The sequence below is a fragment of the Homarus americanus genome, unplaced genomic scaffold, assembly GCF_018991925.1.
Source record: "Homarus americanus isolate GMGI-L3 unplaced genomic scaffold, GMGI_Hamer_2.0 scaffold16894, whole genome shotgun sequence".
NCBI lineage: Eukaryota > Metazoa > Arthropoda > Malacostraca > Decapoda > Nephropidae > Homarus > Homarus americanus.
Window position 1 is genome coordinate 4206702 of NW_024746541.1, and position 72089 is coordinate 4278790.

General features: G+C 43.2%; 4 protein-coding genes across 4 annotated transcripts; 2 read left to right on the forward strand and 2 right to left on the reverse strand.

Moving 5' to 3' along the window:
* The first annotated feature begins 12065 nt into the window (after positions 1–12065).
* LOC121879343 lies at positions 12066–24861 on the forward strand. Its single transcript, XM_042385944.1, has 4 exons — positions 12066–12100; positions 14925–15008; positions 17360–17454; positions 24170–24861. The coding sequence occupies exons 2-4, from the start codon at positions 14930–14932 to the stop codon at positions 24305–24307; spliced, it is 312 nt and encodes a 103-aa protein (XP_042241878.1). The 5' UTR covers positions 12066–12100; positions 14925–14929; the 3' UTR covers positions 24308–24861.
* Positions 24862–42992: 18131 nt separating this feature from the next.
* Positions 42993–45240, reverse strand: LOC121879291 (pro-resilin-like). The gene is made up of 3 exons (XM_042385888.1): positions 45156–45240; positions 43411–43482; positions 42993–43281 (listed from the first exon to the last, which is right to left on the reverse strand). Exons 1-3 carry the CDS (start codon positions 45165–45167, stop codon positions 43057–43059), a joined length of 309 nt encoding a protein of 102 aa, XP_042241822.1. The 5' UTR covers positions 45168–45240; the 3' UTR covers positions 42993–43056.
* Positions 45241–45672: 432 nt separating this feature from the next.
* Positions 45673–46374, forward strand: LOC121879356 (pro-resilin-like). Its single transcript, XM_042385956.1, has 2 exons — positions 45673–45739; positions 45870–46374. Exons 1-2 carry the CDS (start codon positions 45677–45679, stop codon positions 46089–46091), a joined length of 285 nt encoding a protein of 94 aa, XP_042241890.1. The 5' UTR covers positions 45673–45676; the 3' UTR covers positions 46092–46374.
* An 8045-nt stretch (positions 46375–54419) lies between these two features.
* LOC121879293 (pro-resilin-like) lies at positions 54420–56569 on the reverse strand. The gene is made up of 3 exons (XM_042385889.1): positions 56514–56569; positions 55096–55152; positions 54420–54968 (listed from the first exon to the last, which is right to left on the reverse strand). The coding sequence occupies exons 1-3, from the start codon at positions 56523–56525 to the stop codon at positions 54744–54746; spliced, it is 294 nt and encodes a 97-aa protein (XP_042241823.1). The 5' UTR covers positions 56526–56569; the 3' UTR covers positions 54420–54743.
* Between the last annotated feature and the right edge of the window lie 15520 nt (positions 56570–72089).

A 72089-nucleotide genomic window follows, 5' to 3' on the forward strand; every position in this document is an offset into this window, starting at 1 on the left:
GCTCCCTGTAGTGAAAAAGGAAACACCACATTAGCCACAATACTGTATGTAAGACGACATATAATACAATAATAATATAGTACCAAATAATAATATTTTAAACCGTGATTTATTCTGTAATGTTGTTATATTTTGTCTCCTCTATGGTCGCCATCTTCCTGACCTCAAAACTTAATATTCCATAAATGCAGAAACAAACACGCCTGGTATACAACAGACACAAACACGCCTGGTATACAACAGACACAAACACGACTGGTATACAACAGACACAAACACGCCTGGTATACAACAGACACAAACACGCCTGGTATACAACAGACACAAACACGCCTGGTATACAACAGACACAAACACGTCTGGTATACAACAGACACAAACACGCCTGGTATACAACAGACACAAACACGCCTGGTATACAACAGACACAAACACGCCTGGTATACAACAGACACAAACAAATCTTTAACACAGGACTAACCACACATATACTTTACTATTATTAAAGTTAAGTAATTAACGCAATATCCGTCCATATAAACTGGGCAACACTATTAATGAGTTGAGTCAGAGTGTTGTAAGTGTCCCTTTCCTCATATTAGTCAAGATCTTAACAAAACAGAATAAATTTGTGTAAAACTGCTACTTTTAACAACTCAAAATTAAAATATCTCCTCTCAGCTAAATTAAAAGTAAAACTTTCAAGATAATATCAATCAATTTTGTCCTCCAAAGTAAAATAATCAAAAGCAAGAAATTTTAACATTACAAATGCTGGGGTTCGTTGCATCCAACTCCACCGTCATAGACATAAGAAAACTCTAACTCGCCTGCCGGACGTGTCTGTTTCCATGGCCTCTTGAGCAACCCCAGTTTCTCTGTGCAGAAAGGCACTTCACAACGCAATGTTTAAAATAGAATCTTCGTAGTACAGGTCTTATAAATGTTAATGGCCATTTACTGCATGGCCCTAATATAGTAACTACTGTATTGCACGTATCACAACATGAAGATCATAATGTTTTTCTTACAGCTATAGAATTGTGATAAGTCCCTACCAGAGTGAGCAGGTGCGGGCGTGTAGCAGAAGGTAGCAGCAACACCCACGTCAGGCAGGTCAGGTAGCCAGCCATCACCTTCACTGTGTCCAGGTAAGAATAAAAGTATATGAGTCAGCTCACTGTGTCCAGGTAGATAAAGTATATGAGTCAGCTCCTGTGTCCAGGTAGACTAAGTATATGAGTCAACTGTGTCCAGGTAGATAAAAATATGAGTCCGCTCACTGTGTCCAGAGTAAGATAAAGTATATGAGGCAACTCACTTTGTCAAGTGAACCAAAATATATAGATCAACTCACTGTGTCCAGGTAAGGTAAAGAGTAGGCCAGCAACTCACTGTGTCCAGGTAGATAAGTATTTGAATCAACTCCCACTGTGTCAGGTAGTCCAAAGTATGTGAGGTCAACTCACTGTGTCCAGGTAGATAAGAAGTATATAGAGTACAACTCACTGTCAGGTAGACAAAGTATATGAGTCCAACTCACTGTGTCAGGTAGATAAAGTATGTGAGTCAAGCTCACTGTGTCCAGGTAGATAGAGTATATGAGTCAACTCACTGTGTCCAGGTAGATGGAGTATATGAGGTCAGCTCACTGTGTCCAGGAAGATAAAGTATATGGAGTCAACTCACTGTGTCCAGTTAGACAAAGTATATGAGTCAACTCACTGTGTCAGGTAGATAAAGTATATAAGGTCAACTCACTGTGTCAGGTAAGATAAAGTATATGAGTCAACTCACTGTGTCAGGTAGATAGAGTATATGAGTCAACTCACTGTGTCAGGTAGATAGAGTATATGAGTCAGCTCACTGTGTCAGGTAGATGATATATGGAGTCAACTCACTGTGTCCAGGTAGGTAAAATATATGAGTCAGTTCACTGTGTCCAGGTAGATAAAGTATATGATTAGCTCACTGTGTCCAGGTAGATAAAGTATGGTGCTTCTGTGTCCAGGTAGACAAAGTAGATGGTCAGCTCACTGTCCAGGTAGGTAAAAATATATGAGTCAACTCAATTTGTCAGGTAGATAAATTATGAGCCCAGCTCACTGTGTCCAGGTAGAAAGTATATGGAGTCATTAGCTGCATCAGGTAGATAAAGTATGTGAGTCAGCTCACTGTGTACAGGTAGATAAAGTATATGAGTCAGCTCACTGTGTACAGGTAGGTAAAAGTATGAGTCAACTCACTGTGTCCAGGTAGATAAAAGTATGAGTCAGCTCACTGTGTACAGGTAGGTAAAGTATATGAGTCAGCACTGTGTCCTTGTAGATAAAGGCATATGAGTCAGCTCACTGTGTCCAGGTAGGTAAAGTATATGAGTCAGCTCACTCTGTGTCCCAGGTAGGTAAAAGTATATGAGTCCAGCACACTGTGTCTGGTAGATAAAGTATATGAGTCAGCACACTGTGTGTCCAGAGTAGGTAAAGTATATGAGGTCAGCTCACTGTACAGAGTAGGTAAAATATATGGAGTCAACTCACTGTGTCCAGGTAGGTAAAGTATGAGTCAGCTCACTGTGTCCAGGTAGGTAAAAATTATATGAGTCAACTCCTGTGTCCTGGTAGATAAAGTATATGGGTCAATCACTGTGTCAGGTAGATAAAGAGTATATGGAGTCAGCTCACTGTGTCCTGGTAGATAAAGTATATGGAGTCAGCTCACTGTGTACAGGTAGGTAAAATATATGAGTCAGCTCACTGTGTGTCCAGGTAGGTAAAAGTATATGAGTCAACTCACTGTGTCCAGGTAGATAAATTATATGGAGTCAACTCACCTCAAACCAACATACACACACCACTGCTCCTTGCGTCCTCTACCCCTCCATGTGCGTCAGCCTCCACCCTTACACATACTACACTCATCCTCATAAATCCAATACTCCAGTATCACCTCACCTACCCACTACACTCACCTCAACACCTAGCATTTATGACCACCAACACTCATCAGCCATACACACAACAATCAACACACACTAGCCTTCACCAACCAACACTTCACTGTGTCCAGGTAGATAAAGTATGAGTTAACTCACTGTCTAGTCACGATCCCAATATCCTTTATACCTGGGGTGAATCTACCCCAAGTTGTTAACAAATAAAGGGCAAATAAGATCCAATAATTATCCACAAAACCTACTCAGCTAATCCTTGAATGATAGTATGAACAAGTTAGTGTAAGTCACAATGGATTTTTTTTTTGTTTGGGGTTGGGTTGTGTTTGTTTTTGGTGTGGGGGGTACACCGTTAAGGATTTAGACCAAGCAGATACTGTAACACTATATTACAGACATACAAAATATATATACAACAATCTACAAAATAGTTATTTCTACAAACAGATTCCTTACAGGATCCTTCTAGGCCTAACTAAACGTGTCACTAGCCACACTGTACCCCTAGGGCATTGAGAAGACTGGACAGGCACTAGACAAGGTCAGGCTGGAGAACAGTGGACACGTCCCACCATGTGTGGTTTTTCCTTCTTTGAGCACATCTCGCATGACGTGATCCGGCATTGCTGATTAGTTATATAGTGGTATTTTACTCTTGATTTGGCTTAACAGGTAACACAATGATGCATATTAACATACATAGGTGCAATTAACTTAGTGGCAGTTAATAATAATATAATAGTACAATTAACAAATTATTAATAAGCATGTACAATGAGCGTGAACATATATATTGGTTCGTATACAGGTACAGCACAGGTAGATAAAGTATATGAGTCAGCTCACTGTGTCCAGGTAGATAAAGTATATGAGTCAGTTCACTGTGTCCAGGTAGATAAAGTATATGAGTCAGCTCACTGTGTCCAGGTAGATAAAGTATATGAGTCAACTCACTGCATCCAGGTAGATAAAGTATATGAGTCAGTTCACTGTGTCCAGGTAGATAAAGTATATGAGTCAGCTCATTGTGTCCAGGAAGATAAAGTATATGAGTCAGCTCACTGTGTCCAGGAAGATAAAGTATATGAGTCAGCTCACTGTGTCCAGGAAGATAAAGTATATGAGTCAGCTCACTGTGTCCAGGAAGATAAAGTATATGAGTCAACTCACTGTGTCCAGGCAGATAAAGCATATGAGTCAACTCACTGTGTCCAGGTAGACAAAGTATATGAGTCGCTCACTGTGTCCAGGTAGATAAAGTATATGAGTCAGTCTCACTGTGTCCAGGTAGACAAAGTATATGAGTCAGCTCACTGTGTCCAGGTAGATAAAGTATATGAGTCAGCTCACTGTGTCCAGGTAGATAAAGTATATGAGTCAGTTCACTGTGTCCAGGTAGATAAAGTATATGAGTCAGCTCACTGTGTCCAGGTAGATAAAGTATATGAGTCACTCACTGTGTCTCAGGTAGATAAAGTATATGAGTCAACTCACTGTGTCCAGGTAGATAAAGTATATGAGTCAGTTCACTGTGTCCAGGTAGATAAAGTATATGAGTCAGCTCACTGTGTCCAGGTAGATAAAGTATATGAGTAACTCACTGTATCCAGGTAGATAAAGTATATGAGTCAGTTCACTGTGTCCAGGTAGATAAAGTATATGAGTCAGCTCACTGTGTCCAGGTAGATAAAGTATATGAGTCAGCTCACTGTGTCCAGGTAGATAAAGTATATGAGTCAGCTCACTGTGTCCAGGTAGATATAGTATATGAGTCAACTCACTGTGTCCAGGTAGATAAAGTATATGAGTCAGCTCACTGTGTCCAGGTAGATAAAGTATAAAAATAAGAACATTGAGTTTGGACACCTACTATACGTACTGTATATGCGTTAGCTGACCTTCATCCAACACACCACCAGTCACTTTATTTCTCCTCCGCTGCGTAGAAACTGTTGGTCGGGGAGGAAGTACAGTCCACCCCCTACTAGACCCCCAGCCTCCACCCACCAACATACTACGACTCAATATGACCCTTCACCTACCCACCACACTCACCTACCAACACCTAACATTCATGGCCATCAACACTCAGCTGCTACACCTGACTCACAACAACCAACACACACTACTCTTAAGCCCCTCCAATACAAATACCTACAGTAATTTCTCTATATATGTATATATATATATATATATATATATATATATATATATATATATATATATATATATATATATATATATATATATATATATATATATATATAGATAGATAAAGATACAGGATAAAACTGACCTTACCTGTTTATAGTTGACATTATTCTTAGCTAAGACGGCGAAAATGGAACCAGTGTGTGAGTGTGTATGTACCCGCCACCAGCCAGACTGAGGAGTTCCTTTTTTTTTTTTTCATTCCCGCTGCCTTTTATGTTCTAGGAGAAATGCCGCCCTCCGAGCGGCTATTTCGCTATGCCACGGTAGGACGCCACCCTCTGGGAGGCTGCGCATTGTCTCACTGTTCAAACCCCAAAACTTATTCTTCCATCAATAGTTCATTAACAGTGTATGTAAGTTCCACCATGTTTTTCACTACAACTTTACAGCAAAGTATATTTTTTTAGCATTAAACTGTTATTATTTTATTGTCTAATCATCACTACATACAACATAATCCATCATCACTACATATAACACCATCCATCATCAATACATTTAACACCACCCATCATCACTACATTTAACATAATCCATCATCACTACATATAACACCATCCATCATCACTACATATAACACCATCCATCATCACTACATATAACACCACTCATCATCACTACATATAACACCACCCATCACCACTACATATAACAACATCCATCATCACTACATATAACACCATCCATCATCACTACATAACACCACCCATCATCACTACATATAACACCATCCATCATCACTACATATAACATCATCATCCATCACCACTACATATAACACCAACCATGATCACTACATATAACAACATCCATCAAATAACAACATCCATTATCACTACATATAACACCATCCATCATCACTACATATAACATCATCATCCATCACCACTACATATAACAACATCCATCATCACTACATATAACAACATCCATCATCACTACATATAACATCATCATCATCACCACTACATATAACACCATCCATCATCACTACATATAACACCATCCATTGTCCCTACAGATCGGTAAAGAAGTTTCCAAGATTCTCGTGCGGTTGCACTGAACCTACTTCTGTGTTTTATATGCTATAGATGAACTAACACACGCTCTCTCATAGCATGGGCGAACTTACTGACGTCATCATGAAGGTAAATTCCCTATAAATGTTCCCCCGACTCCTAACACTAGGTGTTGATACTTTCTTAGAACTGTTTTTGGAGGTTAGGAATCCCAGTAATAATATTTTTCTGTTACCTGCGCTTCCTTGTTGTAAAGCAATTGTTTTTAAAAATAATATTTTTTCCTACCCTGACCCAGGCCACAAGAGATATTCATGACGAGGGGAAGTAGTCCGATCTTCTTAAGATCATCTTTGTCCGATCCTCTGATGGTCTTTAATCGACCCTTTGATCATCTTTTTAGAATCCTCTGATGATCTTTGTCCGATCCACTTTGATCATCTTTGTCCGATAGTCTGATCGTCTTTGACAGATACTCTGATGGTCTTTGTCCGACCCTTTGTTCATCTTTTCAATCCTCTGATGATCTTTGTCCATTCCTCCTGATGGTCTTTGTCGATCCTCTGATCATCTTTGTCCGATCCTCTGATGGTCTTTGTCGATCTTTGAAGTCATCTTTTGTCGATCCTCTGGTGGTTTGTCCGATCCGCTGATCATCTTTGTCCGATACTCTGGTGGTCTTGTCCGATCCGCTGATGGTCTTTGTCCGATCCTCTGATGGTCTTTGTGGGCGGTTCTCTGATGGTCTTTGTCCAAATCCTCCTGATGGTCTTTGTCCGATCCTCTGATGGTCTTTGTCCGATTCTCTGATGGTCTTTGTCGATACTCTGATGGTCTTTGTGTCCGATCCGCTGGTTTGTCCGATTATCTGATGGTCTTTGTCCGATCCTCTGATGGTATTTGTCCGACTCTGATGGTCTTTGTCAATCTCTGATGGTCTTTTGTCGATACTCTGATGGTCTTTGTCCGATCCGCTGGTTTTGTCCGATTATCTGATGGTCTTTGTCGATCCTCTGATGGTATTTGTCCCGATACTCTGATGGTCTTTGTCCCGATCCGCTGGTTTTGTCCACGATTATCTGATGGTCTTTTGTCCGATCCTCTGATGGTCTTTGTCGATCCGCTGGTTTTGTCGATTATCCTGATGGTTTTGTCCCGATCCTCCTGATGGTCTTTGTCCGATCGTTGGTTTCGATTATCTGATGGTCTTTAATAGAATCCTCTGATGGTCTTTGTCCCGATACTCTGATGGTGTTTGTTCGATCCGCTGGTTTTGTCCGATTATCTGATGGTCTTTGTCCGATCTCTGATGGTCTTTGTCCGATACTCTGATGGTCTTTGTCCGATACTCTGATGGTCTTTGTCCGATCCGTTGGTTTATCCGATCCTCTGATGGTCTTTGTCCGATACTCTGATGGTCTTTGTTCGATCCGCTGGTTTTCTCCGATTATCTGATGGTCTTTGTCCGATTGTCTGATGGTCTTTGTCCGATCCTCGATGGTCTTTGTCCGATCCATACTGGCCCTAGACTGTTGTTGTGGCTGGAATCTTATTCATAATCCTTCATTCATTGTGGATCACTCCCATTATGGCTGCCTGTTTGGTCAAGTTTGTTTGGGACTAACCACTGCCTCTCCTATCACCTGAGGTTCCTGCCCCTGTCAGCCAACTAGGTACACGTCCACCTCTAAGGTGGAAACCAGCGTCCCTCCGACCATAAGCCAAACAATCTGAAACCTCCCTCAACAGTCATCTTAATTCTGTTGGTTTGTAGCACTTGTGGTACGTTACCCCCAACTATTATAACTTTCTTTCATATTCCATTTTTACACCTCAGTGAGCCCTGAGTTCTTACTGTTCCTTAATCAGTACCAATATTTATACACTGATGATGCTGGTGTTGTTCCCTTAGATGGCCTTTAGACCGTATGTATTTACACCTTTACCCATGGTGTCGACACAATACTCCCTCATGTTGATCCTAGTGCCTTTCTACCACTCGCACCAGGTTACACCAACCCCAACTGTACCTCTTACCTTCCCGACTCTCCACAGTTTAGTTCTAGTTTTCTTCTACCTCATTCCTTCCTCATTAGCCATAACATCAGCAGTATTCCTTCATCCCTAGATACCTTTTTTAGATCCAGTGTTTATCTTCTACTGCCTTACAAATTTGATGTGGCAGGTTCTGTGAATGAAGCTCACTAACGATATTAGGAACATTTGTATAGCGCATTCCTAATTATAATAGACGCATCAACACATTCACGACGCAGTGGTGGTGTCACTTATATATTGATATCAAATTATAACACTTCTGTAAGGAATTATTTAAAGGTTCAGGAGGAGAGTGTTTTCATTGAATTACGTAACGACACAGAAATATCTAGTAGAGATAAATACAGATGACCCCGCTAATGTAAGAACTTTCTTGATAAATTTTCGGAGCTTATCTCTATCATAAGTTCAAAGAGGAAACTTTTTCTACCTTACGGGAGATTGAGATATGATCTTAGCGCCACAACAGTCTAGGACGCATGGATCGGACAAAAGACCGTAGGAGGATCGGACAAGACCATGAGCGGGCAGACCAAAGACCATCGGCGGAACGGACCAAAGACCATCAGCCAGGGCAGACCAAAGACCATCAGATATCGGACAAAACCAGCGGATCGGACAAAGACCATCTGAGAATCGGACAAAGACCGGCATCAGGAGATCGGACCAAAGACCATCAGGAGATCGGACCAAAGACCATCTGAGAATTTGACAAACATGAGATAGGACGAGAACCATCAGAGAATGGACATTGACCATCAGAGGGATCGGAAAAAAAGACAATCAGGGATAGGACAAAGATGAGTGGGGATCGGACATTGACCATCAGAGAGGTGGACAAAGACCATCAGAAGAAAATCGGACAAAAGACCACCAGAGTATCGGACAAAGACGATCATAGGATCGGACCAAGAGCCAATGAAGACCGGACAAAGATGATCCCAGAGACCAGACAAAAGATTTCAGACTACTTCTCGTCATGAGTGTCTCTAAATTTGGTGGCCTGAGTCAGGGGAGTAGAGAAAAAATATTATTTTTAAATAATTGCTTCCACGTAACAAGGAAGCGGAGAGTAACAGTGTTATTATTACTGGGATTACTAACCTCCAAAAACAGTTCTAAGAAAGTATCAACACCTAGTGTTAGAGGTCGGGAACATTTACAGAATTTACCTTCCTTGATTACGTCAATAAGTTCGCCCTTACAAGGAGAGTGTGTTAGTTCATCTATATATCTAAAACAAAGTAGGTCTATTAATGTGTTTGTGTCCGCACGAATCTTGGAAACTACTTTACCGATCTGTAGTGATGATGGATGGTGTTATATGAAGATGGATGGTGTTATATGTCGTGGTGATGGATGATGATGTTATATGTTGTGATGATGGATGTTGTTATATGTAGTGGACGAGGGCACAATTATGATGTGGTATATCGTTTAGCAAAGCCTTCGACAGAGTCCCCGAACTAATTAAGAAAGGTAAGCTCATGGCATCAAGGTGACATCCTTAAATGGATGGGGGCGTGTGGATTTTGGGACAGGAAACAGCAGGTGAGCGTGTGGCACTAAGTCCCATTGGAGCAACGTCACAAGTGGAGTTCCCCAAGGCTCAGTGCGGACCATTATTGTTTAGTATATACATAAACGACATAGATATCGGCATAGACAACATAAATGAAATTTGCTGATGACACTAAAATAGGACGCGTTATCAAATCTGGCGAGGACTCGGCAAAAGCGAGGACTCGGCAAAACTACAGGAAGATCTAAACAAATTTTTCGAATGGTCTGAAAAAATGGATGGTCAATGTCGACAAATGTAAAGTACTCAGTATGAGGAGTGTAAACAGGAAACCAGATACCAGATGAACAACGATGCCGTAGAAATCCGACTGCGAGAGAGATTTAGGAGTAATGATAAGTAGGAACCTTAAGCCAAGTAAACAATGTGTTTTTGCTGTGAGGCTAATAAGTACTTGGGTTCATACAAAGTGTTAGTTACAAGACAGGGTCATCCTAGCTTCTTGCTCTTGTGAGACCACACCTGGATTACCCAGTTCAGTTCTGGTCACCTGTTACAGAATGGATATGAATCCTTGGAAAGAATTCAGGAGAATGACAAGACTAATCCGGGCATTAGGAACCTTGAGTATAGAGACAGGTTAAAGCATCATAATTTTTCCCTCGAGAGACGTAGAGCGAGGGGCGACCTGATAGAGGTGTATAGAGTGGAAGGCAGGGCTAAACAAAGGGGACATTACAAAGGTACTCAAATTATCAAGGGCGAACTGTAACAATGGTTTTAAATTAGACAAATTTAGATTTAGGCGTGAAATAGGTAAACACTGGTTTGAAACAGAGTAGTGGATAGATGGAACAAGTTAAAATATCATCATTAACTCGAATACATTGGTGTGTTTAGGTTGGATGCTCATATGAGCAATAGGGGTTGGGTGTAAACGGGACTGCCCAGTATGATTAAAATAGGCCCGCTGCAGTTTCTCATTCTTATGTTCTTATGTTCTTATGTAGTGATGATGGATGATGTTGTTATTTGTAGTGGTGGAGGATGATGATGTTATATGTAGTGATGATGGATGTTGTTATATGTAGTGATGATGGATGGTGTTATATGTAGTGATGATGGATGTTGTTATATGTAGTGATGATGGATGGTGTTATATGTAGTGATGATGGATGTTGTTATATGTAGTGATGATGGATGGTGTTATATGTAGTGATGATGGATTATGTTATATGTAGTGATGATGGGTGGTGTTATATGTAGTGATGATTAGACAATAAAATAATTACAGTTTAATGCTAAAAAATATACTTTGCTGTACCGTTGTAGTGAAAAACATATTGGAACTTACATACACCGTTAATGAACTATTGATGGAAGAAGAAGTTTTGGGGTTTGAACAGTGAGACAATGCGCAGCCTCCCAGAGGGTGGCGTCCTACCGTGGCATAGCAGAAATAGCCGCTCGGAGGGGGCATTTCTCCTAGAAGACATAAAAGGCAGCGGGCAAGAAGATCAGTCTGGCTGGTGGCGGCGCGACGCTGGGTACATACCTCACACACTGGTTCCATTTTTCGCTGTGTCTGAGCCTATATCAACTAAAAACCAGGTAGGTCCAGTTTCGTATATATATACACCTTGATTTATTACTCTCTCTAGTCTGTACTCACCCCACAAAGATGTTAATTACACAGCGCTTAGGAACTTCGTGTTTTCTTCTTCCTTGTGGTTATCAACATATGTATATATATATATATATATATATATATATATATATATATATATATATATATATATATATATATATATATATATATATATATATATATATATATATTCATATGAATCCTAATGAAAGCGTGGATAAGATAAATCTTGATAAATCACACGGGAAAGGGAAACAACGGAGCACCTTGGCTTTCGTCTTTATTCAAGACACCTTCAGAGCAACTGAAGATGTCTTGAATAAAACAAACCTTTCTATATATATATATATATATATATATATATATATATATATATATATATATATATATATATATATATACATATACATATAGAGAAGTACTGTAGTATTTGTATTGGAGGGCTTAGAGTAATGTGTGTTGGTTGTTGTGAGGTGGAGTGTGTAGCAGCTGAGCGTTGATGGCCATGAATGTTAGGTGTTAGTAGGTGAGTGTGGTGGGTAGGTGGTGATATGAGTCTCTGTGTGGCTCATGTTGGTGGGTGGAGTCTGGGGGGGTCTAGTAGAGGGTGGACTGTGCTTCTCCCCGACCAACAGTTTCTACAACCGGAGAGGAAAAAAGAGTGACTGGTGGTGTGTTGGATGAAGGTCAGCTAACGTATATACAGTACGTATAGTGGGTGTCAAACTCATGTTCTTATTCTTATATTTTTTATCTACCTGGACACAATGAGTTGACTCATATACTTTATCTACCTGGACACAGTGAGCTGACTCATATACATTATCTACCTGGACACAGTGTGCTGACTCATATACTTTATCTACCTGGACACAGTGAGCTGACTCATATACTTTATCTACCTGGACACAGTGAGCTGACTCATATACTTTATCTACCTGGACACAGTGAGCTGACTCATATACATTATCTACCTGGACACAGTGAGCTGACTCATATACTTTATCTACCTGGACACAGTGAGCTGACTCATATACTTAGTCTACCTGGACACAGCGAGTTGACTCATATACTTTATCTACCTGGACACAGTGAGCTGACTTATATGCTTTATCTACCTGGACACAGTGAGTTGACTCATATACTTTATCTACCTGGACATGTAATGAGCTGACTCATATACTTTATCTACCTGAATACAATGAGTTGACTCATATACTTTATCTACCTGGACACAGTGAGCTGACTCATATACTTTACCTACCTGGACACAGTGAGCTGACTCATATACTTTACCTACCTGTACACAGTGAGCTGACTCATATACTTTATCTACCAGGACACAGTGAGCTGACTCATATACTTTATCTACCTGGACACAGTGAGCTGACTCATATACTTTATCTACCAGGACACAGTGAGCTGACTCATATACTTTACCTACCTGGACACAGTGAGCTGACTCATATACTTTACCTACCTGGACACAGTGAGCTGACTCATATACTTTACCTACCTGTACACAGTGAGCTGACTCATATACTTTATCTACCTGGACACAGTGAGCTGACTCATATACTTTATCTACCTGGACACAGTGAGCTGACTCATATACTTTACCTACCTGGACACAGTGAGTTGACTCATATACTTTATCTACCTGGACACAGTGAACTGACTCATATACTTTATCTACCTGGACACAGTGAGCTAACTCATATACTTTATCTACCAGGACACAGTGAGTTGACTCATATACTTTATCTACCTGGACACAGTGAACTGACTCATATACTTTATCTACCTGTACACAGTGAGCTAACTCATATACTTTATCTACCAGGACACAGTGAGCTGACTCATATACTTTATCTACCTGGATGCAGTCAGTTGACTCATATACTTTCTACCTGGACACAGTGAGCTGGCTCATATAATTTATCTACCTGGACAAATTGAGTTGACTCATATACTTTACCTACCTGGACACAGTGAGCTGACTCATCTACTTTGTCTACCTGGACACAGTGAGTTGACTCATATACTTTATCTACCTGGACACAGTGAGCTGACTCATATACTTTATCTACCTGGACACAGTGAACTGACTCATATACTTTACCTACCTGGACACAGTGAGTTGACTCATATACTTTATCTACCTGGACACAGTGAGCTGACTCATATACTCTATCTACCTGGACACAGTGAGTTGACTCATATACTCTATCTACCTGGACACAGTGAGTTGACTCATATACTTTATCTACCTGGACACAGTGAGTTGACTCATATACTTTGTCTACCTGGACACAGTGAGTTGACTCATATACTTTGTCTAACTGGACACAGTGAGTTGACTCATATACTTTATCTTCCTGGACACAGTGAGCTGACTCATATACTCTATCTACCTGGACACAGTAGTGAGCTGACTCATATACTTTATCTACTCTGGACACAATGAGCTGACTCATATACTTTATCTTCCTGGACACAGTGAGCTGACTCATATACTCTTTATCTTCCTGGACACAGTGAGCTGACTCATATACTTTATCTACCTGGACACAGTGAGCTGACTGATAATTTATCTACCTGGACACAGTGAGCTGACTCATATACTTTATCTACCTGAACACAGTGAGCTGACTCATATACTTTACCTACCTGGACACAGTGAGCTGACTCATATACTTTATCTACCTGGACACAGTGAGCTGACGCATATACTTTATCTACCTGGACACAGTGAACTGACTCATATACTTTATCTACCTGGACACAGTGAGCTGACTCATATACTTTATCTACCTGGACACAGTGAACTGACTCATATACTTTATCTACCTGGACACAGTGAGCTGACTCATATACTTTATCTACCTGGACACAGTGAGCTGACTCATATACTTTGTCTACCTGGACACAGTGAACTGACTCATATACTTTATCTACCTGGACACAGTGAGCACAGCTCATATATTTTTTACTCTACCTGGACACAGTGAGCTGACTCATATATTTTTCTCTACCTGGACACAGTGAGGTTAACTCGTATATTTTATCTACCTGGACACAGTGAGTTGTCATACTTTCTGCCTGGACACAGTGAGCTGACTCTTGTTTTATCTACACCTGGACACAGTGAGGTTAACTCGTATATTTTATCTACCTGGGCACAGTGAGTTGACTCATATGCACATCTGCCTGGACACAGTGAATGGCTCATGTAATTGCATCTTCCTGGACTGTGAGCTGACTGTATATTTTATCTACCTGGACTGAGGCAGGCTGACTCATATATTTTCTCTGCCTGGACTGTGGGCAGCTCATATAATTTATCTACCTGGACACAGTGAGCTGACTCATACATTTTATCTACCTGGAGCACAGTGGTTAACTCGTATATTTTATCCTACCTGGGCACGATGAGGTTGACTCATATACTTTATTTTCTCTACCTGGACACAATGAGCTGACTCATATATTTTCTCTACCTGGACACAGTGAGGATGATGGCTGGCTATCTGCCCAGCATAACATGGGTGTTTCTGCTGGCTCTCTTCTTCACTCCCACACCTGCTCGTTCTGGTACGTACTTACCTCTATTTATATCCTGCTTTTTTCACTTGTCAGTTGAGAACTAATGTGATCATTATGGCTTTTAGGTTGTGACAAGTGATCCTGGGCACTTCATGCTCGGTGGCAGGTCCAGTGGTACAGTTTACCGAGGTTGTTATAATCATGGTAGTGGTTGTTATAGTCCTAGTCGTGGTTGTTATAATCATGGTCGTGGTTGTTATAATCATAATCGTGTTTCTTAATCATTGGCGTGGTTGTTATAATCATGGTCCTGGTTGTTATAATCATGGTCGTGGTTGTTATAATCATATTCGTGTTTCTAATAATCATTGGCGTGGTTGTTATAATCATGGTCCTGGTTGTTATAATCATGGTCCTGTTTGTTATGATCATGGTCGTGGTCGTGAAACTTACAGTATCTAATATACTATAAGAAGGAATGGAATAAAGGTTAGAATAATTAGTTAAAGAAATATTCGCCATAAGGAGGTTAAAAACAAAAAAAATTATTATGAATCACCGATGATCATTCCGAGATAAATTATATTATGAAGAGAAGTGACCTTGATTCTGGTTAGATTAGTCACCATCTGCTTAAGTCATCACTGTGTAGTCATCATAGTCATCATCTACGTTAGTCAGTTTTAGGCCCATCTCACATCACTGACCGACAATCGATGTTCTTTCAGTGCGAGGGTGTTAGTTTTCAATGCGTCTTATTATTTACGCTGGTGGATGTAAGACCAGCTACCCTCACTGACGCAGCTATGGTCAATTTGGTGCTATTCTTGATTATAAATGCCTTGTAATCTGTCTCAAGTCTATCCGTCCTGTCTGCGTGGTGTTTGAATGTAAGCCGGTCTGTACTAATGTGAACCAGTCAGTCAGCTGTCTGTCTGTCATGTTAGTTGCCATATTGTTTATTTGTGCATGTATGAATCTGTCTATTTTTGTCAACCTCCTGTCTGTTTCACTGTCTATATTCACCCTGTGTCTATTGTAGTCATCTTCTCCATGCATTCCTGTTATTATCATTTTATCTCTTCTCCTTTTCTACAGGAATAAGTATACACTGTAGCTGTAAGGTCGTCTGGTAACGTTGAAACTGCACATCCAGATGCATGAAAAATGACAAATGAAATTCAACACCATCAAGTGCAGCGTACTTAATATTGGAAGAACAAATACTTATAATGTATACAGCCTTAACAACATCAACCTAGAGAAGTCGACTTGTGAAAGAGACCTAGGGGTACTTGTAGCCGGACCTACGGCCTAGAAAACAGTGCGTTAATGTTCGAAATAAGGCAAACAGAGTATTGGGTTTTATATCTAAGTGTAAGTAACAAGAGTGCAGAGGTCTTATTGCAACTATATCTTGCGCTAGTTAGGCCGCACCTCGATTATGCTGTTCAGTTCTGGTGCCCTATTATAGAATGGATATAAATTCACTAGAGTCGGTGCAGCGAAGAATGACAAAAATGATTCCGGGTTAGAAACCTTCCATATCAGGATAGGTTAAAGAAACTTAACTTGCATTCCCTAGAAAGACGAAGAGTGCGGGAGATATGATAGAAGTATTTAAGTGGGTGAAAGAATCAATAAGGGATATAGATAAAGTTCTTATAATATCCGAGCAGGATAGAACTCAGGCAACGGTTCAGGTTGGATAAGTTTAGGTTTAGGAGGGAGATAGGAAGAAACTGGTTCACAAATAGGGTGGTGGACAGTGGAACAAGCTTAGCAACTTTGTAGTAAGTGCGAACTCTGGAAAGTTTCAAAGAGGCTAGATAGATTCATGGATGATAGAGAGTGGTAGTAACTCTCGACAGGAGCTGCCATGCACAGGCCAACCGGCCTATTGCAGACTCCTTATTTTCTTATGTTCTTATGTTCTTATGATGGAACTCAGCCCCCCCCCCCACCTGTTTCTCTTACTATTTTCTGTTTCCCCTTCTTTATTTTTGCATTTCCTCATCTTCCTTCCTTTACTAATCCAATCAACATTAAAAAAAAAGTAGGCTGAGAACAAAAGTGGGGAGGAGGGAGCCGTACGATAACTGCAATCGTCCGGCCGGCAGACAGCGTACAGTGACAACTTTTGCCAGAGTAAATAAAATGGTTAATTAATGCCTCCCTAAAGAAACCATCGACATGGGACCAGGTTTTTTCACTTTACGATTTTTTTGCGATTTTTCCACCAAGTTTGATGAAAAACGAATGTGCCGTTTCGGCTGCCCAGAACAGATACACGCACGGCAAGTCCTATAGTATATTAGATACAAGTATAATACCAAGTAATTAAATAAGGTGTGAGGAAACTCATTTATGACCATTGTGTTTGATTTCTCCACGTACAGAAGACTTTGGGAGGTTCAGGAGCAGTGCTACACCGGCTCATGAGCCTGAATATGCATTTGAAATTGGTGGAGTTGATGCGACGAGACCCAACTCGGTAATTATTATTTTTGTTATGTTACCCAGTTCTGAAGATTTTGACTTTCAGGAAATATGAATTAATCTTATATTGGTACTAATACTTTTATAATTCTGATTTTGTGAAAATGTAGAACCTTTGAACAAATTTATTCTTTCTGGACTGTGATCTGAATTCAGGATGAAAGACGTAAGAGAATAACGTTGTAAGGAACACTGATTAAATTTACCTATATTTGTTACCCACTTTATATGAAAGATGAATCTACAGTTTTTATTTATTTACAGGGATTAGTCCACCCGGGCACAGGTCACTGACCCATAGTGGGGCCTGGGGGGCGAAAATGTAATAATAATAAAAACAGTAATAAATTCACAGTAAATGAAATTTAGAATAAAAAAATATAATAATAATAACAACACTGTGATAATAATAATAATAATAATAATAATAATAATAATAATGATAATAATAATAATAATAATAGTCGTAATAATAATAATAATAATAATAATAATAATAATAATAATAATAATAATAATAATAATAATAATAATAATAATAATAATAATAATAATAATAATAATAATAATAATAATAATAATAATAATAATAATAATAATAGTAATAGTAAAGAACCGAAAGAAATACAAAAATGAAAAAGGGATCAAAAGTAGAAACGATATACTATATGTATGTTGTGTTGTCAATAGTAACTGAAACAATTGAGACCCTGCAATCGTGTGTAAGTGAGTTCAACAACCTGGGACTTGGTCACATATGGCAGCAGGGCTTACCATTAGACAACTCATTAAGCTTTCAAAATGTTCCCAGGCGATAGTACCTCCCTGTTTGGGCTGTATAAATGTTTGCTTGCGTGTAAGTGATGTGTTTGTGAGCGTTGAACGATCATTATATTTTCAGACCGATAAGAATGATAGCGATAAAAGACTTAAGAAAAGATAAATTATAGAGATACAAGAAAAACTATAACGAACATTGGAAGGCAAACACTTTATTATGTACTAATGTTTAATTATTGTTGTATGTATATTCTGTATGCTGTATTTATATTATGCTATGTATATTATGTATGTGCTCCATTTATGTATTATTTATTTAGCCTAGCTAGTAGCGTGTGGCAATGTATTTATCAATGTCCCACATGCTTAATTAATGTGCCTGGCGACGTATGGAAGCTGCTAATGTATCACTTGCCATACGTCGTCTATAGAGCAGTTGACCAGCGGACAGGTTGAAGAGCGCTACTCCCCTTGTGTACATATCTCTTATCCAGTAAATCGAACCTACAAAATCTATACAGGTGTTTGTGTTCGCTCCTGTATATTGAACTTATTACCCAGAACACGAACATGGCGCAGTGAACCGGTTTTACTGGATAATTACGAGTGACAGTGCAAAGTTTGTGGAAAGCTGGCTTATGGACTCCTTCCCTGTGTCAACCGCCGCCCGCCACCTCTCCTCGAAGAATTTAGCAACTTTGAGCAGTGTCAGTGACAGTGATTTTCTGTGAAGTGTTTAGTGCATTGTGTGTTTCGTGCCATACATGTGTGACCTTGTTCTAAAGGATTCCCAAGGTACACGGCATGTTCTGGGCATTTGTAAGGAGTAAAGTTTTCACATCCTCCTCTTGTCTTGCCTGAGGGGTAACTGATGCTCCTCGCCGTCTCCACCCCCCCTCACAGCTCGAGAAGACTGCTCCCACCCAGACGCGTGCACACACACATACATGTACTAACACTCACTGACCGCGACGGCTCCCTTATATATATTTTATATATATAACCTACTTATCTGTGTATTTAATTAATTTTTTGTCTGAGATCTTGTTGATACGACGGGCTGACCGGTCAACACTGATTTAAGACACAGTACACAGATGAAGTAGTTATGTCTCGTGGCTTACGTAGTCGTGGAGCCAGCGCCCGGATGAGTCAGTCGGATGATAGCTCCGCAGAGATGGATGACCAGGCTGACCACGACGCTCCAGCTCCCACAACATCGCGCAGCCCTTCACCTCGATATTCAGCGTTGTCTCCAGAGATAATTGCTTTATTGAAGTTTATGAGAGATGAAAGGCGCGAGGATGAAGCTAACAGACGTGCGGCAGACGAACGCAGAAGACAAGCAGAGGCAGAGAGAGACCACCAACGGAGATTGGAAGACAGTGCACGGTTTGAAGCTTTGATATCTCGCCTCACTGTTAACCAAGCCCCTGGCTCTAACACTGCCTCGGTACTGACTGGTTCAGATACCTCATCAATGCTTCCTTCACGCCCCCCAGCCCCACCTAAAGCAGCAGCTCAAACACCGCCCATCTTGATGCCTGATGTGATTTTCCAGACTTTTCGTGAATGGCGGCGACGGTGGACTGATTATGCTACGATGGTGGATCTCCAGAGTTTGTCACAGCCTAAACAATTCATCCAGCTGCGTATGTGCCTGTCCTTGGAAATTCAGCGTGTCTTAGAACATACGCTGCAGGTACCTCCGACCTCTTCGCTGTCTGTAGAGGAGGTACTGGACATTCTACAACGGCACATCAAAGGACAGCAGAATGAAGCTCTGCGCAGGAGGGAATTGTTTAGCTGCAGACAGATGGAGGGTGAGACCTTTGACGCCTTTTATGTACGTCTTAAGAGAGCCTCGGAAGAGGTAGATATATGTCTAGGCCACCACCAGCAGTGCGAGGAGACCCAGTTGAAGCAGGTGATCCTGATGGGTGTTAAGGACGAGGAACTTGTCCAACGCCTCACCTCCCTCGACTCTTCCTCTTCTCTCAAGGATGCTTTGACGATATGTCGCTCCTATGAGGCTGCCAGGTGTGCCACCTCTGCCATCCGAGCTCCCCCTACAGCTGTACGCGCTGTGTCCCGGTACAAGAAGGACAAGAAGTCTGCTCCTACGCCTTCGCCCACCACGTCCACGCCCGGTTCATTTTGTAACAACTGTGGTAAGCAGCACGGAACACAGGTGTGTCCAGCTGCTGAGTCTACCTGCAACAGTTGTGACCGTAAGGGCCACTGGTCACTCACAGTACGGTGCCCAGCTAAACGCATCCAGTGCAACGTGTGCGGTCGTCTGGGCCACTATGACAAGTGTTGCCCTACCAACAAACCCAAGGGACAGCGTCGGCGGAAGCTTCAGCGCCCTTCCACCAGTGAGGGCCGCCCACAGTCTTCCAATGAGAAGCGTGACGACCCTGGACAACGCTCGAGCCATATTAGGAATGTGTGCTCCCCCTCGCGTCCCAGGACCAAAGTCCCCCAGTACATCAGCGTCATCGTGACCTACGGCGGTGTGTCATCCCGTCTTCAGATGTTGCCCGACACCGGCGCTGATGCTACAGTCATCGGTCCCCAGCATTTGCAATGCTTGGGGCTCTCTCCAAGTGATCTAGGACCGCCCCCCAAGGATCTCCGCTTCACGGCAGATGGTTCACAGATGACCCCGGCCCTGGGTTCACTCCAAGCACAAGTCACCTTTGGCAACAGATCGTGTCAAGCCTGGATTGATGTGCATAACGGTGTCCCGACTCCTTTGCTGTCCTACAGACATTGTCAAGAGTTGGCCATCATCTCCCAGGACTTCCCAACACCTATTCTTGAGGTGCAAAACACGCCAACAGGGTAAAAGGGAGCAGCAACACCCTGCCGCCGCCCTACCCTGCCTTCGGTTAGTGACACCTCTCCTTCGATGTTCAGCATTTCCCGAAGGAATTCAGCGACGTTCTGGTGACCAAGTCCGCTCTGGAACTAAAGTTTCAAGAAGATGGCAGGTCCCCCCCCATAAGGATCCACCTGGTGGACGACGCTGGCCCTTCGCTTTATTTACACCCCTCGACTGGTTCCTCTGCCCGCGAGGCGGTCAAAAACGAGCTGACCCATGGTCGCCCAAGAAATTATTGCACCAACCGGCGATGACCTGTTCCATGGTCAATTCCTATGGTTGTCGTCGTAAAACCTTAAAGGTGGTGTTCGATCACCACTGACCTCTCCAAGCTCAATGTTGTGGTGTCTCGTCCCGCGCACTCTCTCCACGCCTTTGCAGCTATACGCAGTGTGAACCCTTTCGAAGGCTTCACGACGATGGACGTTCTGTGGATACTGGCAGATAGAGTTTGTTGAAGAAGACCGACCACCACAACTTTCATCACCCCATGGACGTTACAGTTATTGCTGTGGCCCCGGGATTCGCTGCCACAGGAGACGCTTTCTATCTGGAGGTGACATGGCCTCTGCCGTCTGGCAAACCGGTGTGAAAGTGGTCGACGACACACTCGTGTACGACGAGGATTATATGGATCACCTCTGCCGTATCTACGAGGTACTCAACAGGTGCCGGAAGCACGGCATTACCCCTAAATGCCGACAAGTTTGTTCTGGCCAGCTCTTCAGTTGACTCTTTGTGGGTACACCCTCTCAGGGAATGGTATCGCAGCTGACCCGAAAAGGTCCGCTGCGCCATCACGGATTTTCCACCCCTGCTAACCTCACCGACTTGAGGTCCTTCATCCGTCTCGTCAACCAGTTAGCAGAGTTGTCGGACATCTCCGCAGCTGCTCAACCACTGCCCCTGATGAGCCCCCAAGAGGACATTCCTGTGGACCCCTGACCACGACAAGGCCTTCCAGCAAGTGGAATAGGCTTGTCTTGCCACCTGTCTCGCTTATCGCTTAACTCAGCCTGCCGACAGTTCTGCAGACAGATGCCTCACGCTTGTATGGCGTGGATACGCCTCACTGCAGGATCATGGTGGAGGGCAGTTCCGTCAACCCAGTGTGGTCAGGTTTCCTCTCTGACACTGAGACGCGCTACGCTACCATTGAGTTGGAGCTGTTGGCTGTGGTTTGGGCGATGTCCGCGTAGGTTTTACCTCATAGGCCTGCAACACTTTCACCTAGTGACCGACCATCGCCCGCTTGTCTCGATCCTCAACCACCACACGCTGGACGCGCCAAGAGAACCTGCCCAGCCTGGAAAGAGAAGCCTCGGCGTACATCTTCACAGCAGTGTGGCGTGTTGGTAAGTGAGCTCTGCATCCCTGATGCCTTATCCCATTCCTCCTGTCAGCCGCCCCATCGGTAGAAGACCATGTGCTCGACGCCGACTGCTCTTTTCCGTCAGGACTGTGGTCACTCTCCATGCCGTCCAATCTGTTCGTTCGGACCTGTCACCAGATGACGACAAGGCAATGGAGGACCTTTCTTGAACAGCGTGGGCCTTGAGATGACCCTTTCCCAGTCCGACTTGGTCGCGTGTGTGAGGAATGGATTTTAGCAACCGCCACGATCTTCACGCCAACACCCTGCTCCCCGTATTGAAACTCAGCAATGAACTCTACCGCGACGGAGACCTTGTTCTGTACGGAGCACGGTAGTTGTCCCCGCTGCACCACGCCCCACGCCTTGGCTCGCCTTCACGACAGTCACTGCGGAGCTGAAGCCACCAAACGACGGCACGACAGACTGTGTTCTGGCCCGCATCAACTCCGACATCTCCAATGTTGTCTGTGCGGTGTGAGCCCTGCCAAGTATTACAACCCAGCCAGCAGCAGGAAACCTTCATGAGGATTTGACAACCCCACCCGCCCCTTTGAGTCTGTGTCAGCCGACTTTTCTCTGTTTCAGGAAAGTCCTTCCTTGTTATCATCGACCGTCTCTCTGGTTGGCCGGTTGTCATCAAGTGGGGTAATGACGACGTCTGCCGCCACCATCAGCAAGTCTCGCCACTACTTCCGTGTGACGTGGCGTTCCTGTGCGCCTGCGAACCGGACGGAGGGGCCTTCAGTTCACAAGCTGACTTGTTGTGTTCCTTGACCGATGGGGAGTCCGGCATGTGTTGTCATCGTCCCATTATCAGCAATCCAACGGCCACGCTGAGGTTGCTGTCAAATCCCTGAAGCACCTCATCCTTAAGGTGGCCCCTTCTGGGAACATTGACTGCGAGGCCTTCGACCGGGTCTTCTTGAACCCGCAACACACTTAATCATACCGGACGTCTTCGTTACAACGACCACGCCCGTTCCTCCCCAGGCGTTGGAGGTTTGGCACCCAAGTCCGGTGTTCAGGACCCGACCTCCCACGGGCAGGCGAACTGCGGGTCTCGGTAGGTCACTGACTACCTGTGTACGGTTTTTTCGCCTCCAGTGGTCGTGTGTGGAGGAACCGCCGTTTTCTCCGCCTCTCAGAACAAATGCCTCTGCTGACCCCCGCCACCTCAGTGCTGGAGTCCCATACCCTTCCCAGTGATCTAGTCCCCGACGCTCAGAACGATCCAAAGAAAGTCCGCTCAAGACTTTGCTATGAGCGTATAGGGGAGGAGGTGGATGTACATTCTGTATGCTGCATTTATATTATGCCATGTATATTGCGTATGTTCCATTTATGTATTATTTATTTAGCCTATAGTAGCGTGTGGCAATGTATGTATCATGTCCCACATGCTTAATTAATGTGCTTGGCGACGTATGGAAGCTGCTAATGTATCACTCTGCCACGTCGTCTATAGAGCAGTGCCGACCACGGACAGTGGGTGAAGCATTACCCTCTTGTGTACATATCTCATCCCAGTAAATCGAACCTACAAAATCTATACAGGTGTTTGTGTTCAGTCCTGTATATTGAACTTATTACCCAGAACACGAACAATTGTATTATATGTCGTTCTCCCTACAGTAGTGTGGTTAATGAGGTCTTTTTCTTTATCTACAGGGAGCGATAATACACAACCCGTACAGTAATTACCGACCACCAGTGTTGTTTGGTCCCAGACCTAGACCACGGCCCACCTGGTACTACAACCAGTACAACCAACACCAGATCCGGCCTTATTGGTACTATAGTGGCTAGATGTAATACCAAGGCCCCATGGTACTACCAGTAGGGCTACTAGTACCACCGATAGTTCAACTAGAACTGAGAGCTACACCGCACCTCCCAGCAGAGTGAAATAAGTATAAAATAATGTTGAAACGGCGCAAGGATGAGTCCTGTTGTGTTTATCTTAACCTTATGAGAGTCGACTTGAACAAAACATTTATAACAATGGTCTAACTTAATCTCCTAAGGTCCAGTTTACAAAATTTCTAATAGTGAGGCTTAGCTTTGATATTAAGGAATAATCTAAGCTAACCATCCCGCGTGGTTTTCTAGTTATACAGTTTAAAAAGGTCCACCATCCAGCAGAGTTATCTCTCGTCATCCTCTCACAGCTGCATGGGTTTAATCGTCACGGAGAATAATTGTTAAGTTTTGTCTTAAGTCTTTTGATAAAGTTTAGTGTTTGTTTTAGAGTGTGTCTGTACACCCTACTTATCTGATGAGGTAAATACTTGTTTCTTTATGTTTATGTTGTTAATACAATTGTTTATTATACGACCATTAATAAAATTTTAAAATCTAAATGGGTTTCCTGACAACTCCTTTCGGCTGTCCAGTACTACGGAACGAGACACTAACAATTCTTCAGACTGAATCCTGTGGATGGATAATAACAGTGATAAGCCTACAAGTGGAAAAAGTCTCTAACACAATTTGTAAAACACACGAGAACCATCGTGTAGTACCTACCTTTACCTTCTGTGGGCTAACGTCACCAAAATATCCACAGGAATTATCAAATAGCCTTTTCTAAGCCTTAGCTTCAGCAAAACATACAATTAGGTTATTTAACTGTTACTTTAAGACCTCTACCTCCATCTCCTCACACCTGAGCTCATCTACACAGTAGATTTGCTCCTATACAGTTATGGTGATATTTTTTCAAGATTTTATCCCAATTCATCTGTACAGTGAGTTCATCACTGTCATAGCAAAATTATAATACTTTGTTATATTCTACTGACTTCATCCACAGAACAGGCCATAGTTCTCTTTATTTACACTGACTCAACCCCAAGTTCGTGGCAAACTTAATTCTTTATTGTTAGAAGATAGGTACAGATATTACACTCTATTCCTACATGAATCGGCTGCTTGTCCAATTAACCAGTCCGTTCACACATATTCATATTTGGGTTTTAAGTAACGAAACCCAAACGGTAGTTCCTTTGTTTTATTATAAAAGGTTGTAGATATAATTCCTGAGTGTATATCAACCGTAAGTCTCACTGTCTAGGAGTGAATGAGAAGGGGACGGCGTTTATGTATGATAAACGTTTGGTCACGTCCTACGATATGAATTGAGGTGAGCTACTGAAGCTTAAGGGCATCGCAGTGCGTGCTTACAGAAATGCTGAGCTATGGGTCTCGCCCTCTTGGGTGAGTTGCCCGCTCACGTGTCCATCTCATGTCTTACTCATAGACAGTGGAAAGTTACAGGGTGGTGAATCTGAATATATCAGATGTATTGACCCATTTATATAATACGTTCTGTTGATGAGACAGGGGCCTATTACATACATTTTTATGGTTGTCACGGGATATATTTACCTATATTTACTGTAAACATTTCGTGCCACTGACAACGTTTTGAGGGTGTAAGCCTACCAACCTCCCAGTCTTCCGCCAGTTGGTACACCTGACTACACTACGATGGCGTAGTAACAACAAACGACGGTCGGGTACCACCATGGCCCATCTTGAAAGATCACACAAATTTTACTCCATTGTATTACGACCGCCGGATTACAGCGTGGTGTACACCACGGCTAATCTTGCAATGGCCCTAAGTCTTGGCTACACCAGGCGTGGCCAACAACTACACTCGAGAACCTTAACTTCATCTTGTCTAGTCAGTTAACCATTTGTAGTTTGGCGTAGAACCTTGACTTACATCTATTATTATTATTATTATTATTATTATTATTATTATTATTATTATTATTATTATTATTATTATATTATTATTATTATCATCATCGTAACAAAACATCCACTGTGGGAATCTCACCAGTCAAAATTTCCCCAGTAACTTCCCACCAAGTAGACTTTGGCCATATCCTGTTTGTCGTCTCCGGCACAAAGCGTAGCATACCGAGCTTGTTCAACGTGAAGGCGGTGGTAATGCACTAATGAACAAGGCAATAGATGTGTGATCCAGTGAGTGTGTATGTGAACACCACACTCGACTGGCTGTCACCTAAGTCCAGGCGCGTTACAAGACTCACCAAACATTGTGCTGACTGATGTGTTTTTAGTCAACGTAAGAGTCTGGACATTCTGAAGGTTAGTCACGAGGGGCTTAGGAGTAGGCCGCCAAATATATCAATCATATGGTGGCTAGCCGAATAACAGTAGGTGTACAGGTGGCAGTAGATGTACAGGTGGCAGTAGGTGTACAGGTGGCAGTAGATGTACAGGTGACTGTAGGCAGTGGCAGAGGTACAGGTGGCGGTAGATGTACAGGTGGCAGTAGGTGTACAGGTGGCAGTAGGTGTACACAGGTGGCAGTAGATGTACAGGTGGCAGGTGTACAGGTGGCAGTAGATGTACAGGCAGGGTAGATGCAGGTGGCAGAGGTGTACAGGTGGCAGTAGGTGTACAGGTGGCAGTAGGTGTACAGGTGGTAGGTGTACAGGTGGCAGTAGGTACAGGTGGCGAAATAGGTGGCAGATGTACAGGTGGCAGTAGGTGTACAGGTGGCAGTAGATGTACAGGTGCAGGTGTACAGGTGGCAGTAGGTGTGCAGGTGGCAGTAGGTGTACAGGTGGCAGTAGATGTACAGGTGGCAGTAGGTGACAGGTGGCAGTAGATGCACAGGTGGCAGGTGTACAGGTGGCAGTAGGTGACAGGTGGCGGTAGGGTACAGGTGGCAGTAGATGTACAGGTGGCAGAGGTGTACAGGTGGCAGTAGGGTGCACAGGTGGCAGTAGGTGTACAGGGCAGGTAGGTGTACAGGTGGCAGTAGGTGTACAGGTGGCAGGTGTACAGGTGGCAGTAGATGTACAGGTGGCAGTAGGTGTACAGGTGGCGTAGATGCACAGGTGGCAGTAGGTGCAGGTGGGCGTAGGTGTACAGGTGGCGTAGTGTACAGGTGGCAGTAGATGTACAGGTGGCAGTAGGTGTACAGGTGGCAGAGTACAGGTGGCAGAGGTGTACAGGCGTAAGTAGATGTACAGGTGGCAGTAGATGTACAGGTGGCAGTAGATGCACAGGTGGCAGTAGGTGTACAGGTGGCAGTAGTGTACAGGCAGTAGGTGTACAGGTGCAGTAGGTGCAGGTGGCAGCAGTGGTGTACAGGTGGCGTAGGTGTACAGGTGCAGTGTACAGGTGGCAGTAGGTGTACAGGTGGCAGTAGATGTACAGGGGCAGGTGTACAGGTGGTAGGTGTATGGTGGCAGTAGGTGCACAGGTGGCAGGTGTACAGGTGGCAGGTGTACAGGTGGCAGTAGGGTGCACAGGTGGCAGTAGGTGTACAGGTGGCGTAGGTACAGGTGGCAGAGGTGTACAGGTGGCAGTAGGTGTACAGGTGGCAGGTGTACAGGTGGCGTAGGTGTACAGGTGGCAGAGGTGTACAGGTGGCAGGGTGTACAGGTGGCAGTAGATGCACAGGTGGCAGTAGACGCAGGTGACAGTAGATGTACAGGTGGCACTGATGTACAGGTGGCAGTAGGTGTACCGGTAGCAGTAGGTGAACAGGCAGTAGGTAACAGGTGGCAGTAGGTGCAGGTGGCAGTAGGTGTACAGGTGCGGGTGTAACAGGTGGCAGTAGGTACAGAGCAGTAGCACAGGTGGCAGTAGGTGTTCAGGTGGCAGTAGGTGTACAGGTGGCGTAGGTGTACATGTGGCATAGGGTGTACAGGTGGTGGTTGATGTACAGGTGGCAGTAGATGCAGGCAGGTGTATGGGTGGCAGTAGATGTACAGGTGGCAGTAGGTGTACAGGTGGCAGAGGTGTACAGGTGGCGGTAGGTGTACAGGTGGCAGTAGGTGTACAGGTGGCAGTAGGTGTACAGGTGGCGGAGGTGTTCAGGTGGCAGTAGGTGTACAGGTGGCAGTAGGTGCACAGGTGGCAGTAGGCACAGGTGGCAGTAGGTGTACAGGTGGCGGTAGGGTGTTCAGGTGGCAGAGGTACGTGGCATTAGGTGTACAGGTGGTGGTTGATGTACAGGTGGCAGTAGGTGTACAGGGTGGCGGTAGCTGTACATGGCAGTAGGTGTACAGGTGGCAGTAGATGCACAGGTGGCAGTAGGTGCACAGGTGGCAGTAGGGTGTACAGGTGGCGGTAGGTGCATGCACAGCAGGTGCACAGGTGGCAGTAGATGTACAGGTGGCAGTAGGTGTACAGGTGGCGGTAGGTGCACATGTGGCAGTAGTGTACAGGTGGCACTAGATGCACAGGCGGTGGGCATACAGGTGGTAGGTGTACAGGTGGCAGTAGGTGCAATAGGTGGCAGTAGGTGCATGGGTGGCAGTAGGTGTACAGGTAGGCAGGTGTACAGGTGGCAGAGGTGTACAGGGGCAGTAGGTGTACAGGTGGCAGAAGATGTTCAGGTGGCAGTAGGTGCACAGGTAGCATTAATTGTACAGGTGGCAGTAGATGCACATGTGGCCGTAGGTGTTTAGGGTGGCATTAGATGTACAGGTGCGAGGTGTACAGGTGGCAGTAGATGTACAGGTGGCAGTAGATGTACAGGTGCAGATGCACAGGTGGCAGTAGATGTACAGGGCAGGTGCACAGGTGGCAGTAGATGTACAGGTGGCAGTAGAGTGCACAGGTGGCAGTAGATGTACAGGTGGCAGTAGGTGTAACAGGTGGCAGTAGGTGCAACAGGTGGCAGTAGATGTACAGGTGGCGGTAGACGCAGGTGGCAGCAGGTGTACCGGTAGCAGTAGGTGAACAGGTGGCAGAGTGCACAGGTGGCAGAGGTACAGGTGGCAGTAGGTGCACAGGTGGCAGGTAACGTTCAGGTGGCAGAGGTGCGGTGGTAGGTGCACAGGTGGCAGAGGTGCACAGGTGGCAGTAGGTGTACAGGTGGCAGTAGATGTACAGGTGGCACTAGATGCATAGCAGGTAGCAGTAGGTGAACAGGTGGCAGAGGTACAGGTGGGTGCAGGTGTACAGGTGGCAGTAGGTGTACAGGTGGCAGGTAATGTTCAGGTGGCAGTAGGTGCAGCTGAGGCTCAGTAGGTGTACAGGTGGCAGTAGGTGACAGGTGGCGGGTAGGTGTACAGGTGGCACTAGGTGCACAGGTAGCAGAGGCACAGGTGGCAGTAGGTGCTTCAGGGGTGGCAGTGAGGTGTTCAGGTGGCAGTAGGTGTGCAGGTGACAGGTAGGTGCAGCAGGCAGTGCAGGCAGTAGGTGAGGTGGTGGTTCATGTACACATGGCAGTAGGTGTTCAGGGTGGCAGCATGTGTTCAGGTGGACAGAGGTGTACAGGTGACAGTAGGTGCACATGTGGCAGGGTACAGGTGGTGGTTCATGCATGCTATGGCGCAGGTGTACAGGTGGCAGTAGGTGTCTCAGGTGGTAGTGTTCAGGTGGCAGGTACAGGTGAGGTAGGTGTACAGGCAGCAGCTTGGTGTACAGTCGCAGTAGGTGTTCAGGTGGCAGTAGGTGTTCAGGTGGCAGGAGGTGTATAGGCAGCAGTAGGTGTACAGGTAGTAGCAGTAGGTGTACAGGTGGCAGTAGGTGTACAGGTGGCAGTAGGGTGTACAGGGTGGCAGTAGGTGTACAGGTGGCAGGTGTACAGGTGGCAGGTGTACAGGTACAGTAGGTGTACAGGTGGCAGTAGGTGCACAGGGTGCAGTAGGTGTACAGGTGGCAGTAGGTGTACAGGTGGCAGTAGGTGCACAGGTGGCAGTAGGTGTACAGCAGAGTGCACAGGTGGTGGCAGTAGGTGTACAGGTGGCAGGTGTACAGGTGGCAGTAGGTGCATGGTGGCAGGTGTACAGGTGGCGTAGGTGTACAGGTGGCAGTAGGTGTACAGGTGGCGGTGAGGTGTACAGGTGGCAGTAGATGTACAGGTGGCAGGTACAGGTGGCAGTAGGTGCACAGGTGGCAGAGTGCAACAGGTGGCGGTAGGTTCAGTGGCAGGTGTACATGTGGCATTAGGGGTGTAACAGGTGGTGGTTGGATGCACAGGTGGCAGTAGGTACAGGTGGCGGTAGCTGGCATACGTGGCAGCAGGTACAGGTGGCAGTAGATGTACAGGTGGCAGTAACAGGGTGGCGGTAGGTGTACAGGTGGCGGTAGGTGCACATGTGACGTAGGGTACAGGTGGCAGTAGATGCACAGGTGGCAGTAGGTGTACAGGTGGCGGTAGGTACATGTGGCAGTAGGGTGTACAGGTGGCACTAGGATGTACAGGTGGCAGTAGGTATACAGGTGGTAGGTGTACAGGTGGCAGGGTGTACAGTGGCGTAGGTGCACAGGTGGCAGTAGGTGCACAGGTAGCAGTAGGTGTACAGGTGGCAGTAGGTGCACAGGGGCAGTAGGTGTACAGGTGGCAGAAGATGTTCAGGTGGCAGTAGGTGTACAGGTAGCATTAATTGTACAGGTGGCAGTAGATGCACATGTGGGTAGGTGTTTAGGTGGCATTGATGTACAGGTGGCAGTAGGTGTACAGGTGGCAGTAGATGCAATGGTGGTAGATGTACAGGTGGCAGTAGATGCACAGGTGTAGTAGATGTACAGGTGGCAGTAGGTGTACAGGTGGCGGTAGATGTACAGGTGGCAGTAGATGTACAGGTGGCAGATGTACAGGTGGCAGTAGGTGTACAGGTGGCAGTAGGTGTACAGGTGGCGTAGATGTACAGGTGGCAGTAGATCGCAGGTGGCAGCAGGTGTACCGGTAGGGTAGGTGAACGAGGTGGCAGGTGTACAGGTGGCAGAGGTGTAGGTGGCAGTAGGTGTAACAGGTGGCAGGTAATGTTCAGGTGGCAGTAGGTGTACAGGTTTCAGTAGGTGTACAGGTGGCAGTAGGTGTACAGGTGGCGTAGGTGTACAGGTGGCAGATGCAACAGGTGGCACTAGATGTACAGGTGGCAGTAGGTGTACCGGTAGCAGTAGGTGAACAGGTGGCAGTAGGTGTACAGGTGGCAGTAGGTGCGTCAGGTGGCAGTAGGTGTAACAGGTGGCAGGTAATGTCCAGTGGCAGTAGGTGTACAGGTTTCAGTAGGTGTACGAGGCGCAGTAGGTGTACAGGTGGCAGAGGTGTACAGGTGGCACTAGGTACAGCAGTAGGGTGCACAGGTGGCAGAGGTTTAGGTGGTTCAGGTGGTACTGAGGTGGCAGTAGGTGTGCAGGTGACAGCAGGTAGCTACGTGGCAGTAGGTGTTCAGGTGGCAGGTGTACAGGTGGTGGTAGGTGTACAGGTGGCAGGTAATGTTCAGGGTGGCAGGTGTACAGGTGTCAGTAGGTGTACAGGTGGCGTAGGTACAGGTGGCAGTAGGTGTACAGGCAGTAGATGCACAGGTGGCACTAGATGTACAGGTGGCAGTAGGTGTACTGGTAGCGCAGGTGACAGGTGGCAGAGGTGCACAGGTGGCGCAGGTGCACAGGTGGCAGTGCAAGGGGAATGTCCAGGTGGCAGGTGTAAGGTGGTCAGAGGTGAATGCGGGCGTAGGTGTAACAGGTGGCAGTACAGGTGGGCACAGGTGCACGGTGGCAGCAGCAAGGCAGGTGTGGCGCAGGTGTTAGGCAGTAGGTGTTCAGGTGGCAGTAGGTGTTTAGGTGGCAGTAGGTGTTCAGGTGACAGTAGGTGTAAAGGACAGTAGGTGTACATGTGGCAGTAGGTGCACAGGTGGTGGTTCATGCACATGGCAGGTGTACAGGTGGTGGCAGGTGTTCAGGCAGTAGGTGTCCAGGTGATAGGTGTAGGTGGCAGTAGGTGCACAGGCGGCAGTTGGTGTACAGTCGGCAGGTGTCCAGGTGGCAGTAGCAGTGGCAGGAGGCAGGAGCAGTAGGTGGCACAGCAGCAGGTGTACAGGTGGCAGTAGGGTGTACAGGTGGCAGTAGGTGCACAGGTGGCAGTAGGTGTACAGGTGGCAGTAGGTGTGCACAGGCAGGTAGGTGCACAGGTGACAGGTGCAACAGGCAGGCAGGTACAGGTGGCAGTAGGTGTACAGGTGGCAGTAGGTGTACAGGTGGCAGTAGGTGTACAGGTGGCAGTAGGTGATAGCAGCAGTAGGTGCACAGGTGGCGAGGTGTACAGGTGGCAGTAGGTGCACAGGTCGCAGGTGACAGGCAGGTGTACAGGTGGCAGTAGGTGTACAGGTGGCAATAGGTACAGCTGGCGGTAGGTGTACAGGTGGCAGTAGGTGTACAGGTGGCAGTAGGTGTACAGGTGGCAGGTGCACAGGCGCAGTAGGTGTACAGGTGGCAGTAGGTGTACAGGTGGCAGAGTGTACAGGTGGCAGTAGGTGCAGGCAGCAGTAGGTGCACAGGTGGCAGTAGGTGTACAGGTGGCAGTGGACAGGTCGCAGTAGGTGTACAGGTGGCAGGTGACAGGTGGCAGCAGGTGTACAGGTGGCAGTAGGGTGTACAGGTGGCAGTAGGTGTACAGGTGGCAATAGGTGTACAGCTGGCGGTAGGTGTACAGGTTGGCTGGATGACAAGATACCTGGAATGGTCGCATTATCAAAACCTATTAATATTATAAATAGTATAGTAGATGGGAATGATAATAGTCCTATAGCGATAATTTAATGTCTTTTTCTTATACTTGTTGCTGGCCATGATAAGGATCCTGCAGTTCAAAGCAGTTGCTTGAAGGGCACAAGAGGACAGTTCCGAGAAGCCAAGTTAGCGAGTATACAGTAAACCCGGACGGGACTTATTATACTGGGTGTATGTTTATCTCATCAAGTGTTCCTGGGTGGCGTGACACAAGCCTCAGTATATTTAGTCTTAACCTTTCAAAGGCTTAAACTTACACGTGAAAATTCTGGAGATAATTAATACAGTTTTACATGTTACTCGTATGAGGAAGAACAACATACTGTACTACTGGTTGGCCATGGCAACAGCGCACTTGCCGCAGTTAGCAAGACCATCCGGAATCACTTACCACTTAACCAAGGTTAACCAGGTTCTCGGTCGGTACCTGCTCAACAGGGTGAGACAATACAAGAATGTTACCTAGCCTTGATCCTTTCTTGCCCCCTGACTTAATGATCAGCGCTGTAGCTTGTGTTAGACAACTAAAGGCACAGCCAGACATGAGGATAAAGAAGTTACAACATAGTCGTGGGGAAAAGGTTGGAAGGCATGCTGGGGCCTGATGCACAGCCAGACATGAAGGCTAGAGAAGTCACGACGTATAGTCGAGGGGAAAGGTTGAAACGAAGTGTAATGAGTTAAACAGAGGGGACGACACCCTTGTTTCACATATTACCACTCTGCCACCTCTCAATACTCCTTCTATAGAACCTACAAGACTTACCGTACATTTTAACAATAGTTTCAGCGTCCTGGTCATACACTACTACTGGTATACTCCACAAATTACACCCTAACTGGCTAAAGCAGTTAAATACAACAGGTCATAATGTCAGGCCAATAATGCAGAAATACAGAAATACGTGTGGCCTGAAGTTAGCGGCTAAATTAGGAACAGGAAAACTTTGAAGGCGTCCTTGGGGAGGAGGGTGTGTTGAAGGATGTCCCAAGGGATTCATGTCCAAGGAACGTTCGGGGAGGAGAGAAACTGAGGCCACGATAATAATAATATATTAATGTTAACAAGATTTTAATAATAATAATAATAATAATAATAATTAATAATAATAATAATAATAATAATAATAATAATAATAATGGCAAGATCTCGGGTGTAAAATTTAGGTGTACAAGGTCGCGGGTGTACAAGGTCTCGGGTGTACAAGATCTCGGGTGTACAAGGTCTCGGGTGTACAAGATCTCGGGTGTACAAGATCTCGGGTGTACAAGATCTCGTGTAATGATCTCGGGTGTACAATAGATCTCGGGTGTACAAGATCTCGGTGTACAAGATCTCGTGTACAAGATCTCGGTGTGTAGACTGTGTGTACAAGATTCGTGTACAAGATCTCGGTGTGTAGTCTCGGTGTACAGATCTCGGTATAAGATCTCGGGTGTACAAGATTCGGTAAGATTCGGTGTACAAGATCTCGTGTGTACTAGATCTCGGCAAGATTCGGTACAAGATCTCGGGTGTACAAGGTCTCGGTGTACAAGATTCGGGTGTACAAGATTCGTGTGTAAGATTCGGTGTACAAGATCTCGTGTAATTAGATCTCGGTGTACAAGGTCTCGGTGTACAAGATCTCGGGTGTACGATCTGGTGTACCAGATCTCGGTGTACAAGATCTCGGTGTACAAGATCTCGGTGTACAAGATCTCGGTGTACAAGATCTCGGGTACAAGATCCGTGTGTACAAGATCTCGGTGTACAAGATCTCGGGTGTACATATCCGGGTGTACAAGATCTCGTGTACAAGATCTCGGTGTACAAGATCTCGGGTGTAAAGATCTCAGGTGTACAAGATCTCGTGTGTACTAGATTCGGTGTAAGATCTCGGTGTACAAGATCTCGGGTGTACAAGGTCTCGGGTGTACAAGATCTCGGTGTACAAGATCTCGTGTGTAAAGATCTCGGTGTACAAGATCTCGTGTGTACTAGATCTCGGGTGTACAAGGTCTCGGGTGTACAAGATTCGGTGTACAAGATCTCGTGTACAAGATCTCGTGTACAAGATCTCGGGTGTACAGATCTCGTGTACAAGATCTCGTGTGTACTAGATCTCGTGTACAAGATCTCGGGTGTACAAGATTCGGGTGTTCAAGGTCTCGGGTGTACAAGATCTCGGTGACAAGATCTCGTGTGTACTAGATCTCGGTGTACAAGATCTCGGTGTACAAGGTCCTGGTGCGATCTCGTACAAGGTCTCGGTGTACAAGATCTCGTGTGTACAAGATCTCGGTGTACAAGATCTCGTGTGTAAGATCTCGGTGTACAAGATCTCGGTGTACAAGGTCTGGTAAGATCTCGGTGTACAAGATCTCGGTGTGTAAGATCTCGTGTGTACAAGATTCGGTACTAGATCTCGGTGTACAAGATCTCGGGTGTACAAGATTCCGGTGTTCAAGGTCTCGGTAAGATTCGTGTACAAGATCTCGTGTGTACTAGATCTCGGGGTACAAGATCTCGGGTGTACAAGGTCTCGGTGTACAAGATCTCGTGTGTACGAGGTCTCGGGTGTACAAGATCTCGTACAAGATCTCGGTGTACAAGATCTCAGGGTGTACAAGGTCTCGGGTGTACAAGGTCTCGGGTGTACAAGGTCTCAGGTGTACAAGATCCGTGTACAAGGTCTCGGTGTACAAGATCTCGGGTGTACAAGATCTCGGTGTACTAGATCTCGGTGTACAAGGTCTCGGGTGTACAAGATCTCGGGTGTACAAGATCTCGGGTGTACAAGATCTCGGGTGTACAAGATCTCGGGTGTACAAGATCTCGGGTGTACAAGATCTTAGGTGTACAAGATCTCGGGTGTACAAGATCTCGGGTGTACAAGATCTCGGGTGTACAAGGTCTCGTGTGCACAGGTATGCAGTTAGACAGGTACGCAGGTAAACAGGTTATAGGATGAGGAGCTCCGTGGTGGAATTCCCCCAACAGACCTGACGAGAATACTGATCCTCAACTCACTTCCAAAACATAACCCCAGAAAGATAATCTCCTTATAGAACAACATCCTCTACTTCCTTCTACGCGTAACAGGATAAATAAGTTCTATGTGCCTAGTCCAATACACCGTTGTTTTTAGCACTGGTTTGGTCCAAGGTCTATCACCTCTGGTGTAGTTTAACATTATACTTATAGGTTATACTGTATATAGTGAGGGTCATCTACCTCACAAACTATCACTTCCTTCAGGTTTCATATTAATGAGTACCTCAGGCAGGTGAGGACTTGTTCCAGGGCCTCCCACCACAGTTAACATCACTAACTATTTCTTACTCACAAAATATCAACATCTTCGTAAGGTTTCATAAATGTTTGTTACTTTTTCGTTTATAATGAATTGTTACTTTTTTCATTAATGGTGTTGGTGGTGGTGTGAGGGAGGTGTTGGTGGTGGTGTGAGGGAGGTGTTGGTAGTGGTGTGAGGGAGGTGTTGGTGGTGGTGGGGAGGTGTTGGTGGTGGTGTGAGGTGTGGTGGTGTGAGGTGTTGGTGGTGGTGTGGGGGAGGTGTTGGTGGTGGTGTGAGGTGTTGGTGGTGGTGTGGGGGAGGTGTTGGTGGTGGTGTGGGGAGGTGTTGGTGGTGGTGTGGAGGTGTTGGTGGTGGTGTGAGGAGGTGTGGTGGGGGTGTTGGTGGTGGTGTGTGAGGGAGGTGTTGGTGGTGGTGTGAGGAGGTTTTTGGTGGTGGTGGTGTGAGGAGGTGTTGGTGGTGGTGGTGAGGGAGGTGTTGGTGGTGGTGTGGGGAGGTGTTGGTGGTGGTGGTGTGGGGAGGTGTTGGTGGTGGTGGTGTGGGGAGGTGTTGGTGGTGGCGTGGGGGAGGTGGTGGTGGTGGTGGTGTGAGGTGTTGGTGGTGGTGTGGGGAGGTGTTGGTGGTGGCGTGGGGAGGTGTTGGTGGTGGTGTGGGGAGGTGTTGGTGGTGGCGTGAGGAGGTGTTGGTGGTGGTTGTGTGAGGGAGGTGTTGGTGGTGGTGTGGGGAGGTGTTGGTGGTGGCGTGAGGGAGGTGTTGGTGGTGGCGTGAGGGAGGTGTTGGTGGTGGCGTGAGGGAGGTGTTGGTGGTTGCGTGAGACAGTGAGGATGTGAAAATGAATTGTGTATATTATAATGATGTGATGATGATGACGATGACAACGTTGAATAATATTAATATTAATATGTATAATGACACCGATTGTATAGAGGAAATATAATGAATGTCTTAATTATGTCAACACAAATATCATAATCGCGTCAACAAAGGAACAAGACAGAGACCCGCGCCTCCTGGGACGTTCCCTAACCTTCGACGGATCTCTGAATTTAGATCCAATACGTTTAGCACTAGGAAATATTTTACCCTTTGCTCGTGGCTAACGTAATGGAGTAACATCCGGCCTGGAAACGTATTGGTCGTGCCTGCTAATACAGTTCAGTTTACCCACGATGAGTATGATGACCTTATCCCTTCAGTTCGATTACTAAACACATATGAGCCACAGTTGTGTATGTAGACTTATGTGTTACTGGTGATGCATTATAGCATAGTGGGACCGCAGTACATATCTGGTCAATATTGTTCATCCTTTCTACCGGGTTACATCATGTAATTTTCGCATTATGTTATAAACCAGCAGAATCCTTTTTGTATGTGTAGAAAAGTGAGGCCATTCGAAGGCATCAACTACTCAAAATTCTGTTCAGGTTATTAATCTCCCCAAAATATGATAATACTGCATGAGAATGTCCTAAGACAATTGTACTTTAAGGCTTCACAGGAGAATACATGAGGGAAAAATTGATCTGTACAAGTCCTTACTCTCTCTTTCCTTATTTTTCAGGGCTCATTTACTGTACCTGCTCAAAACAATGGTACTTGCTAGTAATAACCTCTGTATGGTGCAACACTGCGTGAACACTTCACGAATTTCTGTACTCACAATTGCGGGTCCATACACTGTATACCACACTCTTTTCAAAGATTGCATTCACTGGGGTCTATATACTGTAGCACCATAAGGTCCTCATACATAATCAAATGCAATACAGTACTCTGAAAGTATACAGGGCATTAGATCTCACATAACATATAGTGTACCACCAATAATGAACCACTCTGCATTAAAAAAAATCTGAGGTTAACATCTGCTAAGAATATACATCAACATTATAGCATATAGTACTATTAATACTCTAAAAAAACCCGCGATATTAAGTAATGGAATATATCCTGCCTAACACATAAAAATTCTGAATGTCACAACCACAAAGTAAGCAGCTACTTAACCTTTGTGTACAGTGCAAGACTTCTGGAAGCACCTCAGAAGTGAAGCACTGGGCACTCCCATGATGAAAACATTTCACAAAACTCTAGTGCCATGGCCCGAACATATACTCACTGTCTGTAAGTAATAACTGAGTTAATACAAGTTGGAGAAAAAAAAATTGGGGCAGATTGTCACACATCAAACCCTTCATGTATTAATGAGCCTAATCTAAGATCTCTACACTCACAGACCAATGATGTTATAAAGAACAAGCAATGGTTACGTAGCTGGCCTTTGTTTTCAGAAAATTATCATTACTCTGAATATTTTTTGTGTTACTATACACCAGTATTGCAAGTACAATTTACTTTAAAACAAGAATTTTCTTTTTCTTTGAGGCAATTGTTTTTCTAACCTAAATCCAAGTGAGGTATTTCTTTGAACTGTTATTTCACTTTCTCCATAAAACCACAAAAAATATCTGTACATGCCTTAACACTGCTTCCACCCAAAAAATTATATTACCTACTGAAATAATTATGTCCCTAATTAATTAGTACAGAATTACATATACTGTACAATGTACTGTTCCTTGGAAAAATACGGAACAAAATTATTAGCAATCTGAAATACTTATTAGTTACCGTGGAATGGTTATTAGATACAGAGAAATGGTTATTACGAATCATAGTTAACAGCACCGACAGTATCACATTCATTCTTCCCAACTCGATACCATATTAAATTACAATCCTACCGCTGCAAACCATTTATAAGAGCTGAGTTTCTCCTTTAATGTTTTTTTTTTAATTTATACCATGGTAGTTACCTTTTAAACTCTTCAATCTGGTTTTCTCTTAATTTTTTATTTCATTTGTCTTGTTATTTCATTTCATATCGTTACTCCATAACCTCTCACCTTTGGTAGCGTGGCCCGAGGGTTTTGACACATGGGTAAATTGTAATTCTAGTAATAAGCAATGGGAAAGAATGACGGCACAATACTGCAGGTAAATGATACTCCTAACATATAAATAAAATGGTTTATTAAAATTATAAAATGGTTTATCAAAATTAAGTTATACTTTATGAATAATTTCAGTAACACTCAACTACAGGGGTCAACTCCCTGGCTTTACTCATTTTGTACTGTTAAACTTAGGTACATTCTCCACTTACACCATGACTGGGTGTACATATATAAGAACACACAATACTCTTACATAGCTCCTTTGAGCACCATTATTAGAAGTGGCAATGATGCCAGTTACAGCACCAACACTAATACGTTAACATCACCATAATTAGTAGCTTCTCTTCACCACTGTGGTATCTTTGTCCACAAGTAAAGTGGTGGTCAACCTACTCTTACTGACACCAAACACTCAGACAATTCAGGTGAATACATACAGGTTTACTAACACAGCCACAACATATAGCCCTACTGGTAGTGGACTCATCCATAACAATGATGTGGGCTGGCAGTGTTTGCTCGGCCTGTGAGATCAACAAGCTGGACAGTGAACACGTCAGGTCAACGGCTGGCCAGTTGACCGGGCCCCAGAGGAGGTGGTTAGTTCCTGACGCTCGTGTTCACACATTTACCCGAGTTTACTGGCCATCATCCATCTCCCACACTAGTGTGGAGGTCGTCCCAATCTACAAGGCTCTTGACCGAGAGGAACCTGTGGGTGGAGGTGTCATGGTCACGTTGACTGCTAGTCTATTTAACTAATGATTCTTATTAAACTCCACGACCACAAAACATGAGTGGGTTAGCGACCCCTGAGAAGAAGTGTTTTTTCCCCATCGACGCTATACTTGTTCCCTCCTAGAGTCCCGCCTTTGTGAAGACAGTTATCAATGCTTTGTTTATTCCACTTTCTCCTGGGAAGCTCAATCTTGAATTAGTCTGTGTATATGAACTCAAGTAATTCGCCAGACCTTTGTCAACTGAGGGTCATCTTTGAATGAGTAACAGTTAGAGTTGTTTGTAATTGCTGTCATTGCGTGAGTAGCGATCACTGGCAACTCAGGGGATATATATACCAAGGGATCACGCAGGACGAGCGTCCCTTGACGCCCGCTCCAACGTTTGTTTCCAGATCCAATTGTGACTCTTGGATCACTCGACAACTGCCCCGGATGTAGTAGCTACTCAGCAGGGAACAATATATGAAACGATGGCACCGATGTGGCCTGATTAATATGCTCCACTGCCTCTTGGTACCAGACCCCAGACTCGCCATGTGTCTGGCTACCACCGACCACAACAACGGTCGTGAACAGTGTTCCACCTTGGGACACTCCTTGGAAGTTAAATGTCCACCTAGTGGATTGTAATATGTATGTTAGGGATAATTAGCAGGAAATAATTATCCCATGTTGGGTAGTGGACCCAGGTATCTGCTGGTTTCAGTATTAACGTGTATGTTGAGTAAAGTCTTGTATCTGTACTGTAATGCCACGTACCACCAGTAGGTGTGAGAAGTAAAGTAATGCACAAGGAGTGCCATGTACTCTGTATTGTGAGTAGGGCCAAGGAACCGATCCTGTAATGTAACGTAATGTAATGTAACACCAGTAAGGTCGTGTGCAGCAAGATTGTAAGATCAGAGTAATTACTGTTGAGTAAAGAAATAAGAAAATAAGTAAATACGAAAATAAGTGAAGAAGAAAATACTGAGTCTGCAATAATCCCAGGGGTTGAGCCTGGTAGTTATGTTAATAATATCTCTTTTTCCCTTTGATTTCATATTAATAAACTTGTTCTTAGAGTATTTTAGGTGCATTCATTTCTCCCACAGTAGTTCACCTTTATTTCCGTCCAAGTGACTTGATACCAGAATTACCATACCCATGTGCCTAGGCCCTCGACCATGCTACCAAAAGAATGTCCATGATACCAAGAACTAAGCTTAGGCAGTAACCAGTGAAGTAAGTAAAAAGAACATATGAAGGAACTGAGTAAGAGTAAGAACTAGAACAAGAGAAGTAAGTAAGATAAGGGTGGTGTAGGTGTTGGAAACACGCGCCCTTACAGAGGAGTTTCAGACGCTGGGCGTCAGTGTCCAGCACTCCTCCGTCGCTTAGCTCCGAATTCCACTCACCCAACTATTTCAATGATCTACGATTACTGTACTCTTTGACGTGTGAAACTAAGACTACAAACTCATTTCCATTTCCTACGGTTCGCTTTTCAAACTACGCTCGGACTGAGCTGTCGAAGACAAGAATTAAATTGATTTCAAGGTTCAGTATGGCAGTCCCTGGTGAGCGTCAGGTTACACCCGTTAGATTCTCAAAGATACCTATCTGACAGTTCCCTTCAGGTTAATTAATTACTTTCGTAATTAACATCCTTACAACAATTTCACCATGAACATCAGATTCTCTGATGTTCATAGGTGAAAAAGAGGTGACTTCAGCCTCGGTCAACAAGCACTGGCATCTCTAGGGCCGACGTCAACAATACCTCACTGTCACTGCCGACTCTACCCTGATTTATATTGACAATTAGGCTAACAGTAAATACAGTTGAAGCTTTCAACATCAGTCACAACGGATCTTGAATGCTTCATCTGCAATCAGACATCTCTAAGTTGACGCAAAGCAAGGGTGTTCTTTTACCAATTCAAATGCATGAACACCCTGTGCCGAATTTGGAAATACTTGAGTTTCTCCTATTAAAACATAGAAAACGAAAAACTCAGATCTCCTGAAGTAGTTAGAGAACGAATGTTTCAACTGAGAGACTCAAAAGACTTACAGGTTTTGTGGGCATGGAGCGTAATATGAATTATAAGGTTTTAACAGACTAACCATGTCATTATAACCATGACAGGACGACATTCTGGTCCTTTCAGAGACTTTGTCCCACCATCTAGTGCAATGCTTAAACGTTTGTGGAGTTAGTCTGTTCACACTTAATCATTTATATTAAGCTACAGCGCCCACAAAACATGTGAAACGTTTGAGTTTTCAGTGGAGACGTTCGTTTTCTAAACATTTCAGTATGTCTTAGTCCCCCGTTTTCTTTTTGTTTACTCGCGCAGGGACTCTGTATAACTCAGGATGTTTAGGGAGTTTGAAATTGTGAATGAATGAATTTATTGTACGGTCAATGATGTATACCCACGGTGAGAGAAAATATTCTAGTTGTATTGAGTATATGTTGGAGGCACCTTGTATCCTTATGTGTAGAGTATTTTGTGTTAAGAGATTGTGTTGGTTACTCGTGTATTCTTACGAGACGGCAGTTCGAAGTTGAAGTCATACTGTTTTGATATATGAACAAGAGAAAATCTGATGGAAACAGAGAGAGTGTTGTCAGTCTTGTATTATAGAAGTTAGATAATTGTCTGAAACGTAAACACAAAACGTATTTACGGAAAGTGTAAGTGATGACTTGGTAACTCACGGTGGGAAGGTGTTGGTTGGAGAGAAAGTCAATGGGCCCCTGCCTTCACTCCACCCACGGCATCTTAATATACTGAAACAAGGCCAGATACAGGAGGTGTGGGTGAGGCCATGCATGACGGTGTAAAGCTCACTGCTTGGTAACACCTTTGTTCCACAATGTTTCCTTCAACATTTAATAAGTGACTCGTAGTGTACTGATACTTTTCATACATAGGCAAGAAGAATTTTTTTTAAGTATAATGTATTTTTTCTCAGGGAAACAAAGGAAGACGTTGCTTTTGTTTAATATTCATGAGTTTAACCTAAAGGACCAGGCTTGGCGATGGTTGGTGTTAGTGGTAGCCATAACCACTGCCGGGATGACTGGCGGTGCCCTGGTAGTTCACAGTAGAATGGAAGCCGCTGCCGTCAGCCCAGTAACCCACCGTCTGTACTCGGCCGTCGGGAAGGTGCACATAGTACTTGCCCCTGACGTTGCGTCCGTCACCACTCTCGTGTTGACCGAAGTTGTTGTTGCCGGCGGTGACCCCATAGTTGAAGGTGTAGGGAGTGGGCACCTGTCAACACACCATGGGGAGGGCAAAATGTAATTAATTTGAAATTAGATAAATTATGTTGAATAAGAGAATCTAGAGGAAACACTATCTTCATTAGCTTACTGCGAAACACAAAATGGAAGGACGTACATTGTATGAAGGTTGTTGGTAGCCGCCTGGGAGAGCCACACTTGCGGCCACCAGCAGGCACATCAACGCCACCTGGTGCAGATTAACAGATTCATAGTAATGTTATGTATGACACGTTGACTTCTCTGTATTCGTATAATTTCCCCATGGATAGAAATATATTAAAATGATAATAACAAACTATAGAACCTTGTATTCAGGGCGCTTGTCATTTTTTTTACTAAGTATTCTTCCCCGACTGCAGGTTACCACTATATCTGATCCGGATAATGAATACAATGGGGGGTAGTGAACCATCACTTCTGTACATGTTGGTCGGTGACCTGGCAGAGCCTCTATTAAACAATATTTAAATAGTGACATCATATATCAGTTAGTGATGACCTAGTCACTCCTACAGTAAACAGTGTTAGTGATGACCTGGTCACTCCTACAGTAAACAGTGTTAGTGATGACCTGGTCACTCCTACAGTAAACAGTGTCAGTGATGACCTGGTCATTCCTACAGTAAACAGTGTTAGTGATGACCTGGTCACTCCTACAGTAAACAGTGTTAGTGATGACCTGGTCACTCCTACAGTAAACAGTGTTAGTGATGACCTGGTCACTCCTACAGTAAACAGTGTCAGTGATGACCTGGTCATTCCTACAGTAAACAGTGTTAGTGATGACCTGGTCACTCCTACAGTAAACAGTGTTAGTGATGACCTGGTCACTCCTACAGTAAACAGTGTTAGTGATGACCTGGTCACTCCTACAGTAAACAGTGTTAGTGATGACCTGGTCACTCCTACAGTAAACAGTGTTAGTGATGACCTGGTCACTCCTACAGTAAACAGTGTCAGTGATGACCTGGTCATTCCTACAGTAAACAGTGTCAGTGATGACCTGGTCACTCCTACAGTAAACAGTGTTAGTGATGACCTGGTCACTCCTACAGTAAACAGTGTTAGTGATGACCTGGTCACTCCTACAGTAAACAGTGTTAGTGATGACCTGGTCACTCCTACAGTAAACAGTGTTAGTGATGACCTGGTCACTCCTACAGTAAACAGTGTCAGTGATGACCTGGTCACTCCTACAGTAAACAGTGTCAGTGATGACCTGGTCACTCCTACAGTAAACAGTGTTAGTGATGACCTGGTCACTCCTACAGTAAACAGTGTCAGTGATGACCTGGTCACTCCTACAGTAAACAGTGTTAGTGATGACCTGGTCACTCCTACAGTAAGCAATTATTTTGAATATTGTTTTATCATTAAGGATCCAGTTATGCATTGGGTTAACCACAGGGTAATCTGTTTTGGTATTTTGTGGACAAAAATCAGTATATACAGTAGTAAGGAACACATGCAAAAGCTTGGTAGCAGTTTTATCTGATATGTATTATCTTATACCATGGAACACATTGCAATCTAGAGGATATTTTAGTATGTGATAGTTGTCTTGATTTGAATATATAATATTTCAACAGTCACATTCAAGAGAGTTACAGTAAAACTGCTGTGTCAATATGAATGTTTTTTACTTTCTCTCTGTATTATTCGAGTTTATTTAATTGTTTTTATTTTAAATTAAAAATATTGACTTTTTATTCAGTCTTTGTAACTGGCATAATATATAATCATTCAATTTAGTTTGAAATAATACGTTTTCATTTAACATTTAGAAGTTCTCAATCATTGCCTAGTCAGAGCCAGCAACACTGACAGAGATGTTGGTGGGTCCAAGTCAGCAATACTTACAGAGGTGAACATGTTTGGTAGTGTAGTGTTGGGGAGGTAGCAGACACTGGCTCCTTCCTGGCCTCCAGCCTTGCTTTATACCTCCAGCCGCCCGGACCCTGAATCACCCAGCCGCCATTTTCTATTGTTAGTTACACAAGGTCGTACAGTGATAGGCAAAAATATTTGAGTAATTGCTTTCCATTTGGGACCTGAAGGAGTCTTGTTGATAGACTACACTCAGTGTCTCGTAGGTCGTCTCTTTTCTTTTCTAGCTTTTTTTTTTGGGGGAGGAATCAAAACAAATCAGAGAATATGACTGGCAAATTAATAGTAGAGAAACGAGTCGTAAACCCAATTCTACCAATAGGTTCTTTTAGAACCTCAAGTGAATTCATGGTTGTGTCGCTTCAACACAATTTTATCAACATATCAACATTTTAATATATTTCTTTCCATGGGCCAATAATACGAATACAGAGAAGTCAACGTGTCATACATAACATTACTATGAATCTGTTAATCTGCACCAGGTGGCGTTGATGTGCCTGCTGGTGGCCGCAAGTGTGGCTCTCCCAGGCGGCTACCAACACCCTTCATACAATGTACGTCTTTCCATGTTGTGTTTCGCAGCAAGCTAATGAAGATAGTGTTTCATTTAGATTCTCTTATTCAACATAATTTATCTAATTTCAAATTAATTACATTTTGCCCTCCCCCGTGGTGTGTGGACAGGTGCCCACCCCCTACACCTTCAACTGTGGAGTCACCGCCGGCAACAACTTCGGCCAACACGAGAGTGGTGACGGACGCAACGTCAGGGGCAAGTACTATGTGCACCTTCCCGACGGCCGAGTACAGACGGTGGGTTACCGGGCCGACGGCAGCGGCTTCCATTCTACTGTGAACTACCAGGGCACCGCCAGTCATCCCGGCAGTGGTTATGGCTACCACTAACACCAACCATCGCCAAGCCTGGTCCTTTAGGTTAAACTCATGATTACTAAAGAAAAAGCAACGTCTTCCTTTCTTTCCCCGAGAAAAAATACATTATACTTAAAAGAAAAAAAGTCTTCTTGCCTATGTATGAAAGGTATCAGTAACGAGTCACTTATTAAATGTTGAAGGAAACATTGTGGAACAAAGGTGTTACCAAGCAGTGAGCTTTACACCGTCATGCATGGCCTCACCCACACCTCCTGTATCTGGCCTTGTTTCTGTATATCAAGATGCCGTTAATAAAGTTTTAGATCATCATAAAAAATTATTTGACTGTTCACAAAATCTAAGAGGTTTTGCTGAATCATATATATATATATATATATATATATATATATATATATATATATATATATATATATATATATATATATATATATATATATATATATATATATATATATATATATATGCTGATAACTACAAGGAAAAAAGAAAACACGAAGTTCCCAAGCGCTTTCGTGTAATTCACATCTTCAGGGGTGAGTACAGACTAAGGAGAAGTACAGAACAAGCTATATATAGATACAGAGGAGGGTGAGACTAAATCCACAGTGGTCAGGCATAGGTAATGACCCTTCTAATCTTCACAAAAGCACCACAGCGGTCGGCAGTCAGGTCAGAGGGTAAGCTGACCCAACCTTCTCACCTGGTTACAAATCTTCTTAATTACGAAATTGTCCAGTTTGTACATACCATTACTCAAATTCATGTTGACGGATTCGGTATGTTTAATGAGACTAGATTCTATAATGTTCCTACTGTCAATTGAATTGCAAGGTAATATTGAGGAGGCATTATCCTAGTTAATGCAAAGTTTATTATCCCTCAAATGAACAAACAGAGCATTGGATTCCTGGCCTGTCCTAACACTATATTTATGTTGTTTAAGTCTAGTTTCAAGATCTTTTCCTGTCTGGCCTAAGTAAAACATATTACATTCCTTGCAAAGAACTTTATAAATGCAGCCACTTGCATTGTTGGGGGAGTTCTTGATTAACATTTGTTTAACAGTGCATGAGTTTATAAATGCCACATTGACGTTCCAGGTTTTTAGTTGTAAGGGAATTTGAGAAAATTTTTTGTGAAATGGTAATACTAAGAGATTCTTATGGTCATGGGTGGGCTTGGGATCAGTTCTATAAAAAGATTTCTTGGTAATGTTCAGGCATTTGTCTATTAAAGATCTAGGGTATTTAAGGTTTGAGCCTATATTAACATAAGAACATGAGAATGGAGGAAACTGCAGCGGGCCTATTGGCCCATACTGGTCAGTCCCGTTTACACCCAACCCCTTTTGCTCATATAAGCATGCAACCTATGTTTGAAGCTATTCAACGTATTCGAGTTAATGATGATATTTGGTAACTTGTTCCATTCATCCACTACTCTGTTTCCAAACCAGTGTTTACCTATTTCACGCCTAAATCTAAATTTGTTTAATTTAAAACCATTGTTACGAGTTCTCTCCTGGTTGGATAGTTTGAGTACCTTTGTAATGTCCCTTTGTTTAGCCCTGACTTTCATTTATACACCTCTATCAGGTCGCCCCTCGCTCTCCGTCTCTCGAGAGAGTGCAAATTATGATGCTTTAACCTGTCTCTATACTCAAGGTTCCTAATGCCCGGGATTAGTCTTGTCATTCTCCTCTGAATTCTATCTGAGGATTCTATATCCATTCTGTAATACGGTGACCAGAACTGAACTGCGCATCCAGGTGTGGTCTCACAAGCCCAAGATACAGTTTAAGGATGACCTGGCTAGTCTTGTAACTAACACTCCTTTGTATGAACCCAAGCACCTTATTAGCCTTGTTACAAGCAAAAACACATTGTTTACTTGGCTTAAGGTTCCTACTTATCATTACTCCTGAATCTCTCTCTCAGCCGGATTTCTCGATGGCATCATTGTTCATCTGGTATTTGGTTTCCCTGTTTACATCTCCTATACTGAGTACTTTACATTTGTCCTCGTTGAATTTCATCTGCCATTTTTCAGACCATTCGAAAATTTTGTTTAGATCTTCCTGTAGTTTTGCGGAGTCCTCCTCAGATTTAATAATGCGTCCTATTTTATTGTCTTCAGCAAATTTACTTATGTTGCTATCTATGCCGATATCTATGTCGTTTATGTATATAATAAATAATAATGGTTCAAGTACTGAGCCTTGGGGAACTCCACTAGTGACGTTGCCCCAATAGGACTTAGTGCCGTTGATGCTCACTCTGTTTCCTGTCCTGTAACCACGCCCTAATCCATTTAAGGATATTGCCTTTGATACCATGTGCTTCTACCTTTCTAATTAGTCTTTCGTGGGTGACTCTGTCGAAGGCTTTGCTAAAGTCCAGATATACCACATCATAATTGTGCCCCTCGTCCACTGATTCGGAAACTGATGAGAAGAATGTTAATAGATTAGTTAGACAAGAACGTCCGCTTGTGAAGCCATGCTAGGAATCATTGATTAATCGGTGGTTCTCCAGGTGATTTCGAATAGAGTTTGAAATGATTGCTTTAAGTAATTTGCCTACAATTGATGTTAGACTGATTGGGCGATAGTTAGAGGATAGTGATCTATCCCCCTTCTTGAAAATCGGTATTACATTCGCTATCCTCCAGGATTCTGGTACTACACCTGTTTTTAAGGACATGTTAAACAACTTAGCTAAGGGCATGCTAAGCTCTTCCTTACATTCCTTTAATACTCTGGCAAATATCTCATCGGGATCAGGTGACTTAGTAGGCTTTAGTTTGTCTATTTGCTTACTAACATCGTTACTAGTCACTACTATCTAGCTTAATTTGTTTTCTTCACTATCTCTGAATAGAGTCGGTGCCTCGGGTATCATGTTTAAATTTTCGGGGGTGAAAACTGTTGAAAAATCTTTATTCAAATTATTGCTCATTCTCCGTCGTTATCAGTGAGCTCGCCGGTATCTGACCGTATTGGTCCAATCTTTTCTCGTGTTTTAGTTTGATACATTTGGTAAAATCCTTTGGGGTTTGTCTTCGCCTCCATTGCTATCCTTACCTCATTATTCCTCTTGGCTTTCCTTATCTCGGTTTTAACCCTACTCGCCAATATCTTATAATAATCCTGGAGGTAAATTTCGCCAAGCTTAATCCTTCTACCTATAGCCTTCCTTTGGCCAATGATGTTCTTTAAATAATTATTTATCCATTTAGGCTCATTGTTGTCTGATGTGAGTTTTTTGTATGGTGTGTTCTGCCTCTGTGCATTAAGTAACTCATTATTTAAATTGACGTGGAACTCGGCAGTCTCAGATGTCGTTATCAGGTCGGAGTCATCTGTCAGGTTCACAGCCAAGTGCGACACCCCCTCTCTCAGCTGCCTCCTTAAACTGTCAAAGTTTGCCCTTCTGAAATCTGGTACTTTAGTGGAATTTTCCTTACGTCTGCCCTGAAAATCTAACTGGAATCGAATTTCTTTGTGATCCCTGTTTGCAAGTTCGTTCCCTACCTCGACATTGTTAATGAGGTTTTCTCTGTTCGACAGAACTAAATCGGGTATATTATTACCCCATGTGGGTTCAGTTATATGTTGACTTAGAAAACAGTCCTGGATCGTCTCGAGAAAATCCTCTGATTCTGAGTTACCCGTAAGGTCAGTCCAATCTATTTGGCCAAGGTTAAAGTCGCCTACTATACAGACTTTGTTGTGTATGGAAGCCCTGCGCATTTCATCCCAGATAAGTCGCTCATTGACTCTATCAAGATTGGGAGGTCTATATATTACTCCTGTGATTAATTTTTCCCTACCGTCGCTTAATTCTATCCAAATTGTTTTTGTATTCCTCTCAGTTTTTTTCCTTATTTATTTCACACTTCACATTATCCCTAACATAGATTGCAACTCCGCCTCCTTTCCTGGTTTGCCTATCCGTATGGAACAATTTGTAACCCGCAATTTGGTATTCGACTGGCAACTCCCGTGAGTCTAGGTTGATCCATGTTTCAGTGAATGCTATTATATCGATTTTTTCGGTACATACCAAGGCCCTAATCTCATCCATTTTGTTCGCCTAGTAGACATTTAAGTTAGTCTTGTTCTGAGTCCTCCCTTTACCGCGTTTAGTTTTAAACTCCGTTTAATTTAGTTTTGTCATCATTCCTAACACTATTTCCCTGTAATCTTATACTTTGTTTACCCGCTCCCACTGCAGTTTCCCCCACCCCCGTGCCCATATGTTCCCCTAGCAGTTTAAAGACTTTGATATCCTTTGAACTGCCCCCTCTAGAGACCCAGCTAGGGTTGCCACCCCATCCCGAGACAGGTGCACCCCATCCCTAGCATAAAGGTCCCTTCTGCCGTAGAAGTTGTCCCAGTTGTCAATGAATGGGACCGATATTGACTTGCAGTAACTGTCAAGACGGTCGTTGATACCAACCGCCCTTGACAACCATTCACTGCCAACTCTCCTTCTAGGCAGGACACTGCATATAATAGGGATCCCTCCCTTAGACCTAATACGATCTATAGCTGCCTTGAACTTATCAAGAAGCTCCTCGCTCCTACACTGGCCAATATTATTGCCTCCTGCACTGAGGCAGATAATGGGTTTGTTCCCATTACCAGACAAGATATTGTCCATCCTGTCAACTATATCCCCCACCCCAGCTCCTGGCAAACACACCCTCATCCTATTTTTGTTTTTACCACAAAAGGCCCTGTCCATGTCCCTTACCTGTGAGTCTCCAACAATTAAATTTTTATACCTTCCTTGTCATCCCTGTCCCTGACTGTACTAACATCCAATTTGTCTATCAAGGGACTGAACGGGTTGGTACACTTAGCTGTTGTTGTCGTTGTTGTCGTATCCTTGGTGCACTTCTTCACCACCAGCTTCGTCTTCCTTCCCACTACTCACAACATTTCACTCGCTTAAGTTTTCGTCAGACACTGGCTTTCCCTGTCCATCCTCCCCTTTTAACCTAGCCAGCTCTTCCTTTAATTTCAGGTTCTCCATCGTGGCCCTCTCAATTTCTTCCTTGGCCCTCGCCAATTCTTCCATGGACCACTCCAGTTTGGTCAACAAACTCACATACCCAAGACCGCACATAGGACTGGCCATATCTGATAATTATCCCTCGGGAGCTAACCCTGCCGTGATCTTTCCGAGTACAGGCTTGTGACGTAACCTGACTTTAAAGGCCCAACTTTGTCCTTGACCTTTGTTCTATATACCTGGAAAAATCCCTTGGGATTCGCCTTGGATTCTCTGGCTATTCTGATTCCATAGTCTCTCTTTGCTTTCCTTACATTTTTCTTAACATTCCTTGATAGTTCATTTTACCTATCTCTGAGCTGCTCCTCCCCTCCCTTTAATTTCTTATAAATTCCTTTCTTTATTCCTATGTCATGTTAAAGTTTTCTGGTCATTCAACTTGGCTCATTCTTATTTGACCAAATTTTTCTGTATGGTATATTTTGTTCTTGTGTATATTTTGTTCTTGTGTAGTATACTAGTGAATATATTATAGTCATGATCAATTGTTGTGTCATCTATGACCTCACCCCTTCCTACTGGGGACTGACGTGACTGTTCCCAGGTGACCTTACCTAGGTACCTTCTTAACCCCTGATAATCCGGCAACTGAAAGTTTGGGACTCTGACCATACTGTCATTGTTTTTCGTTTCCCAATTTAGGGTGAACCTGATTTCTCTGTGATCACTGTTACCTAGTTCTTCCCCTACTGTGATATCTCTGATAATATTTTCTTTATTTGTTAATACTAGGTCTAATATATTGTCACCTCAAGTAGGTTCTGTAATTTGTTGTTTCAAAAAATTGTCCTGTACTGCGTCTAGGAAGTCTTCAGATTCATAGTCACCTACAATGTTGTCCCAGTCAATATTTCTGAAGTTGAAATCCCCCATATTGCACGGGTTCTTACATTTTGCTGCCCTACTCATTTCCTGCCATATGGGCTGAGCTGCTTCTTTCCCAAGACTTGGGGGCCTATAAATCACTCCCATAATTAGTTTTTCTCTTCCTTCCGTGATTTCTACCCACACAGACTCGGTTCCTATTTCACCCTTTATTGAATTATTAATAAAACATTTTAATGTATCCTTGACGAAGAGTGCGACCCCTCCCCCCTTCCTACCTTCCCTGTCCTTGTGAAAAAGGTTGTACCCTTCTATGAGGTACTCTGATAAAAAGATTTTGCTCGCCAGATTCATCCAAGTTTCGGTGATTGCTATGACGACTACATTCTCGGTACATACAACAGCTCTCAGCAAGTCTATTTTATTTCTAACGCTCCTGCTGTTTGTATAGTATACATTTAAACCTCCCCTTCCCTAGTCCTGTTTTACCCCTTGTCCTGAGTAATCAATTTTACTTCCCAGGACCTGCTTGTTTTTTGACTCCCACTTTCCCCGACCTCTCTCTACTGGCGAAATCCCCCCTTCGGAGTGACAATTTCACGCTCTAGGGATGCAGACAACGTCTTTACCCCCCGCACGAAACAAGTGTACCCCGTCACGACTGTACAGGTAGTCGTTGCCATAGAATCATTGCCAGCTATCAATGAATGCCCAACCACTGTTTGCACAATGTTTTTCCAGTCGACAATTTATAGCAATTGCCCTGGACAGGCATTCACGACCAACCCGTCTTCTAGGCAAGACACCACATACTATCGGGATCCCTCCCCTATCTCTAATCTTCCCCAGCGCCTCCCTACACCTCTTGAAAAGTTCCTCACTCCTAACCTTTCCTATGTCGTTTCCTCCCACACTAAGACACACTACTGGATTGGTACCCTCCCCTGACAAACTCTGTCTAACCTCTCGGCTACATGCCCTATCCCAGCCCAAGGAAAACACACCCTAGTCCTACGTTTCCTATCTCTTGCACAAAAAGCCCTATCCATAAACCTCACCTGGCTGTCACCAACTACCACGACCTTACCTCTGGGCAGGGTTTGTACAACTGCCCTTTCCTCTCCTTGCACCACACCGTCCTGCCTCTTCTCTTCCCTAACCTGTTCGAGGTAACCAGTTCGAGGCGCCCACCTCCTCCTCCTCCTACTACTACTACTACTACTACTAACAATAATAATAATAATAATAATAATTATTATTTTTATTATTATTATTATTATTATTATTATTATTATTATTATTATTATTATTATTATTATTACTATTATTATTATTAATATTATCATTATTATTATTATTATTATTATTATTATTATTATTATTATTATTATTATTATTATTATTATTATTATTATTATTATTATTATTATTATTATGTAAAGTTGTCATACAGGTTTACAATTGGATTAGCATATTTATAAACTATGCAGGAATACAGTCCATCATGAATACAGACAATGTAGGTATACGGTGCAGGTAGACAGCGGGGGTATACTGTGTGCCAAGACAGTGCAGGTAAACGCCAATGGTAAAGAGTAAGGCAACTTGACCAAGGATAACTGTCAGCTGTTTATTTCCAGGAGGTCCTACACTTCGGCTTACCCTTGGTCTCTAGTCAGTAATAGAATGTGTACAGGAGTATTAGTGATAAATTCAACAAGCATTACTCTGCACTTGGGGTGGCGGATCACTTCAACAATACAACATTTTGTGGTTAATAATACAGAAACTCACTCTCTTCTCTTGCTGTAGCTTCAACTGCTGTGTATTGTTGAGTTTTAGATTTGAATTGTTTAATGCTATCACTGGCTTTGATGTGGTCAGGTAATGTGTTCCAGTCCGTTATGAAATGTTATTAGGAGGAAATAATTCTCTAAAGTGGAAGAACTCTTATCTATATTTCCTCACAGACAGTATCTTCAGTGTATTGATAAAGCAACAAATGTCTCACTCCTTGTCAGTTACTCAAGAACATCATCTTTCTGGAGAGGATTTGTTTTGTATATATGTAATTATATACAACGGGGCCTAGGGGGGCGATAAAATAAGAGGGAATATAAATTAAAAATAGAGAGGAAAAGGTTATACTGTGTTAATCTACACCATGAAGACGCCGGAAAACCAGCTTTAGTTTTAAGTGAGACAGATTGTATGAGTATGGAAACACGGAAGAAGGCAGAGCATTCCACAGTTTGGCTGTGTGAGGAATGAAGGAGGTACTATAACGGGTTATTATATTATTATCACTGGATTAACTCTTTTGTTTCAAATTCTTCTTTATACATCTTTATGTATTAATTTATTTGACAAAATCTCCATTGCTGCATCATTCAGTTGTCAAATATCTGATTCATCAAAACATTTAAAAAAATAATTTATAGTGATCTAAAACTTTATTAATAGCATCATAATATACAGAGCTAATACCTGGTGCAGGAGGTGTGGGTGAGGCCGAGCATGACGAAATAAAGCTGACTGGCTTGTCTGACCTGGTCAAACTTGTCTGGCACCACACTTGATCCTCAATGTTTAATTCAACATTTGGTCACTGACTCGCACGTACAGTATACTGGCATCTTTCATACATAGTCAAGAAGAATAAATGGGAAACATATTGGATTTGTTTTCCTAGTGAAACAATGGAAGACGTTGCTTTGTCGTTGGTCACCTTGACGACAAGGCTTGGCGATGGTTGGTGTTAATGGTAGCCATAACCACTGCCGGGATGACTAGCGGTGCCCTGGTAGTTCACAGTAGAGTGGAAGCCGCTGCCGTCGGCCCAGTAACCCACTGTCTGTACTCGGCCGTCGGGAAGGTGCACATAGTACTTGCCCCTGACGTTGCGTCCGTCACCACTCTCGTAGCGGCCGAAGTTGTTGTTGCCGGCGGTGACCCCATAGTTGAAGGTGTAGGGGGTGGGCACCTGTCAACACACCACGGGGTTGGTAAGCTTTGTGATGTCATATACTAGACATATTTTTGTATATATTCATGAGAGAGAGACAGTGGTTATGTTATCTCAATTAGAAAGATAATATTAGAAAACTTACATCGTAGCCGTCTGGAAGAGCCACACCCGCGGCCACCAGCATACACATCAACGCCACCTGTGACAATGTACAGATGGAACATATCAGATGTTGTCAGTGAAATCTGAAGTGAATCACAAAGTGAATATTGTAATAAGTGATTAAAAACGCGTGTTTAGTTCGACTGGGATTGACTATTTTATCATACAGATTCATCCTTCATGACTTGGTGTCTGCTAATTGATTCACTGAGAAGATTAGAACTAAACTATCAACTGTGAACTGTAGGTGGGTGAAAAAGTAATACATACGTAAGCTATTATTAATATTGTTGGCTTACAGAACATGTATGCAGTAAACATATAATTCAAGTAACACTGTTAATCCTAAAGTTAACTTCTACACCACCTCCTGCCTAAAGTGTGACCCTACCAAACCTTAGCTGATTATCGGGGTTGTGTCTATGATCCTACCATTGTTTAACTGGTCAAGAGAGTTGTTTGTACTTACTGGAGTGGTTTTTGAGATGGCTGATAAAAATTATTTCATACTCCTCTATTCCTAGTGATGTTAGATTAAGATTGAGAGAAGTGTTGTCTGCAAGAGCACACATAAGAATAATTTCTTGGGCAACATAGACTCAAGAGAAGTTATGTCTAAAGTGAGCCATCTGTCTGGTCATCTGTTTTAACTTGATGTACAATTAGCTCGGCAGGGGGGAAATGTAACCCCTTCCAGTCTTCCCAAACTATTATACAACACTCAGCTCGGGTACTGTATTTAATGAGACTTACACGCGATAAGAAGAGAAACGGAAACAAAACTGAAATAACTTGTAAGCTTTGTACGACGAGAGGAGGAGGAGGAGGTAGTGAAAATGGCCTGGATAGAGCCGATGAGAGGGCGATCAAGAGGAAGTAATTAAAGAGAGAGTAGTAGAGGCTGAAGACAGGGCAACATGGAATAGACGGATGCAAGAGGCTGAACTTTGACATCTGAAAATTGCTAAAGGAAGAAGGATCTTTTTCGTAGGGCGGACGCAAGTGTTGGGATTGTCAATATATACATTTGTTAATTCATTATTGAGAATGAAAATATTGATCTGTTTTTAATGAACTAACTGTCTAGTCGTAAACACTGTCCCTGATGTCTCGAAACATACGTCGTCATAAAGGTTTTCAACACACAAATTAAGAAATTTCATTTAATGGACTACTGTATATAAAATCATCTGACTATATTTTCAGAACAGCTTCCATTTTGTGTCTATCATGACACTTAACCAAATGCTCCATGCTCAGTACCAGAGCGTGATCTACACCAATCACAGTGCAGTCGTATTAAAACTGACAAATAAAATCTGTTTGCAAGTTACAATCATTGTAATAATTTAACACACATAAAATATCGAGATGTTAACTAAAATCTGCAGTACTCACAGAGAAGAACATGTTTGATAGTGAGGTGTTCTGGTAGTAGCAGACACTGATTCTTCCTTGGCCTCCAGCCAGGCTTTATACTTCCACCCAGAACCTGTCACCAGCCTCGGTTTTTCTTTCGTCAGTCAAGCAAAGATGAGTTGGGATTGTCAAGTCTTTCTTATTTGGAATTCTTTTGCTTTGAATGGATGAATTACTGAAGAAAAAGTTTAAGTGGCTCTAAGTCACTGGATCTGATGAGTTAAACTGGCGACAAGATCCTTCGATGGCAGCAGATATAACGAAGCTTACTCTTGGTTCTTTACGGTCCTCTCCTACACCTCCCCTACACCTCTACAGCTCTCTTATTATTCTATTGGTTTAACAGAACAACTATATTTGTTTAAGATGTTTCAGTCATACACCTGAGAATCTTCAACCAATTATACTATTTTGTTTACTGTGACGTACAAGCAGATGACGACATAGAGGTACTGGTGAAGAAAGAATTGAGAGCGTCTTCAGGATCCTAAAGGATAATAATATATTCACCGTCACGTTTTCTCATCATTAAATAGCCATGGGTCTTCTATAATGACTTTGTTTTTTTGTTGACGACTAAATCACTTCCATTGTGAAAGCACGGCAATAGTTCATACATTACAGTTATCATCACCAATATAGAAAGTCTACAGTGTTCAATTTTGGTCTTTGGGGGAATATTTTCTGTAAGTTTATCAATTACGTGGTAGGCTGAGAACTAAAGAGCTTATAAAGAATTCATTACTTATTCTGTTTCCACTTCACAGCTGTTGATCGTTCTTACGTCACACTCGCGTCAATCAGTCTCCCAGGGACCCCAGAATGGAATGACGATATTATTACCCATAAGTTTATGATGAAAACTATTATAAGGAAACTTTGAGTGCATCAGAGACTATAGCAGTACTTCTTACTTATTGACAGCACAACTGATGCTACTGTAAATGACTGCTGAGGAGCCTTGTATGGTACTGCTTATGTCAGCGAAAGGTCTTGTGTCACCAATCCACCGCCAGCTTTTACTTCTTTAGGTAAATTGTTATTCGAGAAAAAAAAGATTTATTATAATTGATCAATGAATCCACTGTGCGGCGCGAAGTCATGACTGTTAAACAAAATGGAATATTACACAAGACAAGTTTCCCGTTAGGTGTTTCCCATGACTGTTGTGTGTAGGATGACTGTCACACTACATTACCCAGCTGTTTAAACCACCAACACGTAACGCACTTATAACAGTGATGGGGAAAATTATATTTTTGTACAAAGACAAATGATCTTTATAGACACCTGTTGCCAGACACCTGCTGTACCTGTCACCTTGTACGGGTGTTTTAAAAAGTGACACCTGTCCACTGGTACTAGTGTATTAAGTTGAGACACCTGTCACGTGGTTCTAGTGTATTACAGAGTGACACCTGTCACGTGGAACTAGTGTATTAAAGAGTGACACCTGTCACGTGGAACTAGTGTATTAAAGAGTGACCCCTGTCACGTGGATACTAGTGTATTAAAGTGAGACACCTGTCACGTGGTACTAGTGTATTAAAGTGAGACACCTGTCACCTGGTACTAGTGCATTAAAGAGTGACACCTGTCACGTGGATACTAGTGTATTAAAGTGAGACACCTGTCCCCTGGTACTAGTGTATTAAAGAGTGACACCTGTCCCCTGGTACTAGTGTATTAAAGAGTGACACCTGTCACCTGGCTCTAGTGTATTAAAGTGAGACACCTGTCACCCGGTACTAGTGTATTAAAGTGAGACATCTGTCACCTGGTACCAGTACCTGTCACCTGGTACTAGTGTCTTAAGGAGTGACACCTGTCACCTGGCACTAGTGTATTAAAGTGAGACACCTGTCACCTGGTACTAGTGTATCAATTCAACTCAGAATTATAAGGTTTGCGCTAACGTTTTACAGCAGTGCATGTATGGTTCTACAGTGGTGCCTGTATGGTTCTACAGCGGTGCTTGTATGGTTCTACAGTGGTGCCTGTATGGTTCTACAGCGGTGCATGCATGGTTCTACAGTGGTGCATATATAGCTCTTCAGTGGTGCTTGTATGATTCTGCAGTGGTGACAGTGGTGCCTGTATGGTTCTACAGTGGTGCCTGTATGGTTCTACAGTGGTGCCTGTATGGTTCTACAGCGGTTCCTGTATGGTTCTACAGCGGTGCCTGTATGGTTCTACAGTGGTGCCTGGATGGTTCTACAGCGGTGCATGCATTGTTCTTCAGTAGTGCCTGCATGGTTCTACAGCGGTTCCTGTATGGTTCTGCAGCGGTGCCTGTATGGCTCTACAGTGGTGCCTGTATGGTTCTACAGCAGTGCATGTATGGTTCTACAGTGGTGCATATATAGCTCTTCAGTGGTGCTTGTATGGTTCTACAGTGGTGCCTGTATGGTTCTACAGTGGTGCCTGTATAGTTCTACAGTGGTGCCTGTATGGTTCTACAGCAGTGCATGTATGGTTCTACAGTGGTGCATATATAGCTCTTCAGTGTGCTTGCATGGTTCTACAGTGGTGCCTGTATGGTTCTACAGCAGTGCATTTATGGTTCTACAGTGGTGCCTGTATGGTTCCACAGCAGTGAATGTATGGTTCTACAGTGGTGCATATATAGCTCTTAAGTGGTGCTTGCATGGTTCTACAGTGGTGCCTGTATGGTTCTACAGCAGTGCATGCATGGTTCTTCAGTGGTGCCTGTATGGTTCCACAGCAGTGAATTTATGGTTCTACAGTGGTGTATGTATGGCTCTACAGTGGTGCCTATATGGTTCTACAGTGGTGTATGTATGGCTCTACAGTGGTGCCTATATGGTTCTACAGTGGTGCCTGTATGGTTCTACAGTGGTGCCTGTATGGTTCTACAGTGGTGCCTGTATGGTTCTACAGTGGTGCCTGTATGGTTCTACAGTGGTGCATGCATGGTTCCACAGCAGTGAATGCATGGTTCTACAGTGGTGTATGTATGGTTCTACAGTGGTGCCTGTATGGTTCTACAGTTGTGCCTGTATGGTTCTACAGTGGTGCCTGTATGGTTCTACAGCAGTGAATGTATGGTTCTACAGTGGTGCCTGTATGGTTCTACAGTGGTGCCTGTATGGTTCTACAGTTGTGCCTGTATGGTTCTACAGTGGTGCCTGTATGGTTCCACAGCAGTGAATGTATGGTTCTACAGTGGTGCCTGTATGGTTCTACAGTGGTACCTGTATGGTTTCACAGCAGTGCATGTATGGTTCTAAAGTGGTGCCTGTATGGTTCTACAGTGGTGCCTGTATGGCTCTACAGTGGTGCCTATATGGTTCTACAGTGGTGCCTGTATGGCTCTACAGTGGTGCCTATATGGTTCTACAGTGGTGCCTGTATGGTTCTACAGTGGTGCCTGTATGGTTCTACAGTGGTGCCTGTATGGTTCTACAGTGGTGCCTCTATGGTTCTACAGTGGTGCCTATATGGTTCTACAGTGGTGCCTATATGGTTCTACAGTGGTGCCTGTATGGTTCTACAGTGCCGCCTGTGTGGTTCTACAGTAACATCTTTGTTTTTACAGTGACAACCTTATTATTTTACAATCAGGGCATCCATGAATCTCTAAATGACGTATCTTGTGTAGACCTTGATCAAAAACACCGAACAATATGGTTTCATTAATTTATTTCATTTATCTAAGGAAGGAAATGTAACATGAATCACTCGCACATCGTGTATTTTATGGTGATGGCGAGAGAAGAAGTAAAGTTGATAAAATGTTCAAAAGAAATATTTTACTAAGACTAGTTCACCATTGTGTGTGTGTGTGTCTCTCTCTCTCTCTCTCTCTCTCTCTCTCTCTCTCTCTCTCTCTCTCTCTCTCTCTCTTTCTCTCTCTCTCTACATCGAATTCATATCTGCATGAAAACTAAAACAAAGTTTGCTCCACAGACATATAACCATAATACCCCATTAAGAGGAGACACCAACTTTCAAGGAGGAAGGGAATAGGTCTTCGTGTCTCTTAGGTTTTTTTGTCACAGCAACAATGTAATCTTCTTGTGATATTCTTTTCAAACCAAATGGACCAGTAATATGACCTTTATTGTAGTGTCGATAATTTTTTACTAATTATTGGAACATTTCGTTGCTGTTGTGCGTCTTTGTAGGTCAGGAATATTTCGTCATCCAGACATATAACCATAATACCCCATTAAGAGGAGACACCAACTTTCAAGGAGGAAGGGAATAGGTCTTCGTGTCTCTTAGGTTTTTTTTGTCACAGCAACAATGTAATCTTCTTGTGATATTCTTTTCAAACCAAATGGACCAGTAATATGACCTTTATTGTAGTGTCGATAATTTTTTACTAATTATTGGAACATTTCGTTGCTGTTGTGCGTCTTTGTAGGTCAGGAATATTTCGTCATCCAGACATCCTGCCATAGATATTACATCAACATGGAAAAACATTCTCTATCTCAGAATAAGAACTGAGTCTATCTTTTTAGGGAAATTTCACCTCCTGACGTAGATTGTATCCTTAATTAACTCTAACTTCATGATGAACTAGACACATAACGGCAGTAAACACACCAGTGACGACATGACCGCCCATGGATTCCAACTCATTATTTATTTACATGATGCCAGACGTTTTGTTGGGCCCCAAGTGTTGACCAGACTTGTTGTGGGGCCCCAAGTGTTGACCAGACTTGTTGTGGGGCCCCAAGTGTTGACCAGACGTATTGTGGGGCCCCAAGTGTTGACCAGACTTGTTGTGGGGCCCCAAGTGTTGACCAGACGTGTTGTGGGGCCCCAAGTGTTGACCAGACGTGTTGTGGGGCCTCAAGTGTTGACCAGACGTATTGTGGGGCCTCAAGTGTTGACCAGACGTGTTGTGGGGCCTCAAGTGTTGACCAGACGTATTGTGGGGCTCCAAGTGTTGACCAGACGTGTTGTTGGGCCCCAAGTGTTGACCAGACGTGTTGTGGGGCCCCAACTGTTGACCAGACGTGTTGTTGGGCCCCAAGTGTTGACCAGACGTGTTGTGGGGCCTCAAGTGTTGACCAGAGGTGTTGTGGTCCCCAACAGTTGACCAGACGTATTGTGGGGCCCCAAGTGTTGACTAAAACGATCTGTTGTATACAGGAGGACACTCTTGGTTGATCTTCGTCACAGTGATAAGGTAAAAGCAGCTCTGAGGAAACTCCGTGCCACTTCACTAATAGCTTTTACCTCCTTTGTAAATATGGATTAAAAAATTTCATATAATTGGTCATTGTGTCCCCTGACGACGTGGAATCATGATTATATAAATTATAATTTTTAACACCACCGAATGTGTCGTTTCCATTATGCGCCACGACTTTTTTCCGCAGATGTTAAAAAGATTTTGGTTATTGGCAAACCGCATTACTAAGCCGTTCATACGATACAAGCCATTGTAATGTGTATTGTAAGAGGAGGTTGTATTTCGGAGCCTTACGGTGGACATACTAACTTAACCTAACCTAACCTAACCTAACGTGTGTCTCTTGAACTATTTGCCCGTGTTATAATCCTGAGAGAGAGAGAGAGAGAGAGAGAGAGAGAGAGAGTTCTCTTTTAATCAAATACACTTTTTAATTGACACACTCTCCAGACTTTTCCTCTTCCACAATTGAGCTTCAAGTTTGTCTTATTTTCCTGATAATTGACGAAATTGATTTATCTTTCTTGTCTTCTTTCTTGAAACAAAATACATAACACGTAATTCAGAGTTGTCGTGGAAATGAAATTGTTATTACAGATTCCTTTAACATTCCTCAGTAATCGTGTCGTATTTTTCTACATAAATTCTGTTTTATGTAGAAACCTTTGTGCACAGTGTCCCCTGTGAGAGGAATAAACTCTTTTGGTGTTGGTCAGATAAAATATTAAGAGTTGTGTCCACGGAGTGAATCGGTGAACGTTCTTCTTGGTGTGTGTGTGTGTGTGTGTGTGTGTGTGTGTGTACGATAGATTTATATAAAGTCTCATTTGTCTTTTCTTAATCAGGTTGAGAATGTATAGTCGGCTGAAAATATGGTTTGACCCCAAAAAAAATCCTACAAAAGGTTTCTCAACTGTTTATTGTAGTATCAGGTGTGCTTAATAACATATCAAAAGTCTACCACAGTCTGACCACAAGAAAGGTCTAATTTTCAAGATGGCGTCGATGTTAGCCACCAGATCCTTAAAATGCCCGTTACTCCTTCATTATTCATCCTAGACAGGTAATTCTGGTGCCTGGCCCCTTATTTTGGGCATCTAGGAAACCAATTAGCATATTTAACATAGTGTAGTGATTACTGGTAAAAAGTTATAACAAATCCCATAATATATATTTCTGAAAAATGCCTTTGATCTGAACCAGGTTTACAAATAGTCATAGTCACACTCTTCCTCCTGTAAAGGTTGATTATGTGGATTCTCACAGTTTTCAATTTGACATGGTCCACAAGCGGGTGTGCATGGTAGTCCGTATCCTCTGCAACTACAACGTGTTCGGCAGGCAGTTGTGCAATTACAGTGGACCATCTGCAGGAGGTTTTCTGGCACAGCAGTTTTCTTGGTCATAACTGGCACAAACTGATTGTCCTCCAGTTTCCATTCCCAATCCACTGTATTCATGTCACTCTCCTTTCCAGTCCACACCATGATCTGGTAATACACTCTAAAGCTATGATATTTAGTCGAGGACTTGGTAGGAGGGAGACTTTCTGGGGTAACAAATGACTTGGCGGAGACAATTTTCTTGATCAAAAGGTTGTAGCGCAAAGAGGCAAGTGAATCGGTACTCTTGCCACCAAACAGAACTGCCATCGCCTTGCTCCCAAGGTCCTCTATGACACTGTTTGCTTGACTTGGGAGCGGAAACACATTCGCACAGGTCTGAATGGTCAATTCACCATTCACAAGTTTCTGGAACGCTGACTTTTTGCCAACACTGAAAATGCGGGAAGTTGTGTCACATCCTGTGAAAGCGTGGATAAACAGCAACTGAGAACACATGTCACTACCCAGGACTTGTTTCATCTCACTGATGTTGTACACCTTAGGAACTGTGGACTTGTCCGAACGAAAATAGAGGCCCCTATTGTTTGCTTCAGCATAGTAGAGGAGAAGAATGAGCAGGTCTGTATCCTCCCCTATCAAGGTCGTGAGCTGATGTTGTGACGCCTTGACAATGTCCATGTCTGCATCCCCTAATGCATTGATAACAGTGCAGCCCTTCTTCTGTAGTTCCTCAGTTACAAGATCTGGAAAGGAAATCATCCTTTCTTCCAACAAACTCAGTTTTTGCATTGAAGCTGATGATCGGGCGGGTGTTTTGCCCACGTCGCTGATGCGTATTGTCTTTGGTGGAAGGACCTTCACTATAGCCATCAAAAACTACGGTTGCTTTTCCATAATGGCGTATGGTAAAGTCAGCATACATCCGTGCAATGGCACCATAACTGTCACCCTTTTTCCATGGCAAGCGATGAACCAGGGAACCACCGTCAAGGACATAATGTTCAGTTAGTGGGATAGATTCCATGACAGCTTCTTTTGATTTCTTGCTTGAATACTCAGCAGCTGCATGTGCTAGCTGGGGCTTGTCAGCTTTACGAAAGATTTCCTTGGCTTCAAACAGGGCTGTAGGGAATGGGCTGAGCTCATAGCTCATTACATCTTCCAGTGAAAGGTCTCGGGTTTTTGACAGAACCAGAAATCTTTGGAACAGCAGAGCAGGATCAATGGTTCGGCCTTGGGCAAATTTGATGGCGGACTCATGTGCGAGGGTTTTTGCCTGGTCTTTCCGTTTGAATGAGATCCCAAAAACAGGTTTTCCAACCATTTTTTCAATAATCTCATTCCCAACAGTCTCATACTCATGCACATTCACATCCTCTTTGGCAACTAAACCAGTAATGATGTTTCTCAGAGATGGATCTGGAGAAAATGGCATGCATGTGGACAGTTTTTCCTTGTGGTAGACTTTTGATGTTATTAAGCACACCTGATACTACATTGAACAGTTCAGAAACCTTTTGTAGGAATTTTTTTAGGGTAAGGTGGGTTTTTTTCATAAATGCAGCCGCCTATGTCACTGGGGTAAATACACACATCCTGTCCAAGAGTAAATGTAAAAAGTGTGTAACTGGTAACAGATGTGTAAAACTGCAAATAACTGTACAATATATATGATATTTTTTCTTGAATGTATAGCCAAAGTCTTAACGCCCTCCACTATATTTACAATGATAAATGAGGCCCAGAGCCCACAAAAGGTTGGGGACCACTGTAAGCAGCTGGAGAGTGTTATGGCGGTACTGAGTGTGAACAGTACTGGCGTAGAGATACATTCAGTACATGACCATCACTTGCCAACAGTGAGTAACAGAGACGTGACCGACCGCCCGAGTGGCAAACGAGCCGATCAGTGACGAAGAGGATAAAAGTAAAGTATAATTTGGGATAAATAATAATAATAATAATAATAATAATAATAATAATAATAATAATAATAATAATAATAATAATAATAATAATAATAATAATAATAATAATAATAAAAATATAATTTGGATTAACTAATAATTATCATGATTATAATTATGACCATAGAAATGTGAGATACCTTTTAAGTGTATGGCTTTTTGTATTATGGAAAAGGGAACTGATTCTTACCGTTGAGCAGCTAGTGGGTTACTCCACTACCTTGGCAGGATGCTGGTCCACCCAAGGGTTGTTCCACCATCTGTAAGATTTTCTGATAGTGTAATAATTTATTAATAGTTGCCATAATCTATGAGAAATTAACAATAAATAGTAATAATAATAATAATAATAATAATAATAATAATAATAATAATAATAATAATAATAATAATAATAATAATAATAATTGCCTCACTTCATTGTCATCGTCTGCGGTATAAAGAATGTTGAGTAGTTACACGTGGAGGCGTTGAGGCGGACGAGCTACATTGTGTTGAGTGCCAAGTACAAGTTAATATTGAAGGGCTGATCCACATTAGCCTTTTCATGAAGCGGCCTCGTTCTGCTTACGTGCGACTTGGGAAAGAAATTGTGAAGGTTGTCACATCAACACTGTAATAATGACTGGTTAAACAATACACATTCCTTCACATAACTGTAAACACGAAAAAACCCAAACAATGGGAATCAGTCACGTTTCGTTTGATAAATTACTACCTATTTTTTCACAGTTAAAACAAAGTGGTGATCCACATACGAGAAGCTACCGTGTTCCGCCCACGTCCACCCTGGGAATAAAACACACACGATCCTCTCATCAACACTTACAAACAGTGGCGGAACAATACACATTTTTCCTCGTAACACATGAAAGGAAAACAATAAAATATATCAGAGAAAGAAAAGATCGTTTGACCGTCATCCATCATCTAAGAGTTGTCCCTCCGTTCCTCCCTCCCTCCCTCCGTTTATCCCTCCCTCCGTCTATCCCTCCCTCCCCCTCCCCTCCGTTTATCCCTCCCTCCCTCCCTCCCTCCGTTTATCCCTCCCTCCGTCCCTCCGTCCCTCCCTCCCTCTATCCCTCTATCCCTTCCCGCCTCCACTCCCTTCCTCCCTGCTCTTTCCTCTTTCCGCTCACCTGCTCCATCCGTGATTCCCAGAGTGAGGAGGAGGAAGGGAAGGTGAAAAAGTACACACACACACACACACACACACACACACACACACACACACAGATAAAAGGTAACAGAAGAACAAAAACAACAACACCAAGAGGACGAAAATACGAAAATAAAAAGAAAGGAAGAGAAGGAAGAACAAGACAGAAATTGAGAGGAAAACAAAATATTTGATAAGGAAAACGACACTAAATAAATATAAATAAGAAAAAATTAATAGTTGAGAAGACACCGTTGTATATATTGTAGGTGACTTTGTGTAGAATGTTTTATATGTTGTAGGTGACTGTGTGTAGAATGTTTAAATGAAAAGTGACGGAGAATGATTAGTGCGTGTTGGGTGACATATAATGAGTCGGCTCTGGCCTCAGATATTTGTGGAGTTGATGGTGCGGTATACACTCCAATAGACAGACAAACAGACAGAATGAAAAACTAAAATTACTTATACTTAATTAATGCTTCTGCTCGACACTATAATGGACGCAAATAGAAAATTACTGACAGACAAATTACTGACAGACATACTAGGCGGCTGCATTTATGAAAAAAAACCACATTACCCTAAAAAAAATCCTACAAAAGGTTTCTCAACTGTTTATTGTAGTATCAGGTGTGCTTAATAACATATCAAAAGTCTACCACAGCGTTTTGAAGAGAATGCCGCTGATTCAGTTGCTCCATATTTGTTAGTGGATGACATTGATTTGCTAGATATGACATTTCTTTTCTTACTATTGATGGCAGGGGGACCTTCCACGGAATGGGGATCATAGCAGCACTCACCCCAGGGCGAAAGAAGGATCATGTCATTCCAAGAAGAAACGTTACCAACCTTGATTTTCAGTGAAAAATTCCAATCATTGAACATCGCTTCGCTAAATATGTGCGCCAAACCATCATGTTTGAACAACTCCCGGCATTGGTCAGCAGTGATAAGACAATTGATGTACTGTGGGAGCTTTCAATAAACTTCAAGCAGGAAACCCCTGGGTGGCAGGGAATGATGCATATCATTCATCAAGGATTAGAGCACCCAGGGCAATCATCAATTGCATTTTTGTCTATGATTGACTTGTACTCTGGGGACAAGACATGCATTCTGTCCACGCTTGATTTCGTTTGTGATCTCGCTACCAAACACCATGCTCTGCCCATTATTACGTTTGATCAGCCCCTGTATTGGAAAGCCGCAGAGATCATCATGGATGCACCACAGAGTAGCCACTTGAAAAGCATTGTCTTGATGTTTTCACACATTCATGAACCTTCTTGGTGCAATAGGCACACTGATGGAAGGCACAGGCCTCAGGAGCATTATGGCAGTTGTCTATGGTGGAAATGCCATCCAGCATATGATGACTGGAAAATCAGTGCAAAGAGCTTTCAGTGGACATTTGCTGGTGGACAGATGTCTCAGTCACCTGGTTGTGTCGGATCTGCTGAAGGATAACCCACAGTTCGAGTCAATGGTAGACCAGATGGAAGAAACATACTCATCCTTAGTGGCGAAAGAATCGACTTTGGAGAGTGCTGTAGCATCAGATATGTCGATCCAGATCAAAGATATGATTGACACAAAGAAGGCAGAACTTAGTACAAGGTCAAAAACCAGTCAGCTGTGGAAAAACTATCAGAGAATGCTGCAGACTGCTCGAATGGTGATCAGAGCGGATCGCCCAGGATCTTGGATGATGCACTTGCGCGCAGTATCAGATTGCCTGCCAATATTTGCCGCCGCTGGGCACTACAACTATCTGAAATCTGCATATTTCTATGTCCAAGAAATGTGCCAACTCGAGGCTAGACATCCTGATGTATATGACAAATTTTCTAGGGGTTACCATGTGATCCGCCGCAGCAACCAGTGCTGGGCAGGCCTTAGCTCTGACCTTGTGATCGAGCAGACACTGATGCGGTCCTTAAAGAGTAGTGGAGGCTTGACTCATGGAAGTGGAATGACTGAAGAAATGCGGGCATTATGGACCATGTCCATACCCATCACACCTGAGTACAACAATGCCATGCAGGAATTCAATGACCTCACCTACACGACCAGAGAGCAACACCGAGAATCAACAGAAGCAAGGATGAAACGAGATCACTCTGACCTGGAAAAGATCAAGGAAAAACTGTCCACATGCATACCATTTTCTCCAGATCCGTCTCAGAGAAACATCATTACCGGTTTAGTTGCCAAAGAGGATGTGAATGTGCATGAGTATGAGACTGTTGGGAATGAGATTATTGAAAAAATGGTTGGAAAACCTGTTTTTGGGATCTCATTCAAACGGAAAGACCAGGCAAAAACCCTCGCACATGAGTCCACCATCAAATTTGCCCAAGGCCGAACCATTGATCCTGCTCTGCTGTTCCAAAGATTTCTGGTTCTGTCAAAAACCCGAGACCTTTCACTGGAAGATGTAATGAGCTATGAGCTCAGCCCATTCCCTACAGCCCTGTTTGAAGCCAAGGAAATCTTTCGTAAAGCTGACAAGCCCCAGCTAGCACATGCAGCTGCTGAGTATTCAAGCAAGAAATCAAAAGAAGCTGTCATGGAATCTATCCCACTAACTGAACATTATGTCCTTGACGGTGGTTCCCTGGTTCATCGCTTGCCATGGAAAAAGGGTGACAGTTATGGTGCCATTGCACGGATGTATGCTGACTTTACCATACGCCATTATGGAAAAGCAACCATAGTTTTTGATGGCTATAGTGAAGGTCCTTCCATCAAAGACAATACGCATCAGCGACGTGGGCAAAACACCCGCCTGATCATCAGCTTCAATGCAAAAACTGAGTTTGTTGGAAGAAAGGATGATTTCCTTTCCAGATCTTGCAACAAACAAGGACTTATTGATCTTGTAACTGAGGAACTACAGAAGAAGGGCTGCACTGTTATCAATGCATTAGGGGAAACAGACATGGACATTGTCAAGGCGTCACAACATCAGCTCACGACCTTGATAGGGGAGGATACAGACCTGCTCATTCTTCTCCTCTACTATGCTGAAGCAAACAATAGGGGCCCCTATTTTCGTTCGGACAAGTCCACAGTTCCTAAGGTGTACAACATCAGTGAGATGAAACAAGTCCTGGGTATTGACATGTGTTCTCAGTTGCTGTTTATCCACGCTTTCACAGGATGTGACACAACTTCCCGCATTTTCAGTGTTGGCAAAAAGTCAGCGTTCCAGAAACTTGTGAATGGTGAATTGACCATTCAGACCTGTGCGAATGTGTTTCCGCTCCCAAGTCAAGCAAACAGTGTCATAGAGGACCTTGGGAGCAAGGCGATGGCAGTTCTGTTTGGTGGCAAGAGTACCGATTCACTTGCCTCTTTGCGCTACAACCTTTTGATCAAGAAAATTGTCTCCGCCAAGTCATTTGTTACCCCAGAACGTCTCCCTCCTACCAAGTCCTCGACTAAATATCATAGCTTTAGAGTGTATTACCAGATCATGGTGTGGACTGGAAAGGAGAGTGACATGAATACAGTGGATTGGGAATGGAAACTGGAGGACAATCAGTTTGTGCCAGTTATGACCAAGAAAACTGCTGTGCCAGAAAACCTCCTGCAGATGGTCCACTGTAATTGCACAACTGCCTGCCGAACACGTTGTAGTTGCAGAGGATACGGACTACCATGCACACCCGCTTGTGGACCATGTCAAATTGAAAACTGTGAGAATCCACATAATCAACCTTTACAGGAGGAAGAGTGTGACTATGACTATTTGTAAACCTGGTTCAGATCAAAGGCATTTTTCAGAAATATATATTATGGGATTTGTTATAACTTTTTACCAGTAATCACTACACTATGTTAAATATGCTAATTGGTTTCCTAGATGCCCAAAACAAGGGGTCAGGCACCAGAATTACCTGTCTAGGATGAATAATGAAGGAGTAACAGGCATTTTAAGGATCTGGTGGCTAACTTCGACGTCATCTTGAAAATTAGACCTTTCTCGTGGTCAGACTGTGGTAGACTTTTGATATGTTATTAAGCACACCTGATACTACAATAAACAGTTAAGAAACCTTTTGTAGGATTTTTTTGGGGGTCAAACCATATTTTCAGCCGACTAAGAAGGCTGGCTCTCTCTCTGAGCCCAGTGTGGTGTAAATATAAACATCCTGTACAAGATAGACTCAGGAAAAATGTGCAGTTTCTCTCTCTCTCTCTCTCTCTCAAACTATAAAGTTGTATCAAGTTATTACATATTTTCATTAATTTTACTCTTACAAAGAATCCCAAATAATTCACAATTTCCTAATAAACTCTTGCAGGCTCCATAATATGATTGTGGCGGGCGCCCGCGAACTACAGGTTGGGGACCACTGCTCCAGCAGATTGTTCCAAGAGTTCACCATTCCCCCTCCAAAAAAAAAAGAAGTCCGCACAATTTTCTGAACTTGTCGCTTCTTCATCCTTAGGCTGTGACCCCCTAGTGGGGCGGGTATCTGCCAGCTCCAGAGTAACAATGTCATGAGTTTCCTGCCACCTGAGAGTTCCCGCCAATTTCGAGTCAATAGTATGAAGACCTTAGGCCCGTCTTCGACCAATGAGAAAGCCTATGAGGCGTGAGGTTATGAAAGTTGTGGCATCCCTTGTGGGCTGACGCCGTTTGAAAAGCGGCTGAGAATGTGTGGGACGTCTGTGGTGGCGACATGGCAGGTATTTTGGTGTAGTATTCTATTTGATAAATCCTTAATTCCCATTTGTTGTGAGATACGTGGTCCCCTTTTAACTAGCTAAGAACATAGGTTTATTATTTTGAGGTGGAACTGTTAAACCCTAATATAAAGTATTCAATAAATACAGTAACCATTAATAAGAGTCATGATTCATCCCTCCCATATAAGAAAGGTTGATGTGGTGTAAATGTCTTGGTGTTATGTAGTAATACGGTGAGTACTGTATAATAACTATCGTATATTTCCCCTCTGTGGCGTATTTTATCTTAGTCCCCAGCTATCCACCCTAACCCCTTGGTGTAGGCTAACCACAAACCGTTAGTCCTGTACCCCCTCCCCTCACACCCTCTCTCAAACGTAAGCAATTACCTCTCACTACCTCCCTCACTCCCTCCACCTCTCACTACCTCCCTCACTCCCTCCACCTCTCACGAGTATAACGAGAAAGAATATTGGGAATAAGTAAAAGAAGGAGTAAGAGAAAGAAGAATAAGTATATAAATAAATAAGTAAATAAACATAAATAATTAAAAGGACAATAAAAGATTAATTTGTTACGTAAAATGTTACATTAAATTTGGTACATAAAATATGTTACACCAGGTATTAACACTCGACTGAGTTATGTCCTCAGAGATGTTTATTTTATAAACTTCTATTAAGTCACCCCTTGCTCATCTATAGTATAAGCGATGCATTCTAATCTCTCTGGATACGCAAGGTGCCGTAGTGCAGGCACCAGTTTGGTAGTCCTCTTTTGGACGCCCCCAATCAACTAACAGTCTCTAGCCAGCGTTACGAGGGACGGACCAACTAGTTCTGTGAAAGACCTTATAAACCCTACTAGCTCAGTTGCTTGATTTGCCTTCTTTTCACAATGTTTCGAGAACTTCAGTTTGTTGTCAACATACGTATCACATACACCTACAGTGATTCATTACATACGTATTGTACCTAGATCATTTTCACATTTGCTCTCAGTTACTTATGTTTTTAGTCCCGTTGGGACATTTGATACACCTACAGTACTTACTATTGGTACGACCCAGTGCATCTTTTTGCATTTCGTTACGTTGAATTTTCGCAGACATTTCTTTCTCCCGACCGCCCAAGCGGCTAACGAGACGATCAGTGGCGAATATGATAAAAAAAAGTAAAACGCAGGGAGATAGTTCGTATCCTCTCT

What these genes read in the sequence shown, in the direction of transcription:
- LOC121879343 (XM_042385944.1), top strand. Translation starts at nt 14,930, where the DNA reads ATGATGGCTGGCTATCTGCCCAGCATAACATGGGTGTTTCTGCTGGCT. An exon ending in TCCCACACCTGCTCGTTCTG is followed by an intron (nt 15,009 to 17,359) that starts GTACGTACTTAC and finishes CTCCACGTACAG; the next exon opens with AAGACTTTGGGAGGTTCAGG. An exon ending in ATGCGACGAGACCCAACTCG is followed by an intron (nt 17,455 to 24,169) that starts GTAATTATTATT and finishes CTTTATCTACAG; the next exon opens with GGAGCGATAATACACAACCC.
- LOC121879291 (XM_042385888.1), bottom strand. An exon ending in ACCAACAACCTTCATACAAT is followed by an intron (nt 43,282 to 43,410) that starts GTACGTCCTTCC and finishes GTGTGTTGACAG; the next exon opens with GTGCCCACTCCCTACACCTT.
- LOC121879356 (XM_042385956.1), top strand. Translation starts at nt 45,677, where the DNA reads ATGTGCCTGCTGGTGGCCGCAAGTGTGGCTCTCCCAGGCGGCTACCAA. An exon ending in ACCAACACCCTTCATACAAT is followed by an intron (nt 45,740 to 45,869) that starts GTACGTCTTTCC and finishes GTGTGTGGACAG; the next exon opens with GTGCCCACCCCCTACACCTT.
- LOC121879293 (XM_042385889.1), bottom strand. An exon ending in CTCTTCCAGACGGCTACGAT is followed by an intron (nt 54,969 to 55,095) that starts GTAAGTTTTCTA and finishes GTGTGTTGACAG; the next exon opens with GTGCCCACCCCCTACACCTT.